The 72,089-nt window shown below is 37.6% G+C and overlaps 2 protein-coding genes across 2 annotated transcripts; one reads left to right on the top strand and one right to left on the bottom strand.

Moving 5' to 3' along the window:
* Window positions 1-28,563: 28,563 nt before the first annotated feature.
* On the top strand, window positions 28,564-48,916 carry LOC100658850 (killer cell lectin-like receptor subfamily F member 1). Its single transcript, XM_003410681.3, has 7 exons — window positions 28,564-29,326; window positions 40,461-40,590; window positions 42,785-42,883; window positions 43,809-43,964; window positions 45,056-45,195; window positions 45,625-45,737; window positions 47,981-48,916. Exons 1-7 carry the CDS (start codon window positions 29,291-29,293, stop codon window positions 48,087-48,089), a joined length of 783 nt encoding a protein of 260 aa, XP_003410729.2. The 5' UTR covers window positions 28,564-29,290; the 3' UTR covers window positions 48,090-48,916.
* On the bottom strand, window positions 47,411-64,293 carry CLEC2B (C-type lectin domain family 2 member B). The gene is made up of 5 exons (XM_023549104.2): window positions 64,063-64,293; window positions 61,853-61,939; window positions 54,762-54,937; window positions 50,806-50,909; window positions 47,411-49,625 (listed from the first exon to the last, which is right to left on the bottom strand). Exons 2-5 carry the CDS (start codon window positions 61,932-61,934, stop codon window positions 49,508-49,510), a joined length of 480 nt encoding a protein of 159 aa, XP_023404872.2. The 5' UTR covers window positions 61,935-61,939; window positions 64,063-64,293; the 3' UTR covers window positions 47,411-49,507.
* Between the last annotated feature and the right edge of the window lie 7,796 nt (window positions 64,294-72,089).

Genomic DNA, 72,089 nt, shown 5'->3' with positions numbered 1-72,089 from the left:
CACCGACATCATTAATCTACCTTCTGCGTCCATAGATTTACGTGTTCTAGGTATTAGACACAAATGGAATCATACAATAAGTGGTCTTGTGAGGCTTGGTACACTGTTTTCAAGGTTCATCCAAGTTATAGTATGCTTCAGTATGTCTTTTATTTTTATTGTAAAATAATACTCCATTATAGGCTATTCCACATACTGTTTATCCATTCATCAGTTAATGAATACTTAGGTTGTTTCCACATTTTGGCTATTGTGAGTAATTCTGCTCTTTTTATTCTCTGTCTTTTCTATTATTGCTGTCCTGGTATGAGTTGAAATTGACTCAATGGCAATGGATTTCATCATCGTTTTTAGTGGATATGACAGTGGAGTTATATCCAGTTGTGGGTTTGATTTGCTTTTCCCTAATGACTAAGGGGAGCTCTGGTGGCACAGTGGTTAAGAGCTCGGTGGATGACAAAATTCCAGTAGTTCAAATCCACCAGCCATGCCTTGGAAACTCTATGGGGCTGTTCTACTCTGTCCTATAGGTTCGCTATGAGTCGGAATTGACTCAAGGGCAACAGGCTTGGTTTGGTTTTGGTAATGACTAATGATGTTGAGCATTTTTCATGTGCTTATTGGCTGTCTGTATTATTCCTTCTTTGAGAAATGTCTATTCAGATCTTTATTTTAATTGGGTTATTTGTCTCTTTAATATTGAGCTGTAAGTGTTCTTTGTACATTTTTGTTACAAGCACCTTCTTAGATATATGATTTGCAAGTATTTTCTCCCATTCTATGGGTTGTATTTTCACTTTCTGGATGATATGATTTGAAGCATAAAAGTTTTTTTAATTAATTTGTTTGTTTATTTGTTGTACTTTAAGTGAAATTTTACAAATCAAGTCAATGTCTGATACAAAAAGCTATATGCAACTTGCTATGCACTCCTAGCTGCTTTCCCCCTAATGAGACAGCACATTCCTCCTCTCTACCCTGTATTCCCCATGTCCGTTCAACCAGCTCCTGTCTCCCTCTTCCTTCTCGTCTTGCCTCCAGACAGGAATTGCCCACACAGTCTCATGTGTCTACTTGAGCCAAGAAGCTCGCTCCTCACCAGTATCATTATCTATCTTATAGTCCAGGCCAATCCCTGTCTGAAGAGCTGGCTTCAGGAATGGTTCCAATCTTGGGCTAACAAAGGGTCCAGGGACCATGACCTCCAGGGTCCCTCTAATCTCAGTCAGACCATTAAGCCTTGTCTGTTTACAAGATTTTGAGATCTGCATCCCACTGTTCTTCTGCTCCATCAGGGATTCTCTCTTGTGTTCCCTGTCAGGGCAGTGATCAGTGGTAGCTGGGCACTGTGTAGTTCTTCTGCTCTCAGGCTGATGTAGTCTCAGTTTATGTGGCCCTTTCTGTCTCTTGGGCTTATCTTTACCATATGTCTTTGGTGTTCTTCATTCTCCTTTGCTCCAGCTGGGTTGAGACCAATTGACGCATCTTAGATGGCTGCTTCCTAGCATTTAAGGCCCCAGACACTTCTCACCAAAGTGGGTGAAGCATAGAAGTTTTTAAGTTTGATGAAGCCTGATTTAGCAAGGTTTCTTTTCTCACTGATGGTTTTGGTCCCATATCTAAGAAAGCTTTATCTAACCTTAGATCATGACCTTTTCTGCCTAAGCTTTCTTCTAAAATTTTAGTTTTAGCTGTTACATTTAGATCTATGATCCATTTTGAGTTAATTTTTGAGTATGGTATAAGGAAATGTTCTAAAGTTCTTTTTTCGTATGGCTATTCAGTTGTCCCAGTACCACTCATTTAAAACTACTCTTTCCCCATTAAATTGTCCTGGCACCTGTCATGGATTGAATTGTGTCCTGCTAAAATATGTGTCAACTTGGTTAGGCCATGGTTCACAGTATTGTGTGATTGTCCACCATTTTGTCATTTGATGAGATTTTCCTTTGTGTTGTAAATTCTATCACTATGAGGTTAATAAGATGAATTATTGGCAGTTATATTGATGAGATCTACAAGATTAGATAGTGTCTTAAGCCAATCTCTTTGGAGATGTAAAAGAGAGAAGCCAGCAGAGAGACCTGGGGATCTCATACCACCAAGACAGCAGCACCAGGAGCAGCACTAGATGACTAAGCACCCTTGTCAAAAATCAGTTAACTAAAAAAGCAAGAGTTTTTTTTCTTGACTCTCAATTCTATTTCTTTGGTTATCTTTATGCCTGTACCACACTGTATGGATTACTGCATTGATTACTGCAGCTTTGTAGTAAGTTTTGAAAATGGGCTGTGTGAATCCTTCAATTTTGCCCTTCTTTTTCTTTTCAAAATTGTTTTGGCTAGTCTCAGTTCCTTAAATTTTCATATACCTTTTATGATCAGCTTGTCAATTTCTGTTAAAAAAAAAAAAAAGCAAACAAAACAAAAACGCAGCTAGCCATTATTTGATAGGAGTTGCATTAAGTCTGTAAATCTATTTGGGGAGAATTGCCATCTTAACAATATTGTCTTCTAATCTCTAAATATGTCTTTCCATTTTTTTGGTCTTTAATTTCTTTTAATAATGTTTTGTAATTTCAGAGCGCAATCTTTCATTTCTGTCACTAAATTTAATTTTTAAGTATTCTATTATTTTTTATGATATTATAAATGGAATTGATTTCTTAATTTAATTTCCAGTTGATTCATTGCTAGTGTATAGACATACCCTTGGTTTTTGTATATCAATTTTTGATCCTGCAAACTCACTGAATTTTTTTAGTAATTCTAACAGTTTTTTTGGTGGAGTCTTTAGGAAGTTCTATATTCAAGATCATGTCATCTGCAAATAGACAGATCCTTTCCAGTCTGGATGCATTTAATTCTTTTTGTTGCCTAATCTCCTAACTAGAATATTCAGCACAATATTAGATATAAGTGGCAAGAGGAGGGGCTAAGATGGCAGAGCACTCAGCCACTTTCAGTGGTCCCTCTTATGACAAAGACCTGTAAAAATGAGTGAATTGATTATATATGACAATCTAGGAGCCCTGAACATCAAAGTTGAGGAAACGGATTGAGCAGCAGTGGGAAGAAGAGATGGTTCAGAAACAGCAAGAAGTTGCTGGACCTGACACAGAGGGCACCAGCACCCCACAGGCTGGATCCACTGGAGCAGTGTGAGTGTGGTGAGACAAGCAGTGGTGTTCTGGATGAGTTTTCCACATCAGGAGATACCGAGCAGCGGAGAGGTCACTCACATCTCCAGGGTCAGTGAAGAGCAGCACTCTCGGTATAAGTACTTGTGTCTAATCTTTCACACAGACCAAAAAAAAAAAAAAAAAAAACCCCTTTGGAAAAAACTCTCTCCCATTTAACTGACCCCTCCCAGCTCTTCACTAGGTCCTGAGCTGGCTTCAGTGATAGTTGCTTTCCCTGGGATGGAAGTAAGACCTGTCGTGTACTCTGAGCCATTCTCCTGGCTTTGGAGAAGGAACAAATTAACAAACAGGGGAAAAATAATTTGCCGGCTCCCCTAAGTTGGGAACTCAGGGCATAAACAGCTTCTTTGCCTAGGCACAGGTACAAGCAGTCCATGGACTTTGAATGCCTTTCACCCCTGCATAGACCTGTTTGGGTCCATTTCAGCAGCATAGGCCCTCATTAGCACAGTACAACAGGGTATATACCTGAAGTTGAACTTTAGCTGTTTCAGCTATATGGTGGAGGGGCAGATTCATGACTCTTATACTCCTCTGCCTATAAAGCAGGGCCCTCACCTACCCACATCAGGGGCCTGAGGAGTGATGACTTCCCCCACACCACCTAGCCACCCTCGACAGTGATCTAAGGATAAGTGATACCTCCCAGCCCTGACAGCCAACAGCATTGTCTGGCTTAAGAACCCACCCACTTGGCGTTCCAGGGAGCAGGGACATGCTTTCCTCACAGACACTCAGGGGCACTTGTCAGTCCCCTGCCCCACTCAGCATATGAACCCCTATTGCAACCAGATACCTGTGCCTACACCAATCACCCCTGCTCATCTAAGACTGTAGATGAGAGCCTGCACCACACGTTTGGTGACAGACTATCTGGATACCTGAGCTGAATCCATACAAGAAAAGTAAAAGGATTCCTGGGCTCATATACCTAGTAACAGCACTAACCACCTGGTGACAGGACTTTAGAGTTTCAAAGGCACCAAAAATCAAACTAGCTCACTCAAGGAACCTATTTGGGCATATCAAAACAAAACAGAACAGGAAGCTAGGACACAGTAAGCAAGACAAAATAAATAAATACAATAATGTATTGATGGCTCAGATACAACAGTCAATGTCAAATCACATAAAGAAGCAGACCATGGTGCGTTCAGCAAGCTCCCAAAACAAGGAATCAAGAAATTTTCCAGATGAAAAGAAATTCTTGGAACTACCAGGGGTAGAATACAAAAGATTAATATACAGAACTCTTCAAGAGATCAGGAAGGAGATCAGGCAAAATGCAGAACAAGCCATGGAACTCATAGACATAGAATTAGAGGAACTTCAGAAGATTAGAGAAGAGAATAATGAGAAATTTAAAAGACTGCAAAAATCCAAGAGACAGCAAACAGAAATTCAGAAGATTAACAATAAAATTTCAGAATTAGACAACACAATAGAAAGTCACAGGAGCAGAACTGAGGAAATGGAAGTCAGAATTAGTGAGATTAAAGATAAAGCACTCGACACCAACTTATTTGAGGAAAAATTAGATAAAAGAATTAAAAAAATGAAGAAACCCTAAGAATTATGAGGGACTCTATCAATAGAAATAACCTATGAGTGAATGGAGTAATGAAACAAGGGGGAGGGGGAATAAAAAAAATACAGAGAGAATTGTTGAATATTTGTTGGTAGAAAACTTCCCTGATATTCTGAAAGATAAGAAGATATCTACCCAAGAAGCTCATCAAAACCTGTACCAGGTAGATCCCAAAAGGAAGTCACCAAGACATATTATAATCAAACTTGCCAAAACCAAAGATAAAGAGGATTTTAACAGCAGCTAGGAATAAATGAAAAGTCACCTACAAAGGAGAGTCAATAAGAATAAGCTCAGACCACTGAGCAGAAACCATGTAGGTAAGAAGTCAATGGGATGACATATTTAAAGCCTTGAAGGAGAAAGATTTCCAGACATGAATTATATATCCAGCAAAACTATCTCTCAAATAATATGAAGGCAAAATTAGGACATTTTCAGATAAACAAAAGTTTAACAAATTTGGGAAAACCAAACCAAAATTACAAGAAATACTAAAGGGAGTCACCCAGTTAGAAAACCAATAACATTGGATAATGACCCAAGACTAAAACACAGGACAGAACAACAAGATATCGACCCAGATAGGGAAATCACAAAAATAAATCAAAGCTAAAATGCTTGATAGAGGGAAACAATCATTATGTCATTATGTAAAATATGACAACATTAAATCAAAAAAGAGGGATTTAAAAATGTAGCCATAGATCTATCATATGGAGAGGATGTGAAGGAAATATAAATAAATAAAACTTTGATTTAAACTTAGAAAAATAGGGGTAAATATTAAGGTAACCACAAAGGAAACTAACAATCCTACAAATCAAAATAAAAAAAAAGAAAAATTCAGCAATTACAAAAGCAACAACAATGAAAAAAAGGAAAAGACAATATATAAAGAAAAACTACTCAGCACAGAAAATTAAGTGGGAAAAAGAATCTGTCATCAACACACACACAAAAAGACAACAGAATGACAGCACACCTACTTATAATTACTCTGAATGTAAATGGACTAAATGTACCAATTAAGAGACAGAAAGTGGCAGAATGAATTAAAAAACACAATCTGTCTATATGCTATCTAAAAGAGACACACCTTAGACTTAAAGACATAAACAAACTAAAACTCAAAGAAAGGAAAAAATACATATCAAGCAAACAACAATAAAAAAGAGCAGGAGTTGCAATACTAATCTCTGACAAAATAGATTTTAATTTAAAATCCACCACAAAAAATAAGCAAGGACACAATATAATGATTAAAGGGATCAATATACAAGCAGGATATAACCATAATAAATATTTATGCACCCAACAACAGGGCTCCAAAATACGTCAAAAAAAAAAAAAAAAACTGGGTGGGGGGCCAAGATGGCTGACTAGGCAGATGCTACCTTAGATTCCTCTTGCAACAAAGACTCGGAAAAACAAGTGAATCGATCACATACATGACAATCTACGAACCCTGACCATCAAACACAGATCTAAAGCGTTGACCTGAGTGACAAGTGAGTGAAAAGCTGCATCCTGAACCAGCGACTGCTTCTGGAACCCGCTACCCACCCCACAGCCTTGAGCCCCGGTGGTTCCGTGGTGCCAAGTGGCGGGGATGATTGCGGCTTGCTGAAGTGGGGCAGGCATGGGACACAGCCCTAACCCCTAGCCCCCTGGGGTAACCTCTGTAGAGACTCAGCTAGCGCAAGCAGGCTGCACACAGACAGGGCTAACGAGGGAACGAACAACCACGGAGAAGCAACAACTGCTTTCAGAGCCTGGAGCCAGCGTCCCAGTCAGAAAACCCTGGCGCCGGGCTTTGGACTGGGTGCAGGGTAGCTAAGCATGGCATCCTGAGACGGTGCAAACACAGGACGCAGCCCTAGCCCCCTGAAGTGGTCTCAGGGGAACCCCAGCCAGTGCACGAAGGCAGCGCAGCGACGTGGCTAACAGGAGGGGAAGTCACCGGGAGGCAGCGACTGGTTTTGGAGCCAGGATTGCGGTGTCCCAGCCAGGGAACCTTGGCTCTGGACTTTGGACTGGGAGCGGAGGAACTGAGACAGCACAAGCACAGGACTCAGGCCTGACCCTAGGGGGCAATTTTGACCCAGCCAGCACACACAGTCCACGCGCTCTGCGCCCTTAGGGAATCTCAGATAAAACAGTCATCCCAAGCAAGATAAGTAACTTTGTCTATATTCTGGGGTGCTACTCTCTCCTACCTACCTGATCCCTCCCCTCCCCTTCCCAGGCAGCTTCATTAACATTGGAATTTCCTGGGCCAGAGAGTGAAGTGCTCTGTGTTTTTTTTTTTCTTTGTTTGTTTGTTTTGTCTTTTCCTAATCTATTCTCCTGGCTTGAGAGAAGTAGCTACAAAAAACCCAGGAACCAAGAATCCTTCCCTGACTTCCCAAAATTGGACTAAAAATACAGAACCAGCTCCAGCCAAGCATTTGAGATCCACAGTCTTGGGCTTTCATCCCTACAGGGAACAAGGTGGCTATTATAATGCAAAGGCAATTCTGATGGAGATCTGACTGTAACTGTTTTAGCAGATTACTGGAAAGACAAGTTTCCCAGGTCTGATATCTCTACCTATTAAACAGAGCCCTCACTGATTCACAACGGGGAACTGAGGGCTGAAGATCCACCCAAACCACCTAACCTCCTGTCATAGAGGTCTGAGGATAGTGACATCTACCAATCTGTAGAGGTACATGGATTGGGTGCCTAAGGTACAGCTGCAGAGCCTGCCCACCAAAGTGTTTAGGAACAGAGACACACTTACCTCACTGGCACTTGGGGGAAGCCTGTCAGCATCCTGCCCCCCTGGAGTGTGACCCCCTGCTGCTACTAGAATCTGGTGCACACAACTATCAATACTACTCCTCTACGTGAATAGGTGACAGTCTACACCACACGCTTGGTGACCCAAAATCAGATTCTACTAAAGAATAGTGAATGGACTCTTAGACTTATATTTCTGGCAACGGCCCAAACCAGCTGGTAAGAGGACATAAGTGATTCAAAGCCTAAAACAATCAAGATAGCACAATCTAGTAGCCCATCTACGTACACTGAAAGAAAACAAAACAATATAAGTCTCAATGAGCAAATATAAAATAAACCATTACAATATCTTATAGATGGCTCGGAGACAGCAGTCGATATCAAACCACATGAAGAAGCAGACCATGATTGCTTCTAAAAAAAAAAGAATTTTTTTTTTTTTTTTTTTTACCTTCTACAACTCCCCAAATTAAAGAATCAAAATCTTTCCCAAATGCAAATACAATGCTGGAATTGCCAGATGCAGAATATAAAAAACTAATTTACAAAATGCTTCAAGACATGAGGGGTGACATCAGAAATGAAATAAGGCAATCTACAGAAAAAGCCAAGGAACACACTGATAAAGCAGTTGAAGAACTCAAAAAGATTATATAAGAACGTAGCGGAAAAATTAATAAGCTATAAGAATCCATAGAGAGCATTCAGAAATCAAAAAGATTAACAGTAAAATTACAGAATTAGACAACTCAATAGGAAGTCAGAGGAGCAGAATTGAGGAATTAGAATAAGGAGTGGGGCAGCTGGAGGATAAAGCAATTGACACCAATATAGCTGAGGAAAAATCAGATAAAAGAATAAAAAAAAAAATGAAGAAACCCTAAGAATTATGTTGGACTCTATCAAGAAGAATAACTTGCGTGTGCTTGGTGTTCCACAACAAGGAGGGATAACAGAAAATACAGAGAGAATAGCTGAAGATCTGTTGGCAGAAAACTTCCCTGACATCATTAAAGACAAAAGGGTAGCTATCCAAGATGCTCATCGAACCCCATATAAGATTGATCCAAAAAAAAATCACCAAGACATATTATCATCAAACTTGCCAAAACCAAACATAAAGAGAAAATTTTAAAAGCAGCCAGGGATAAAAGAAAGGTTTCCTACAAAGGAGAATCAATAAGAATAAGCTCACACTACTCAGCAGAAACCATGCAGTCAAGAAGGCAATGGGATGACATATACAGAGCACTGAAGGAGAAAAACTGCCAGCCAAGGATCATTTATCCAGCAAACTCTCTCTCAAGTATGAGGGTGAAATTAAAACATTTACAGATAAATACAAGCTTAGAAAATTTGCAAAAACCAAACCAAAGCTACAAGAAATACTAAAGGAAATTGTTTGGTCAGAAACTCAATAACATCAGATAACAACACAATACAAGGTCACAGAACAGAACATCCTGATATCAACTCAAATAGGGAAATCACAAAAACAAATTAAGATTAATTTTAAAAAGAAAACAATGCTCAAAACAGGGAATCATTGAACTCAATATGTAAAAGGTCACAATAATCAAAAAGAGGGACTAAATACAGGAAGCAGAGAACTGCCATATGGGGAGGAAAACAAGGCGATATAGGACGATACAAGTTAGGTTTTTACTTAGAAAAATAGGGGTAAATATTAAGGTAACCACAAAGAGTTATAACAATTCCATAACTCAAAATAAAAACCAAAAAAAACATAATGACTCAGCAAACATAAATTTGACTACTATGAAAATGAGGAACAAACAATTTACAAAGAAAAACATCTCAGCACAAAAAAGTAAGTGGAAAAATGAAATTGTCAACAACCCACAAAAAAGCATCAAAATGACAGCACAAAACACATACTTATCTTTAATTATGCTGAATGTAAACGGACTAAATGTACCAATAAAGAGACAGAGAGTCTCAGACTGGATAAAGAAACACAATCCGTCTATATGCTGCCTACAAGAGACACACCTTAGACTTAGAGACACAAACAAACTAAAACTCAAAGGATGGAAAAAAATATATCAAGCAAACAACAAGCAAAAAAGAGCAGGAGTAGCAATATTAATTTCTGACAAAATAGACTTCAAAGTTAAATCCACCACAAAGGATAAAGAAGGACACTACATAATGATTAAAGGGACAATTGACCAGGAAGATATAACCATATTAAATATTTATGCACTCAACGACAGGGCTGCAAGATACATAAAACAAACTTTAACAGAACTGAAAAGTGAGATAGACACCTCCACAAGTATAGTAGGAGACTTCAACACACCACTTTCGGAGAAGGACAGGAATCCAGGAAGAAGCTCAAGAGAGACACGGAAGACCTAATTGCTACAATCAACCAACTTGACTTCATAGACCTATACAGAACACTCCACCCAACAGCTGCAAAATATACTTTTTTTCTAATGCACATGGAAGATTCTCTAGAATAGACCACATATTAGGTCATAAAACAAACCTTTGCAGAATCCAAAACATCGAAATATTACAAAGTATCTTCTCAGACCACAAGGCCATTAAAGTAGAAATCAATAACAGAAAAGTCAGGAAAAAGAAATCAAATACTTGGAAACTGAACAATACCCTGCTCAAAAAACACTGGGTTATAGAAGACATAAAGGAGGGAATAAAGAAATTCATGGAATGCAAGGAGAATGAAAACACTTCCTATCAAAACCTCTGGGGCACAGTAAAAGCAGTCCTCAGAGGTCAATTTATATCGATAAATGCACACACACAAAAAGAAGAATGAGCCAAAATCAGAGAACTGTCTCTACAACTTGAACAAATAGAAAGCAAATAACAAAAGAATCCATCAGGCACCAGAAGAAAACAAATAATAAAAATTAGAGCTGAACTAAATGAAATAGAGAACAGAAAAACAATTGAAAGAATTAACAAAGTTAAAAGCTGGTTCTTTGAAAAAATTAACAAAATTGATAAACCATTGGCCAGAGTGACTAAAGAAATATAGGAAACAAATAACCCAAATAAGAGACGAGATGGGCCATATCACAACAGACTCAACTGAAATTAAAAGAATCATATCAGATTATTACGAAAAATTGTACTCTAACAAATTTGCAAACCTAGAAGAAATGGATGAATTCCTGGAAAAACACTACCTACCTAAACTAACACAATCAGAAGTAGAACAACTAAATAGACCCATAACAAAAAAAGAGATTGAAAAGGTAATCAAAAAACTCCCAACAAAAAAAATCCCGGGCCCAGACGGCTTCACTGCAGAGTTCTACCAAACTTTCAGAGAAGAGTTAACACCACTACTAGTAAAGGCATTTCAAACCATAGAAAATGATGGAATACTACCTAACTCATTCTATGAAGCCAGCATATACCTGACACCAAAACCAGGTAAAGACACCACAAAAAAAGAAAATTACAGACCTATATCCCTCATGAACATAGATGCAAAAATCCTCAACAAAATTCTAGCCAATAGAATTCAACAACATATCAAAAAAATAATCCACCACGATCAAGTGGGATTTATACCAGGTACAAGGTCGGTTTAATATTAGAAAAACCGTTAATGTAATCCACCATACAAATAAAACAAAAGACAAAAACCACACGATCTTATCAATTGATGCAGAAAAGGCGTTTGACAAAGTCCAACACCCATTCGTGATAAAAACTCTCAGCAAAATAGGAATTGAAGGAAAATTCCTCAACATAATAAAGGGCATCTATACAAAGCCAACAGCCAACATCATTCTAAATGGAGAGAGCCTGAAAGCATTTCCGTTGAGAACAGGAACCAGACAAGGAAGCCCTTTATCACTGCTCTTATTCAACATTGTGCTAGAGGTCCTAGCCAGAGCAATTAGGCTAGACAAAGAAATAAAGGACATTCGGATTGGCAAGGAAGAGTTAAAATTATCTTTATTTGCAGATGACATGATCTTATACACAGAAAACCCTAAGGAATCCTCCAGAAAACTACTGAAACTAATAGAAGAGTTTGGCAGAGATTCAGGTTACAAGATAAACATACAAAAACCACTTGGATTCCTCTACATCAACAAAAAGAACATCCAAGGGGAAATCACCAAATCAATACCATTCACAGTAGCCCCCAAGAAGATAAAATACTTAGGAATAAATCTTACCAAAGATGTAAAAGGCCTATACAAAGAAAACTACAAAGTACTACTACAAGAAACTAAAAAGGACCTACATAAGTGGAAAAACATACCTTGCTCATGGATAGGAAGACTTAACATAGTAAAAATGTCTATTCTACCAAAAGCCATCAATACATACAATGCACTTCCGATCCAAATTCCAAAGACATTTTTTAATGTGATGGAGAAACAAATCACCAACTTCATATGGAAGGGAAAGAAGTCCCGCAAAGTAAAGCATTACTAAAAAAGAAGAAGAAAGTGGGAGGCCTCACTCTACCTGATTTTAGAACATATTGCACAGCCACAGTAGTCAAAACAGCCTGGTACTGGTACAACAACAGGCACATAGACCAATGGAACAGAATTGAGAACCCGGATATAAATCCATCCACATATGAGCAGCTGATATTTGACAAAGGCCCAGTGTCAGTTAACTGGGGAGAAGATAGTCTTTTTAACAAATGGTGCTGGCATAACTGGATATCCATTTGCAAAAAAAAAGAAACAGGACCCATACCTTCCACCATGCATAAAAACTAACTCCAAGTAGATCAAAGACCCAAACATAAAGACTAAAACTATAAAGATCATGGAAGAAAAAATAAGGACAATGTTAGGAGCCCTAATACAAGGCATAAGCAGAATACAAAACATTACTAAAAATGACGAACAGAAACTAGATAACTGGGAGCTCCTAAAAATCAAACACCTACGCTCATCTAAAGACTTCACCAAAAGAGTAAAAAGACCACCTACAGATTGGGAAAAAATTTTCAGCTATGACATCTCCGACCAGCACCTGATCTCTAAAATCTATATGATTTTGTTAAAACTCAACCACAAAAAGACAAACAACCCAATCAAAAAGTGGGCAAAGGATATGAACACGCACTTCACTAAAGAAGATATTCAGGCAGCTAACAGACATTTGAGAAAATGCTCTCGATCATTAGCCGTTAGAGAAATGCAAATTAAAAGTACGATGAGATTCCATTTCACTCCAACAAGGCTGACTTTAATCCAAAAAACACGAAATAATAAATGTTGGAGAGGCTGCGGAGAGATTGGAACTCTTATACACTGCTGGTGGGAATGTAAAATGGTACAACCACTTTGGAAATCTATCTGGCATTTTCTTAAAAAGGTCGAAATAGAACTACCATACAACCCAGAAATCCCACTCCTTGGAATATACCCTAGAGAAATAAGAGCCTTCACAAGAACAGATATATGCACACCCATGTTTATTGCAGCACTGTTTACAATAGCAAAAAGCTGGAAGCAACCAAGGTGTCCATCAATGGATGAATGGTTAAATAAATTATGGTACATTCACACGATGGAATACTACGCATCGATAAAGAACAGTGATGAATCAGTGAAACATTTCATAACATGGAGGAACCTGGAAGGCATTATGCTGAGTGAAATTAGTCAGATGCAAAAGGACAAATACTGTATAAGACCACTATTATAAGTTCTTGAGAAATAGTATAAACTGAGAAGAACACATTCTTTTGTGGTTACGAGAGGGGGGAGGGAGCGTGGGAGAGGGTTATTTACTGATTACTTAGTAGACAAGAACTACTTTAGGTGAAGGGAAGGGCGATATTCAATATAGGGAAGGTCAGCTCAATTGGACTGGACCAAAAGCAAAGAAGTTTCCGGGATAAACTGAATGTTTTGAAGGTCAGCCGGGCAAGGGCAGGGGTTTGGGGACCATGGCTTAAGGGGACTTCTAAGTCAATTGGCATAATAAACTCTATTATGATAACATTCTGCATCCCACTTAGAAGTGTGGCATCTGGGGTCTTAAATGCTAACAAGCGGCCATCTAAGGTGCATCAATTGGTCTCAACCTGTCTGGATCAAAGGAAATTGAAGAACACCAAAGTCACACAATCACTATGAGCCCAAGACAGAAAGGGCCACGTGAACTAGAGAAGTACATCATCCTGAGACCAGAGGAACTAGATGGTGCCTGGCCACAACTGATGACTGCCCTGTTAAGGAATGCAACAGAGAACTCCTGAGGGAGTAGGAGAACAGTGGGATGCAGACACCAAGTTCTCGTAAAAAGACAAGGCTTAATGGTCTGACTGAGACTAGAAGAATCCCTGCAGTCATGGTCCCCAAACCTTCTGTTGGCCCAGGACAGGAACCATTCCCGAAGACTACTCATCAGACATGGAAGGGACTGGACAACGGGCTGGAGAGAGATGCTGATGAAGAGTGAGCTACTTGTAGTAGGTGGACACTTGAGACTGTATTGGCATCTCCTGTCTGGAGGGGAGATGGGAGAGTAGAGAGAGTTAGAAACTGGCAAAAGGGTCACGAAAGGAGAGACTGGAAGAAGGGAGCGGGCTGACTCATTAGGGGGAGAGTAAATGGGAGTATGTAGTAAGGTATATATAAGCTTACATGTGACAGACTGACTTGATTTGTAAACTTTCACTTAAAGCACAAAAAAAATTATTAAAAAAATAAAAACTGTAACAGCACTGAAAAGAGAGATAGATAGCTCCACAATTATAGTAGGAAACTTCAGCACACCACTTTCAGTGAAAGACAGGACATCCAGAAAGAAGCTCAATAGAGACACGGAAAATCTAAATGCCACAATCAACTATCTTGACCTCATAGATATATACAGAACACTCTACTCAGCAGCAGCCACTTATGTGTTCTCTTCCAGCACACGTGGAACATTCTCCAGAATAGATCACATATTAGGTCACAGAGCAAGCCTTAACAGAACCCAAAACGTTGAAATATTATGAAGCATCTTTTCTGGCCATAAAGCCATAAAAGTAGAAATCAATAACAGAAAAAGCAAGGAAAAAAAAAATCAAACATATGTAAATAGAACTACAGCTTGCTCAAAAACTATTGGGTTATAGAAGAAATTAAGGATGGAATAAAGAAATTCATAGAATCAAATGAGAATGAAAACACTTTCCACCAGAGCCTCTGTGGCATAGCAAAAGCAGTGCTTAGAGGTCAAATTTTAGCAACAAATGCACACATCCAAAAAGAAGAAAAGGGCCAAAATTAAAGGAGTATCTCTACAACTCCAACAAATAGAAAGCCGCGAAAGAAGCCCTGGGCACAAGAAGAAAGCAGATAATAAAAATCAGAGCAGAATTAAATGAAATAGAGAACAGAAAGACAACTGATAGAGTTAACAAGACCAAAACTGGTTCTTTGAAGACATCAACAGAATCAGTGAAGCACTGGCCACAGTGACAAAAGAAAAACAGGAGAGGAAGCAAATAACCTGGATAAGAAATAAGACATGCAATATCACAACAAATCCAACAGACATTAAAAGAATCATAACTGAATACTATGAAAAATTGTACTCTAACAAATTTGAAAACCTAGAGGAAATGGACAAATTTCAGAAACACACTACCTCCTAAATTAACACAAACAGAGATAGAACAACTAAATAGACATAAAACAAAAGGAGAGATTGAGAAGGTAATTAAAACACTCCCAACAAAAGAAAGCCCTGAGCCTGAGGGCTTCAAAGGAGAGTTCTACCAAACTTTCAGAAAAGAGTTAATACTACTAAAGGTATTTCAAAGCATAGAAAATGGTGGAATACTCCCAAACTCCTCGTTCTATGAAACGAGCATAGTCCTGATACCAAAACCAGGTAAAGACACCACAAAAAAAGAAAGTTACAGACAAATATCCCTCATGAACTTAGATGCAAAAATCCTCGACAAAATTCCAGCCAATAGAATTCAAAACACGTCAAAAAAAATAATTCACCATGAACAAGTGGGATTCATACCAGGTATGCAGGGATAGTTTAACATTAGAAAAAACAATCAATGTAATCCATTACATACATAAAACAAAACACAAGAACCACATGCCGGCAGAAAAGGCATTTGACAAAGTTCAACACCCATTCATGATAAAAACTCTCAGCAAAATAGGAATAGAAGGAAAATTCCTCAACATGATAAAGGGCATTTCTGCAAAGTCAACAGCCAACATCATCCTAAATGAAGAGATTCTGAAAGCGTTTCCCTTGAGATCCAGAACGAGACAAGGATGCCCTTTATCACCACTCTTATTCAACATTGAGTTGGAGGTCTTAGCCAGAGCAGTCAGGTTAGATAAAGAAATAAAGGGCATCTAGGTTGTCAAGGAAGGAAGTAAACGTGTCTCTATTTGCAGATGATATGATCTTATACACAGAAAACCCTAAAGAATCCACAAGAAAAGTACTGGAACTAATAGAAGAGTTCAGCAAAATATCAGGATACAAGAGAAACATACAAAAATCAGTTGGATTCCTCTACACCAGCAAAGAGAACGTTGAAGAGGAAATCACCAAATCAATGCTATTTACAACAATCCCCAAGAAGATAAAATACTTGGGGATAAGTCTAACCAGACAAGTAAAAGACCTATACAAAGAAAGCTAGAAGACACTGCTTCAGGAAAACAAAAGATACCTACGTAAGTGGAAAAACCTGCCTTGCTCATGGATAGGAAGACTCAACATTGTAAAAATGTCTGTTCTACCCAGAGCAATCTATAGATATGATGCAATTCTGATCCAATTCCAAGGGCATTTTTTAATGAGATGGAGAAACAAATTACCAACTTCATATGGAAATGGAAGAGACCTCAGAGAAGTAAATCATCACTGAAAAGAACAAAGTGGGAGGCCTCATACTACCTGATTTTAGAACCTATTTTACCGCCACAGTAGTCAAAATAGCCTGGTACTGGTACAACAACAGATACATAGACCAATGGAAAAGAATTGAGAATTCAGGCATAAATTCATCCACTTATGAGCAGCTGATATGTGACAAAGGCCCAAAGTCCATTAATTGGGGAAAAGACAGTCTTTTTAACAAATGGTGCTGGCATAACTGGATATCCATCTGTAAAAAAATGAAACGATACCCATACCTCACACCATGCACAAAAACTAACTCAAAATGGATCAAAGACCTAATTATAAAATCTAAAACGATAAAGATCATGGAAGAAAAAATAGGAACAATGCTAGAAGTCCTAATACATGGCATAAAAAGAATACAAAACATTACTAACAATGAAAAACACCAGAAGAGAAACTAGGAGATGAGAAGCTCCTAAAAATCAAACACTTATGGCTCATCTGAAGACCTCAAAAAAAGAGTAAAAAGACAGCCTATAAAGTGGGAAAAAAATTTTGCCTATGACAAATCTGATCAGGGTCTAATCTCTAAAATCTACAAGATAGTGCAAAACCTTAACAACAAAAAGACAAATAACCCAATTAAAAAATGGGCAAAGGATATAAACAGGCACTTCACCAAAAAGACATTCAGGCAGCTAACAGGCACATGAGGAAATGCTCAGGATGATTAGCCATTAAAGAAATGCAAATCAAAACTACAATGAGTTAGAATCTCCCTCTAACAAAAAAGGCTGGCATTAATCCTAAAAACATGAAGTAATAAATGTTGGAGAGGTTGTGGAGAGACTGGAATACTTCTACATTGCTGGTGGGAATACAAAATGGTACAGCCACATTGGAAATTTATTTGGAGCTTTAGAAATACCATGTGATCCAGCAATCCAACTCCTTGGAATATATCCTAGAGAAATAAGAGCCCTTACACAAATAGATATATGCACACCCATGTACATTGCAGCACTGTTTACAATAGCAAAAAGATGGAAACAACTAAGGTGCCTGTCAATGGATGAATGTATAAACAAATCATGGTATATTCACACAATAGATTACTATCCAGCAATAAAGAACAATGATGAATCCATGAAACTTCTTACAACACGGAGGAATCTGGAAGGCATTATGCTGAGTGAAATTAGTCACAAAAGGACATGTATTGTATAAGATCACTATTATAAGAACTCAAGAAAAGGTTTAAACACAGAAGAAAACATTCTTTGATGGTTATGAGGGTGGGGAGTGAGGGAGATGGGTACTCACTAACTAGACAGTAAAAAAAACAGTAGGTAAGAATTATTTTAGGTGAAGGGAAGGACAGTACACAACACAGGAGAAGTCAGCACAACTGGACTAAACCAAAACCTAAGAAGTTTACTGAATACAATCAAACACCTTGAGGGACAGAGTAGCAGCGGCGGGCATCTGGGGACCATGGTTTCAGGGGACATCTAGGTCAATTGGCATAACAAAGTGTAATTAAGAAAACGTTCTGCATCCCACTTTGGTGAGTGGTGTCTGGGGTCTTAAAAACTTCCAAGTGGCCATCTAAGATACACTAATTTGTCTCAACCCACTTGGAGCAAAGGAGAATGAAGAACACCAAAGACACAAGGAAAAAATGAGCCTAAGAGGCAGAAAGGGCCACATAAACCAGAGACTCCATCAGCCTGGGACCTGAGGAACTAGATGGTGCTTGGCTACCACCAATGACCGCCCTGACAGAGAACACAAAGGGAATCCATGATGGAGCAGGAGAAAAGTGAGATATTCTAGTAAAAAGGCTAGACTTAATGGTATGGCTAAGACTGGAGGGATCCCAAAGGTCATGGTCCCCGGACTCTCTTTTTGCCCAAAACTAAAAGCATTCCTGATGCCAACTGTTCAGATAAAGATTAGACTGATTAAATTGATACTGGTGAGGAGTATGCTTCTTAGCTGAAGTAGACACATGAGACTATGTGGGCAGCCCCCGTCTGGAGGTGAGATGAGAAGGCAGGAACTTTTTGAATGGAAACGGGGAATGAGAAGGCAGGAACTGGTTGAATGGACACAGGGAATACAGGGTGGAGAGAAGGTGTGTGCTGTCACGTTGCAGGGTGAGCCACTAGGGTGTCATGACAATGTGTGCATATGATTTTATATGAGAAACTGACTTGCATTGTAAGCTTTCACTTAAAACACACACACACACACACACACAATAAGTAAATAATAAGAAGTGGTAACTCCTCGGAATATACCCTAGAGATACAAGAGCCTTCACACAAACAGATATATGCACACCCATGTTTATTGCAGCACTGTTTACAATAGCAAAAAGCTGGAAGCAACCAAGGTGTCCATCAACGGATGAATGGGTAAATAAATTGTGGTATATTCACACAATGGAATACTATGCATCGATAAAGAACAGTGACGAATCTGTGAAACATTTCATAACATGGAGGAACCTGGAAGGCATTATGCTGAGCGAAATGAGTCAGAGGCAAAAGGACAAATATTGTATAAGACCACTATTATAAGATCTTGAGAAATAGTAAAAACTGAGAAGAACACATACTTTTCTGGTTACGAAGGGGGGAGGGAGGGAGGGAGAGGGTTTTTTATTGATCAATCAGTAGATAAGAACTGCTTTGGGTGAAGGGAGAGACAACACTCAATACATGGAAGATCAGCTCAATTGGACTGGACCAAAAGCAAAGAAGTTTCCGGGATAAAATGAATGCTTCAAAGGTCAGCGGAGCGGGGCGGGTGTCTGGGGAACATGGTTTGAGGGGACTTCTAAGTCAATTGGCAAAATAATTCTATTATGAAAACATTCTGCATCCCACTTTGAAATGTGGCGTCTGGGGTCTTAAATGCTAACAAGCGGCCATCTAAGATGCATCAATTGGTCTCAACCCACCTGAAGCAAAGGAAAATGAAGAACACCAAGATCACATGACAACTAGGAGCCCAAGAGACAGAAAGGGCCACATGAACCAGAGACCTACATCATCCTGCGACCAGAAAAACTAGTTGGTGCCCGGCCACAATGGATGACTGCCCTGTCAGGGAGCACAACAGAGAACTCCTGAGGGAGCAGGAGATCAGTGGGATGCAGACCCCAAATTCTCATAAAAAGACCATACTTAATGGTCTGACTGAGACTAGAGGAATCCCGACGGTCATGGTCCCCAGACCTTCTGTCGGCAGAGGACAGGAACCATCCCCGAAGACAACTCATCAGACATGAAAGGGACTGGTCAGCGGGTGGGAGAGAGACGCTGATGAAGAGTGAGCTAATTATATCAGGTGGACACTGGAGAGAGTGTGTTGGCAGCTCTTGTCTGGAGGGGGGATGGGAGGATAGAGAGAGAGGGAAGCTGGCAAAATTGTCACGAAAGGAGAGACTGAAAGGGCTGACTCAATAGGGGAAGAGCAAGTGGGAGTACGGAGTACGATGTATGTAAACTTATATGTGACAGACTGATTGGATTTGTAAACGTTCACTTGAAGCTTAATAAAAGTTAATAAAAAAAAAAGAAGTGGTAAGAAAGGATGTTTTTATCTTGTAAATTTTCTTAGGGGAAAACATTCAGACTTTCACCACCAAAATGATTTTTAGCTTTTTTTTTTTTTTGGTAAATGCTCTTTATCAGGTTAAGGAAGTCCCTTCTATTGTTTGTTCACTAAGTGTTTCTGTCAGGAAATAGTGTTGGATTTTGTTAAATACTTTTTCTGCATCTGTTGAGATGATTCTGTGGTTTTTGTCTTTTATTATATTGCTATGGTATAGTAAAACAATTGATTTTGGGGTGATAAACCTATCTTTCATTCCCGGGATAAATCCCACATGGCCGTAGTGTAATAATCCTTTTTATATGTTGCTCGATTCAGTTTGCCAATGTCTTGTTAAGAATTATTGTACCTATATATTCATAAGCATTATTGGTATATGTGTTCCTTTCTCATACTGTCTTTATATGGTTCTGGTGTTAAAGTATATGGCTAAAATCATAGAATAATTTGGGAAATGTTCTCTTCTATTTTTTTGAATAATTTGTGAAACACTGCTATGAATTCTTCTTCAAATATTTGGTAGAATTCACTATTGTAACTATCTGAGCCTGGGCTTTTCTTTGTGGGAAGTTTTTTAATTACTAATTCAATCTCTTCGATTTTTATAATTCTATTCGGTCTTTTTATTTTTTCTTGAGTCATTTTCAGTAGTCGAATCATTCTAGAAATTTTCCCGTTTCATCTAAGTTAGCTTATTTGTGGCACACGGATGTTTATACTATTCTCTTATATCCTTTATCTTATTTTTTTATTGCTGTAAGATTGGTAGCTTTTCTCTTACATTCCTGATTTTAGTCATTTGAGTCTTCTGTCTTTTTTAGTCTAGATAAAGTTTTGTCAATTTTGTTGAAATTTTCAAAGAATCAACTTTCTGGTGTATTGATTTTCTTTATTGTTTTTCTATTCTCTGTTTCCTTTTTTCTACTTACTTTATATAAGGTTTATTTCTCTGTTCTATTTTTTCAGTTCATATGCTATCGTTGGAGATCTTTATTCTATTTTAATATAGGCATATACAGCTATAAAAAACTGTAAGAACTGCTTTATCTGTACAGGATAATTTTTGGTACGTTGTGTTTTCTTTTCATTCACCTAAAAGTATTTTTTGACTACTTTAGTCATATCTTCCTTGACCCATTGAGTACCTAGGAGTAGGTTATTTACATGCCATTTGTTAATTTCCTAAATTCTGTATTTTTTTTTAATATCTACTTTAGTGCATTATAGTGGGAGAATATACTTTGTATGATTTCAATCCTTTCAAATATTTTGAGGCCACTCAAACTGCTTGTACGTTATGTTTGCGTGGTATAATTTTTCCATCCTTTTACTTTCTATGTTTTTAGTTGAATCTAAAATTGTTTCTTGTAGACAGCATATAGTGGTATCCTTTTATTTTAACCCATTCTGACAATGTCTACTTTTTTGATTGAATAGTAAATCATTCCCATTTAATAGTATTATTGGTATAATTGCATTTACATCTGCCGTTTTACTTTTTATCCCTGTATGTCTCATATTTTTTGTTTCTCTGTTTCTTGTTTATTTTCTTTTGCATTAATTTAGTATTTTCTAGTCTAAAATTTTAATTCTCTTTTTTTACTATTTTTAAATTGATTTTCTGAGTGATTGCTCTAAACCAAAATAAATAAATAAACCCATTGCTGCTGAGTTGATTGCAACTCATAGCAACTCTACAAGGACAGAGTAGAGCTGCCCACAGAGTTTCCAGGAAGCAGCTGGTGGATTCAAACTGCTGACCGTTGGTTAAAGGCCATAGTGCTTAACCACTGTGCCACCAGGGTCCAGTGATTGCTCTAGATCTTATGATCTAAATACATCTTAATTTTAAGAAACTACTTCAGATTCGTACTAACTTAGTTCCAGTCATAACAGAAATGTTATGTCTTTAAAGAAGCCGAGAAAGAAAGGAGAGCATGTATATGTGTATAAAACTTATCATATTAAGCTTCTTATTTACCATATCTGGTTCTCTTTACTTCTTCCTTTCTTTAAGCTACCATCTTCATCTGCTCTTTTTTTGAGTTACCATCTGGTGTCGCTTCATTACTCCAACGTAAGTTTGTTCTCATTTGGCCCTTCCATGCTACTATTGCCATACATATTGCTTTATGCAATTGCTTTTTAAATAAGAGAAGAAATATACGATTATACTGTCCTGTGTACTCATCTTCATAATTACCTTTGCCAGAAATCTTTAGTTGTGTGAATTTGAATTATTGTCGTGTGTCATTTGCTTTCAGCCTTAAGGACTTCCTTTAGTATTTCTTTTAGGGCCAGTCTGCTAATAACACCTTTTCTCAGTTTCTGTTTATCTGCACATGTTTATTTCACCTTCATTTTTGAAAGATAGTGCAGACAGTGTTGCTGGATATAACAATCTTGGTTAACAGTTTGTGTGTGTGTGTGTTTGGTCTTGTTTTTTTTAAGCACTTTGAATGTGTCATCCCTATGTTATCTGTTAAGAGCAACCAACAAAAGAAACAGTGGAGATGCCTTGGCACATCTCAATTTGTAGCAATAATTCCTCATGAGGAACTGGAATGCATTTATGGGGACTCAAAGGGATCATTCTTTTTCACCTCTGATCATTTTTTTTTTTTTATTATTGGTACACTGTGTGTGTAGTTTATACTTAAGTTATAGCATGAATGCAGATCAGTGTGTAAAGTGTAGCAGTCTGAATTGTGTGGTTAAGTAAATTTTAACATATGCATTAAACCGTATAACCACCATGCTGATGAATTAGTGGGACATGCCCAGCGTCACAGATTAGTTGATGCCCCTTCCCAATTAATCCCTTTCACTAAATATATAACAATACGAAGGAGTAATGCTCTAAGAGAAATATTTCACTTTGCTTGTTTCTTTGAATTAAATGTGCTTTTTTTTTTTTTTTTTTGGTTTACTAATTCTTTTGCAGAATAATTATGTTTTCAAATAATTAGGACTTATGGTTGTGTAACATAACGAGAGTTCATGTTTATAATCCCATATGTCTTCAGATGTTGTAAAATATATTCACTTAAAGTTCAGTAGGTAAAAGATCAATGAGAGAACAGCAAGAATACAATAGGTTCACAAAAGAGTTGCATCAACCTCAAAAGCAGATGTGATTATCGTTGTTAATTTCCCCCTCTACCAGAGGGCAACCACCATGTCTCCTGGGCTTCGGTATAGCTTTAGATCTCACAATTAGATGTTTAAGAAGTACCTGTTTTGAACTGGCTAATCTATTTCATAGATGTTTGCAGTCATCAATAACCTGAAATTAAAACTCCAGATTTTTTTCTTCTTCCCTTCTATTCACATTCCATTTTCCATATTTATTATTTGTGTAGAGTAGCTCAAAACATTAAGTATGATCAGAGGTTATGATGTAGATATAAACAACAGGCATTTTTTTCTGAAGAACATCTTGCAACTCCATGATTTTTGGTTGCTTGCTTTTTGTTTGTCAGCTGTTCTTAAATAAAATAGTATAGTAATCTAGTTCCTCTGGGGCCACCGGGTAGAAAGAAAAAAGGTTGGTAGCTCATCTTCCCTGTTGTAAAATGTCTAATACGGAGGTTTTTTTTTTTTTTTTTTATCAGAAACGATAAAACAGACATGATACCGTACTTTGTTGAATTTGCCAATTTGTTTGTGCTTAGGAAGACAGAATAGAAGATAACATTTATTTCCCCTCCTCTGATTTTCAGGGCTTAAAAACTTGACTTTTGTCCCATTGTTTTCTAATTTTTTTTCTGCACCTTTCATTCCTGAGACCCTTTATGGCAGTGCTATTAAGACTCTGTGCTGAAAAATTGCGGTAAATTACATGCTATTTAAAGGCTTTGGTTCCCTTGAGTGTCCTTGGACATACATTAAAGGCAAAGGCCACAATTTTTTTTTCTAATAGATAAAAGTGTTTTACATTTCTTTGACTAACTTAAAAAAATTTATTTCTCAGAGGTATTTCATTAAATAATAGGACACAATTATCAAAGTTTCCTTTCTCAAATAACATTTGGGTATAGGAAAATGTATGGCATATTCACATTGTTAATTATTACTGTTTCTCTCTTTCTAGTTTTCTCTTTGTTGTATAGTTTATCAGGTGTGACCTGATAAAATAAAATATATTACTGCATTTTAGAAATCAAATTCAGGGAGGCAGCGGAGCTTAGTGATTGAGGAAATTACTAACATAAAAAAAAAACATAGTCATTAGGAAAAATAAGAGTGGATAAGAAGGCTAGATAAGTACTCTCAAAAGCTGAACTGAGCTGGAGTGAGCTGAGCTGAGCTGTCAGGTGTCTGAGTAGCTGATAAAGACAATAAGCCAAAATGAACTAGTCAAGCCTTTAATCACTGTGATAGTATAAGCAACAGGCTAACCCAGAGAAAATGCTGACTCCTCCTGTTCCATGTTTCCTCATGGAAAGGCACCAGGCAAGGGTCAGGTGGATCAGCACAGATATGGGGACCTAGCTCACTCCTGCAGTTTTATGGGGGAAAGCAGGGGGGACCTGAAGGGCTAGGAGTAGAAAAGTACTGAACACTGAGGTAGAGTGGAGAAAGGTGCCTTCTTCAAGGCTCTCCCCAACCCCCACCCCAGATAATGTGGTTTCAGCAGAGACACCTGAGGAAGGCCTCTGTCAAAGCCAAAGCTGCAACTTCCTTCCGAGGCTGCAGTGTATTGACTGTGCACCAAGTCTGAAGTACGGAGGGCCGCTTTCCCCCTGAGGCCTGCCAGATAAAACCTTTGTAATTACCTATAGTCAGGCCTGAAAAATCACACATAGGTTTTTAGCCAGGAGCATACTCCTCAGCTCCAACCCTTGATTTTTCAGGACCTGAGGAAGAAACATAGGCTACGTCTTCATGGACCGGAATAGGTTGGACGTTGAGGGGCTGTGACAATAACCAGGAAATTAGTCTGACCAACAGTGGACCAGGGCCTATGACTAAAATTACTCCAAGCAGGATGATCAGGCCTGTGTGGAGGATTGAAAATATCCATGAGTGCCACCATTGGCAGGAAAAGGTGTCCCATAGTCTCTCTGGGTCTAGTTTAGAGATCCAGGAGAGTTTTTCCTAAAGTTTATATATACATTCTTTCTGGCTGAAGACATCAGTTTAGCCAAGGCGCAACTCTGGCCAATAAGTTGAAGCTGACCTTAATGCCACACCTGAAGCAGTGTCCTGATGGTCAGGGTACACACACCAAGAATATAAGCACAAACAGCATGTGTGACCTCCCTGAAAACAAAGCGTTAAATGTTACTGTACCCAAGCAGCACCTATATTAATCAGGCAGTCAGGTTAATGGAATCCCAATGTGGCTTCCCATTGTGTGGCCTGCTATCCTGGGATCCCCAGTCCAGTTCAAATAATTCAGTTAATTCCTTGATTTCAGAGGAACTGTCAAGGCAGTCTGTCTGAAATAGTTTTGTTTGTCCATGAAATCAGCTCATCAGTCTCAGGAGTGTGGACAACATCTGGTGTTGTGTGGTGACCATGCAGGAGCTGAAGCAATCTCCTGCTGTTTCATAATCAAGGCTGTTGGGTGTGATCCTAGGGATAATAAACCCACTGCCACCTAGTCGATTCTGACTTGTAGTGACCCTGTATCACAGAGGAGAAAGTGTCAGGATCCAACAAAATCCTCTGGACGGGATGACAGGCCCAATGTAATCTACCTGCCAAGAATATCCTGGCCCATTGGATTGGGGTTCTGTTCCTGGGCAGTGTTTTTAGCCTTGCCAGGGTCTGGCAGGCAGGACAGCTTTTCCATGCTCTTTCTGCCTCTTGTGACTACAGTGGCAGTCCATGCTTATAGGTGCTGTCTAGAATGGTGTCTGAATTCCCATGGGCCATCTTCTCATGGACCCAGAAGTAAATCAACTCACATCTGCTTGTTCTGGGGCAGAGGATCCTTTAGTCTCCATGTTTAGTTGACAAGCACAATTTGCTTAAAAAAAAAAAAAAGTCCATTGTTGTCAAGTCGATTCTGACTCATAGTGCGTTGTTTATGCTTGTCAGCATAGGTGACTTCCTGGTGATCATCCATGTGGACAACAAAAAGTTTATTAGGAGCAGAACTGATTTTTACTCAAATGTCACCCCCACAGAGGGAGGCTCGCTTTATATGTTAGTCTGCAGGTTGCCAATGAGCCAGTCAAACAGCCAGGCCATTAGCTATAGTCTCAATTGGGTAAGTTCACAGTCTTCCACATGCCTCACTAAGATGGTCCTAACTATGGCTTGGGGTGAAGGCTGGCAGAGTGCACAAAAGTGATGGTTAATGTCACGTGTCAACTTGGCTAGGCTGTGATTCTCAGTATTATGTAATTATCCTTCATTTTGTGATCTGATGTAAGGGGAGTTTCCTTGAGGGTGTGGCCTGCATCCAATACAGATGGATGTTCTGACAAAACTCATTTGCTCTCGATATTGCATCCACTGGTCAATCTTCTGACTCCTAGTTCTTGGGACATGAGCCAGTGCTTGCCCTCTGACCTGCAGGTTTTGGTATTTGCCAGCTCCGGCTGCACCGTGAGCCAGCAGCCTGACATCTGACCCACCCATTTTGGGTTCCTCAGCCCCTGCAACCACATGAGTCAGGAAAAGCCTCCAGCCTGATGCCTGACCCACAGATTTGGGACGTGCCAACCTCTACAAGTGCATGAGCCATTTCCTTGAAATAAATCTCTCTCTTTCTCTATGCGTCACTGGTTTTGCTTCTCTAAAGAACCCAGCCTAAGACAATACCAATAACATATTTAATAGTAGGAGCCATTCAAATTTTGTAGGGACTCAAAGGGACCCACCTGTAGTCTGGCTTTGGCAAGGGTCCTGATGGTGGTGGCCTCGGACCCAAAACCAGACAGCATTTCCCCTCATCTAGGTGCCAGGGGTTGTGGGAACCACGGTCAGCTGTGCGCCAAGATCAAAAGGCCCAAGAAGTGTAATTCTTTTCCATCTCTCCATTTAACTCTAACGTTGGCAGAGGGCCGCTGTTTCCCCTGTCCCATCCACACACACAGAATTACAGAATTACCTCTGCCTTTTTTAACACCAAGTCTTGTTTATTTCTGACAGGCAAATGCCATAGAACACTCCCAAGCCAACTGGGAGTGGTGTAGGGAAGAGTACCCATGTAAGCCGCAGGGGTTGACACCATAGAAGACAGCAGGGCTGTCCAGGGATCTGGCCACATGCTTTGTGGGGGGAGATAGGAGGGCTGAGAGCCGGATGGAGTAGCAGGCCTGGACTACTGGCTCCAGCAGGGCGAGTTCAGTGGAGCCCGAGATTGTGTGCAGGGAGGAACTGTGCCCAGGAAAGGTTTAAGTTGTATTGTGGTCAAGACCCTCCTCTGCCTGAATCTGTGTGCCAGGGCAAGCCAGTGGGGTTGGAGGTAGAGGGGGTAAGAAGCCCTGTTGTCACCCTTATGAAGTTCTTCCTCTACTGGTCAATCTTTGAGGCCAGAGGCACCAGCAGCTGCCTCTCCAGGAAGCCCAAGTACACACAGAGCAGCCTCACCAGTTGCAGCCAGGTTACTGCTGCTGCTCAGTTTTGTGGGGGCTGCAGTCAGGACATCCTGAAGGAAGGCAGAGGGGGTCTATAGTAATCCCCCCCAACATACACACACACAGAGTCTCTGTCCCTTACTAACTTGAATGAGATTACCTCCAGAGGGAATATAAGCCTCTAAAAGTCTTTTCAGGACCATTGGGCACAGCGATACTGAATGGCTCTATATTCTTTTTATTGGAATTTAACAATTTGATGCATCCAAGGTGTTCATCAGCACCAGGGATCTGCTTACTCAGCTCTGGGGCTTCCCCGCTGTCTCTAGTCTGTATTCAGGGGGCCCTAAGAAGTGGGTAAGGAGTTGCTTCCCTAGCTCTCTCTGAACCCCTGTGTTGGGTCTCTAATCTGACACACCAGGTGGGCTCAGCTGAGGAGTCAGGGGCTAAAGAGAAGGACCAGTGGTCCCTCTCAGACCAAACAAGCTTATACAGGAACTCTACAGGACTGCTTTGTTTTTCTGGGTCTTTCAAGTGTTCAGCCTTTGACAGGGTGCAGCATACTTTTCTATCATTGGTTTTAGAGGAAAATATTTGAGTTTTCCTTCTCTGACAGATTTCTGCTTTACACAGGTTCTGGACTTCGCAGGTTTTACTGTATAAACAATCCCCTAGCATTTTCCAAGCAAGCCCTGCAGCGTCCACTGGCACTTCCCAAAGCCCATTGGCCCATTGGCATGGCTGGCAAAGTGCTCCATGGGATCCACTAGCACCTACTAAGATCCATTGGTAAAGTGTCCTGTGAAACCTTGAATTCTTGCAAATAATTCATTAACATCCTCCAAGAATACCCCAAGGACTCTTCAGGCTTTTTGGTCTTTCAGAATGGCATTGTAGTTGGTCTTGCGGTTAATAGGCTATCTAGTTTATTGTCCTAATTTTTTCAGGGAGCCGAGCTGCCAGGCATCTGAAGTCAATTAAGACAAGTCAGAATGAAAGCAACAGTCAAGCCTTTGATCACTTACTGTAAAAGTATAAGCAAAAAACTCAATCACAGATTTCTGCCAACCAGGTATAGGGTCGCTATGAGTCCGGATCTACTCAAAGGCAATGGGTTTGTTTTTTTATTTTAAATTTTTTAGGTAGCAGCTCTGGGGAAGGTCAGGTGGATCAGCAAAGGTTTGGGGCTAACTGCTTAGGGAGCATTTAAATTCTGCATTTTTACGGAAGTGGGAGGAGGCTAGGAGTGGAAAAGTACTGAGTAAATCAGGGTGGAGAAAGTGTTTTCAAGGCTCCTTCCTCTACCCACTATCCTCTCCCCAAAAGGAGGTTTCAGCAGAAGCACCCAAACCAGTTGCTGTGGAGTACATTACAACTCACGGGGACCTTGTGTGTCAGAGTAGAGCTGTGCTCCACAGGGTTTTCAGTGGCTGAATTTTTGGAAGTAGATCACCTTTCTTCTGAGGCATCTCTTGGGCTGACTTGAACTTCCAACTTTTTGGTTAGCAGCTTTTAACTTTTTGCACCACCCAGGGACCCAGGCCTCTTCCAAAGACCCTCCATTAAGAAGCTTCTCAAAATGGCAACACCTCGACTTGGAATGTAGCTATGAGTATAGCCTGCCAAAAGGATCTGAGTATTTGACTGCAACTTCTTTCAGAGACTGCAGTGTGTTGACTGTGCACCAAGTCTGGAATGAATAGGGCAGATTTTCCATGGGAGGCCCACGAGGTAATTGCCTGTGGTTGAATCTGAAAAATCACAGATAGGTTTTTGACCAAGAGCTGTATTCCTTGACTCTACCACCAGAAAGGGGACTATCTGGGTGAGGGAGAATGCAGGCAATAAGCAGAAGGAGTAAAAGGCTGACTCTATTACACTCAAGAGTATGCCTTTCAAATGCAGGGAGGAAGAGCATCCTGGAATTTCTTGAAGGGGAACTTAAAGCTGAATCATGCATCTGTAGCTAGAGGTGCCTGTTACTACAAGTTCCAGGAGGGATTCTCTGTGAAGTTGGGGATAGAACCTGGGTAGAACTGTGCAAATGAGTTTGATTCAGAAGAAAACATAAAGTAAGGAAGCAAAGGGCTGAAAGCCTAGAGAAAATAATACAGGTATAAGATCTCAGGCTTTGAAAGAAACTTAAAAATCAGATAAAGCTGGTATCCATTTGATAAAATACTCTCTACAGGAGATAGAAAATGTATCAGAAATTCGTTAAGCTGAGAGCTTAAGGCAACAATGAGCATGTTATATTATTAAAATATAGTTTAAATCTTAGTAAATAAAGTACCATGTGTATAGTAAAAATAAGTAGATAAGTAACACCAGAATAACCTCATTGGCTTAGTATTAAATGGGTAGTTACATTGATGGTTCAGGAAAATACTGAAGATACTGTAGATAGAGGTGTCATTGAGATATTTGACTCAGTCTACCATAATATTACTCTACACAAGGTAAAACAGCGTTATTCAGATTAGGTGCTGTTGGTCAGGAGAGAAATCATTTGCTATATGTCAAAAGGCTTGCCTTTGATCCTATATTGTTCGACCTTTTATTCATGCTTTGATTAATATGTCCAATTCATAGATAACACACAACTTGAATAGCTAACACATTAAATGATAAAGTCATAAACTGCAAACAGTTGAAGTTCAGAGAGAATAAAGAATTTAACAAGATAAATCTATTAGGTACTAAAATCTTAACTGAAAAAGTAACAGGGTGGGAGGCATTAGTTTAATTTATAGAACTACAAGAACAAACAAGCAAACACACACACAAAAAAACCCCTCAAACACACACTAGGAGAAGCTACGTGGCTACAAGTTCAATATGAGATGAGACTGTATCGAGATAATTAAACCTTAGGTAAAGTCAATACAAGTACAGTATTTATAACCAGGGCAGTGATAGTTTCACTTTACTCTCTGCCACTGGCCCAGTTCCTTGAAATGATTTTCACGTGATTGTTTTCACACCAACAGAACTTCCTTTTTGCTCTCTACAATATACTCGGGTCTCTAAATGCCTGCTTTATGAGTTCAGAGGGGGAACAAAGGGGAAGCTGAGTTACTTAAAGTCACAAATTCATTTTTATTTTTTTTCAAAGAACTGAGACTACTTAGCCAGAATAAGGAAATGGAGTACTGGGAATAAGTTTGCTATTTTCAGTTGTTCAAAAGCTGTCGTGTTAAAATGATGTTAACACTTGATTACTGGCCCCAAAGGGAGACTTGATACAAACAGCTGGAAGAAGCATGCCTTAGCATCTGGTGACTTCCTTACCACTGGGGCTTTTCTACAAACTGTACATCTATTCATGGAGAATTTAGCTAAATTTAAATCATCTGATTAGTAGGTATCCTTTTCATGGATGAATTATTATTCTTTAGCAGGAATTTTTGGTGATTTTTGGCCTGGATGCTGATTCATTGTTGGTAGTTTTTTATTATTTGAAAAAAATGAGGTACCAATTGCAAGCAGGGCATATTGGTCCCACGGCCCAGGAAGTACATCACACTTCCTGGTTATACTTGAGCTGTAAAATATCTTACTCAACTTTCCAAAAATACACACGAAATACTAAATAAACATTGTACTTACTGCAGAATATTGTTATCAGTTTGATTTAGAGTGGGATTGGTACCATATTCCATGAAACACATCACATTCATGGGACATATTAGTCCCATGGCCTAGGAAGTGAATCACAAACTGTTTTCACTCCCAGAATAACTCATTTACTTTAATATTTCTGAATACTGGTAACTTGTACCTTCCCAATAACACAAAGGAAACAGTAAACATACTTGAAAAGCTTATCTCGCTGTATAGAAGACAAAAGACAAACGTTTTACACAATCACTCCTCCAGGAAGCATTCTGGAATCATCCCCTCATATTAATGGCTTTCAACATTCAAATATGGTGAAGATCAACTTCCTTGCTTTGAGGTGGTTGAACCAGTATCCCCCATGATGCCAGAACGTACTCGAGTGGCTCAAATGTCTGCCAATAAACCTCCAGGGTTGGGAAATTTAACTGGGACATATATGTCCCAGAGAATATGAAAAGGGTATATATACTAAGTTGATTGAAAAGCTTTATCCATACACACCAAGTAATCTTTTTTTAAATTTTTTTATTTATTTTGTTGTTACCGAGAATACACACAGCAAAACGTACACCAATTCAACAATTTCTACATGTACAGTTCAGTGACATTGACCACATTCTTTGAGTTGTGCAGCCATTCTTACCCTCCTTTTCTGAGTTGTTCCTCCCCCATAACATAAATTCATTGTTCCCTAACTTTCCTATATAATCTTTTGGGTTGATGTTCGCTATTTGATCACATATAGATAGATCATGAAAGAGCACAATGCTCAAGGCAAACATTCTTTACTAGTTAAGCTAAACTATTGTTTGGTTTTAAGAAGACTTCAGGGAATATTTTTGGTTTAAGGTTTAAAGATTATCTCAGAGCAATAGTTTCAGGGGTTTATCCAGCCTCCACGGCTCTAGAAAGTCCAGAGTTCATGAGAATTTGAAATTCTGTTTTGCATTTTCCTGCTTTTGGTCAGGATGCCTCTACAGAATCTTGGATCAAAATGTTTAATTGTGGTAGCAAGGCACCATCCAGTTTTTCTGGTCTCATGGCAAAGAGGCAGATGTTCATAGAGCAATTAGCCACACATTCCGTATCTTCCTCCTATTCCTGACTCTCCTTCTTCCTCTGTTGTACCAGGTGAGTAGTGATTAATTGTTGTACCTTAGATAGCTGCTTGCAAGCTTTTAAGACTCCAGGCACTACGCAAGGAACTAGGAAGTGGAACAGAAGCACTAAACATGTTATTAGGCCAATTAACTGGACTGTCCCATGAAACCATGACTCTAAACCTCCAAACAAGAAACCAAGTCCCATGAGATGTTTTGTTGTACGTAAGCAGGCTTAGCAGCTACTCTTTTTTTTTTGTCGTTGTTGTAAGTATATCACACAGCTTTTGCCAATTCAAACTTTTACAGTTGTACAACTTCTTGACAGAAATGGCAATAATTGTCTGTGCAATCCTACCTTAATCAATGAAGTTTTTCCGTCACTGCTAACCATCCCCCCCAACTCCCTTCCTCCCACCCCTGGTAATCACTAATAAAAATTGGTCTCTATACATTTGCCTTTTTTTTTTTTTGTCTTTTTACATAAGTGAAGTGATACAATATTTGTCCTTTTGTGATTGATTTAACTTCACTCACTATAAAGTCTTCAAGCTCCATCCATGTTGTAGCATGTATTAAGATTTCATTTCTCCTACTGGCTGAGTATATTCCATTGTATGCATGTACCACATTTTGTTTATCCATCTATCATTTAGGTTGTTTCCACATTTTAGCAATTGTGAATAGTGCTGAAACTAACATTGGTGTATAAGTTTCTGTTGAATCTCGGCTTTCAAGTCTTTTGGATCTGCACCTAGAAGTGAAATTTCTGGGTCGTACAGTAGTTCTGGAAACACTGGTGGCATAGTGGTTAAGAGATACGGCTGCTAACCAAAAGGTCAGCAGTTCAAATGCACCAGGCGCTCCTTGGAAGCCATATGGGGCAGTTCTACTCTGTCCTATAGGGTTGCTGTGAGTCAGAATTGACTCTATGGCAACCGGTTTGGTTTTTTAGTTTTATGGTAGTTCTATTTTCAGTGTTTTGAGGAACCACCTGAAACATTTTACATTCCCACCAGCAATGGTTAAGAACGTTCCAATTTCCCCACATCTTTTTCTGCCTTTTTTTTTTTTTTAATATTAGCCAATCTAGTGGAAGTGAAAGCATATTTCCTTGTGCTCATTGTGGTTTTGATTTGCATCTCTCCGAAGGCTAATGACATTGAGTAACTTTTTTGGTGTCCATGTGAATTTCCTCTTGGTGAAATGTAATCCAAGTAATCATAATTATGTCAGTGAGTGTTTTCATAGTGTTCAAAACAGGTTTTTTATAGTTGTTACACCCTGTCCTATAAGGTCGCTATGAGTTGGAATCGACTTGACAGCACTGGGTATTTGAAATAATTATTTATGGTTACTTGGATTTAAGATAAAGTTAGAAAAACTAGATTTAAAAGAATTCCAGTTCCCCTTTCAAAATTTACTATCTATCCATAAATCTGATGTTTCTGGAATAATATTGTTGTTGATGTTAAGTGCCATTGAGTCAGTTCTGACTCACACCGACCCTACATAAACAGAATGAGATACTGCCCGGTCTTGCACCATCCTCACAATCATTGTTATGTTTGAGCCCATTGTTGCAGCCACTGTATCAACCCATCTCATTGAGGGTCTTCCTCTCTTTTGCTGACCCTTTACTTTACCAAGTGTGATATTCTTCTCCAGGGACTGGCCCCTCCTGATAACATGTCCAAAGTAGGTGAGATGAAGCCTTTCCGTCCTCACTTTTAAGGAGCATTCTGGCTGTGCTTCTTCCAAAACAAGCTTGTTCACTATTTCTGGTAGGCCATAGTGTATTCAATATTCTTCAACGGCACCATAATTCAAAGGCTTCAATTCTTCTTAGATCTTCCTTAGTCATTGTCTGTTTTTGGCATGCAAGTGAGGCAATTGAAAATACTGTGGCTTGGGTCAGGCACACCTTAGTCCTCAAAGTGACATCTTTGCTTTTCAACACTGTAAAGAGGTCTTCTGCAGCAGCTTTGCCCAATGAAGTGCATGTTTGATTTCTTACCTGCTGCTTCTATGGACTTTGATTGTGGATTCAAGTAAAATGAAATCCTTGACAGCTTCAGTATTTTCTCCCTTTTTATTGATCTAGTTGTGAAGATTTTTGTTTTATGTCAAGATGTAATTCATACTGAAGGCTGTAGCCTTTGATTTTCATCAGTAAGTGCTTTAAGTCCTTTTTGCTTTCAGCAAGCAAGGTTGTGTGATATACATATCGCAGGTTGATAATGGATCTTCCTCCAATCCTGATAAACATTCTTCATTTAGTCCACTTTTCCAGGTTATTTGCTCAGCATACAGATTGAATAAGGATGATGAAAGAATACAACCCTGATGCACACCTTTCCTGATTTTAAATCATGCAGTATCCCCCAGCTCTATTTGAACGACTACTTCTTGGTCTGTGTAGAGGTTCCACATGAGCACAATTAAGAGTTCTGGAATTCTCCTTCTTCACAATGTTATCCATAATTTGTTATGATCCACACATTTGAATGCCTTTGCATAGTCAATAAAACACGGGTAAACATCTTTCTGGTATTCTCTGCTTTCAGCCAAGGTCCATCCGAAATCAACAGTGATATCCCTCAGTCCATATCCTCTTCTGAGTCTGGCTTGAATTTCTGGCAGTTCCCTGCTGATATACTGCTGCAACTCCTTTTCAATTATCTTCAGCAAAAGTTTACTCGTGTGTGATATTAATTATATTGTTTGATCATTTCTGCATTCTGTTGGATAGGCATCTTTGAAATGGGCACGCATATGGATTTCTTCTAGTCAGTTGGCCAGGTAGCTGTCTTCCAAATTGCTTGGCATAGATGAATGAGCACTTCCAGCACTGAGTCCCTTTTTTGAAACATCTTAATTGGTATTCTATCAATTCCTGAAGGCTTGTTTTTCACCAATGCCCCCAGTACAGCTTAAACTTCCTTCTATACCATCAGTTCTTGATCATACGCTACCTTCTGAAATGGTTGACCATTGACCAATTCTTGTTGCTACAATGATTCTGTCTTCCATTTTCTTTTGATACCTCCTGTATCACTCAGTATCTTGCCCATAACCCAGCAAAAACCCAGTGCCCTTGAGTCGAATCCTTCAATGTTGCAACTCATGGTTTGAATTTTTTCTTCAGTTCTGTCAGCTTGAGAAATGCCGAACATGTTCTTCCCTTTTGGTTTTCTATCTCCAGGTCTTTGCATATTTCATTATAATACTTTGTATTCTTGAGCCACACTTCAAAATCTTCTGTTCAGCTCTGTTATTTCATCATTTCTTCTGTTCACTTTAGCTACCCTATATTCAAGAGCAACTGTCAGAGTTTCTTCTGACACCCATTTAGGTCTTTCTTTCTTTCTTGCCTTTTTAATGACTTTTACTTTCTTCACGTATAATGGCCTTGATGTCATTCCACAACTTGTCTGGTCTTCAGTCGTTAGTGTTCGATGTGTCAAATCTATTCCTGAGATGGTCTCTAAATTCAGGTAGAATATACTCAAAGTTGTAATTTGGCTCTTGTGGACTTGCTCTAATTTTCTTCAGCTTCAATTTGAATTTGCATATGAGCAATTTATGGTCTGTTCCACTATTGGCCCCTGGCCTTATTCTGACTGACGATATAATACTTTGTCTTCTTGAGCTTCCCTTACTTACAGTACTACTCACTGTTATTTATTGTAAGACCCCTGTATTGAAAATAGCTATGTTTTGACGTAAGAACCAGGCAAAGATACCCCATGAGTAAATCAAACAGGATTTATTTATTTAAAGTGTATACAGAAGAAGAGTGAAGTAAAGACCAGTCAGCAGTATTTTTATTTCATGCCAGATTGAGGGACAAGTTTCTTGGTCCTAAATTTTACCAATGAACCCAGAGCTGGGAATGATACCATATAAATGAGTGAATGTCAAGATAAACTTTCTACAAACATGAGTATTCTTCTCTAGGAACAATTCTGCTTATAGTTGAGTCTGGTTATATGCCAGGGACCTCCTCTTTGGGGCTCATTGGTCTTGCAGTTATACAATATGACTTGATGATAATATAATCAAAAATGTATATAATTCTTGTGCTTCACCTGAGCCTTCCCAGGTTAACGGCCTTGTCCAAGTATATTCACAAATTCAGGATTCCTGGACCTGAACAGAGGTCAAGTTCTCAGAAATCTCAAGGATCTGTGTTAACAAATATTTGGAATAAGTATATGGTTTCTCCTTCATGTGTTCTTTAATTAATTTAAACAGATCAAATTACCTCCAACAATGAGTCTGATTCACAAACTTAAAGACTATATGCTTAAATTTTTTCAACTGTATTTTTATGAAATGATTATACTTTAAAATTTTTGTCTGAAAAGAATTTCCAGAATACTGCCTGGAACAAAATAATGTTTGGTAAATATTGCATGACTAGTAGGAAGTTAAAACGTGACCATTCCTTTTGTTCAATTTTATTTGAACTCATAAATGTCAAAAGAAATACCACAGATGCTAGCTAATCTGTACAGAACATGTTAATAATTTACAAAATTGATTTTCAACCTTTAATCCATCATTGGCTTCCATAGTATATTAAGAGTTTATGAGTATATGAAGAGTTTTATAAAAGAAAAACCAAAATGGATGTCAGAAGAGACTATGAAACATGCTCTTGAATATAGAGTAGCTAAGCGAATGAATGAAATGATGAAATAAAAGATCTGCACAGAAGGTTTCAAAGGGCAGCACAAGAAGACAAAGTGAAATATTATAATGAAATGTGCAAAGACCTGGAGTTTGAAAACCAAAAGGGAAGAATATGATCAGCATTCCTCAAGCTGAAAGAACTGAAGAATAAATTGCCTTGAATTGCAATTTTGAAGAATTCCATAGGCAAAATATTGAATGATACAAGAAGCATCAAAAGAAGATGGAAAGAGTACACAGAGTCACTGTACCAAAAAGATTTGGTTGACGTTCAACCATTTCAGGAGGTAACATATGATCAAGAACTGATGGTATAGAAGGAAGAAGTTCAAGTTGCACTGGAGACATTGGTGAAAAACAAGGCTCCAGGAATTGATGCAATACCAGTTGAGATGTTTCAACAAAGGGATGCAGCGTTAGCGGTGCTCATTCATCTATGCCCAGAAATTTGGAAGACAGCTACCTGGCCAGCTGACTGGAAAATATCCATATTTGTGCCCGTTCCAAGAAAAGATGATCCAACAGAATGCGGAAATTATCGAACAATATAATTAATATCACACATGAGTAAAATTTTGCTGAAGATAATTGAAAAGCAGTTGCAGCAGTACATCGACAGGGAACTGTCAGAAATTCAAGCCGGATTCTGAAAAGGATGTAGACTGAGGGATGTCATTGCTGATGTCAGATAGATCCTGGCTGAAAGCAGAGAATACAGGAAAGATGTTTACCCGTGGTTTATTGACTATGCAAAGGCATTCGACTGTGTGGGTCATAACAAATTATGGGTAACAGTGCAAAGAATGAGGAAATCCAGAACACTTAATTGTGCTCATGGCGAACCTACACACAAACGAAGAGGCATTCATTCGAACAGAGCATGGGGATACTGCATAGTTTAAAGTCAAGAAAGTTGTGGGTCAGGGTTGTACCCTTTCATCATACTTATTCAATCTGTATGCTAAGCAAATAATCCAAGAAGCTGAACTATATGAAGAAGAATGTACCATCAGGTTTGGTGGAAGACTCATTAGCAACATGCAATGTACAGATAACACAAACTTGCTTGCTGAAAGTGAAGAGGACTTGAAGCACTTACCAACGAAGATCAAATACCACAGCCTTCAGTATAGATTACACCTCGTGTACTTTGGACATGTTATCAGGAGGGACCAGTCCCTGGAGAAGGACATCATGCTTGGTAAAGTAGAGGGTCAGGGAAAAAGACGAAGATCATCGACAAGGTGGATTGACACAGTGGCTGCAACAATTGGCTCAAACATAACAATGGTTGTCATGATGATGTACAACCCGGCAATATTTTGTTTTGTGGTACATAGGGTTGCTGACTCCGCAACACCTAACAACAACATGAGTGTTTGGAGATTAGGAAGTGAGACTTTCCTGAAAAGATCTGTCAGTGTACATTGTTCTGTGGTGAATAGCAGGAGAGGAACTTCTGTGTTTCCTTAAACCAAGTTAGAACTCTGAGAGTGGTTAAGTGCCCTCTAGGATTTGACACATATAGGAGATGATACCTTCAATATGAGAAGCTATGGTTAGAACCACATCTAATCACAGAGTAAAAGTGGAAGTGATAGGAGTAAAAATGACGTGGCTGAAGTGAATGTATCCCTTGGGCCAGGAGTTGATTCCATGAAAAGGAGCTAGCCATGAACCACTTAGAAAAGAAACCTGCCTACATGTACTTCCTGCAAGTCAACCCCAATGAAAACAGACTGGCAGAAAACAGTGTGTGGGGTTTTGTAAGGAGGATTACCTTCATCATGCAAACATAGAATTTCTCTGCAACAGAATTTCCAAAAAACCCACTGAAGTAGTTCAAGAGAAAAAGAGAGCATCTGGAGTGTCAATACACTAATTAAAACTATCCAGGTAGGAAGACCTTTTCTACATGTTTATGTCTATTCCATTCCACCTTTACTCATTCCTGAGGGTGGGTTTAGGAGGCAGAAAGTGCTACTGGAGAGGGAAAGAGGAGCTCATATCAAACCCATCAAACTTGCTGGCCCTCTTGCAGGCTTCCAAACCCCAAACAGACCCAACCTTGGGGAGGGGAGATGTGTTAAATTAGGTAAATTTGGAAGTTAGATATTAGATTGGACTTTTCATTAGCCTAAATAGACAGAACAATATTTGCTACCTGAGAGAGAATGAAACAACTATAGGTACTTCTTGTGAGAAAAAAGGCAGGGGCAGGAATTGCCTGTGATGTGAGAAAAAAGGTCATTTTGCCCACATGATTATTGATAAATACACAAAAAAGTTGGAGATACATGGTGGTAAAATTTATAGCAGGGTAGTAGTAACTAAAATAGTAGTAACTATTATCTGTGACCATCTAGATACAATAATCTAGGTTACCACAAAATTAAAAGGGTGATTGTGCAAATATTATTGATTTGCCTCTCCAGATCTGCTGCCCACCATCTATATCCTATTCTACCCTGGAACACTAGTCTGTTGGAATAACTTTGCCCTTTGGCTTTTACTTGTCTTTGGCCAGTTGGTGCTTGGCAGGAGATCAGAGGTCAGGGCTGAGGAGCCTGAGCCCCTGCCTGTAAGCCTGGATTGGCTGAGTTACTCTCAGGGCTGCGTGCTCTGTCCAGCCTCTTCTCCTTCAGGATTTTCCACATCAATGAGGTCCATGGGGCAAAGGCTAAAGGAACAGGGTTTCTATTCTAGATTTGTCACAATGGCCAGGAATTTGGGATTTAGTTGCCAAAGTTTTAAACTGTTTTCTTTCAACTTATAAAATCGTATTTCCAGAATTACATTTCTCTTTTAGCCTGGTATCAAGAGGTGATAGAAAAGTTCTAAAACTAGCCTGTGGTGATAGTTACACAGTTTTATAAATTTGCTAGAATTTATCAAATTGCTTACTCACAATAGGTGAATTTTATAGTATGTAAATCATACCTTAATAAATCTGACTAAAAATAAAACTCGGTTTTCTGCCCTGCCTCATAGGTATTGGGCATTGCCTTCAAGTAACAGAGAAGGTAATTGGAAAATATGATTTCTTCCTAAACTCTACATTGTACATTCAATCTTTTTATTTATTTATTTTTTTCTATTTGGGATGAGTCTTTAGAATGCCAAAAATTTGTTAATTTTTTTTCCTTTTCAAATTATATTATTGAATTATTAGCAATTTCAATTCCCTTGACTTTAGGGTTGTATCAAGAGAAAATTTTAAAAATACCAAATATGATCTTAGATTGTATGTGTGGTAGAGAGTTGAAAATTCATGTGTTATTGAGGCCATAGGAAATAAAAAAAAAACAAAAACCTATTTCCTCTGAGGTTTTCACCAATAGGTCAAACTGTGAACCTTTGTATGTATCTTGAGAGGACATCTTGAAGACAATCTCTGACTAGCAGCAGCTGTATTATTTTTTTACTTATTCCATGTCATACTTTAGAAAAGAGAACACATACATATATACACACACATGAAGAGGTCAGAGATGTCAGATGAAGAAAGATACGTGACACAGAATGTACAACCCAAGGAAAGAAGTTCCGTTCAAACATCCCAACTTAAATTTAAAGGTATGGAATTCAGTTTTGTTTTTGTTTTTCTAGTTGTTACAGATTATCCATTTCTAACATTCTGTTCTATTCTGTTTCTGGACTGTTTCTCTCTCTCTCTCTCTCCTTCTTGCTCTCCCTTTCTCCCTTCCTTCTCTTTTAATAATAATAATAATGATGGTTTAAGAATGGCAAGCCCTATAACCATTTAGGTAGCACAAACTGCAGGCTTTTTCTGTGTTCTTTTACTTAATCTTACAAAATTCCTATGAGATTGGCTTTCTTTCTTTTTAGAATTTATCATCTATATCAATGTGGGACTAATACTTCTTTGCTTTAAAATAATATTTTGTCTGGTATAATGTCTTAAGCATATGCTGAGGAATTATGTACTTTCAATTAAAATTAATAATTTAATATTAATGAATATTTAGGTCATCATTCATAAACATGGCAATTTTTAATGCTAATTTTTTACCTCAACTTTTCAAAGCTTTTAAACCATGTCTTCACCAGCTTGCCTCAAAAAATAAAGTTTGTCCACCACCAACCTACATTTTAATTTAACCCTAAAGCATACCCTTCATACACAACGAGAATCCATCCTGCCACTTTTATGTGATTTGGCAAAAAGAGGTAAACAGAAATGAAAGGCCCAAATAAACAGTCTCACGTATAGAGATGACGTGCCCTGTGCTATAGCAAGACTTTTCCTTTTTAAATATTTCTCTTTTGATCTTCAGATCTTTGTTGATGTAGTACCCTTAAGAATACACTTCCCTACTTCTACATTTATGAAAATCCTGCTTAAATTTTGAGTCCTTGCTCAAGTATCATTTCCATCATTAAAATCCATGAATTTCCTTAGAGAAACATTTGTTCTTACCGATGCCATCCCTTCACTTGAATTTCTATGAGAGCATATTTCACTGATTTCTCTTACAGTTGGCAGGATCAGGAAATACTTTAACTGTTAGGCAATGGCAAGTTACTATATTAAATGAAATACGCCTGTGTTAGGGAGTATGATTCAAAATTCAAGTAACAATTAAAAAAACAAAAGACAGCTACATGTCATTTACCCTGAATGAGAACAATTGCAATTCTTTTGACTTTAGGGTTATAACAGGAGAAAATTTTTCAAATAACAAATATGGTATTAGATTAACTTTGTGATTGTATATTTGTGTTTCTTTTCTCATATGTTGAAAATCTGTTTTGTATTATAATTTAAGAATCACCATAAAATAGCATTGCCAATAATATGATTAAAGTGGATGCAAATGCTTTTGCGGTTATTTTGTCCTCAGTCTGTATCCCACTAGATAACCCAGTCAAATGACTGTTTGAGAATCATTTGAAATAATGCCTTTATGTATATTGAAATCACTAACTCAATACCCAGTTAGATTCTTTTCCTTCATTTTGCATTCTATTGTTATGGATCATGCTTTTGTTTTGTTTGTTTTTTAATTTGGCTTAATTTATTTTATAATTATGTCAAACATCTATGTTTTCAAAATCAAACCTATGTACCAAGGTACTTTCAGAGAAATCCAGCTCCTTCCCACCCTGTTGCCTCCCTTCTCCTATCCCATTGCCTTCCAGTGGATTCCAATTCACAGCGACCCTATAGGACAGAGTAGAACTGCCTCATAGGGTTTCCAAGGAGCGGCTGGTGGATTTGAACTGCCAACCTTTTTGTTAACAGCTGAGCTCTGCACCATCGAGGCTCCATTTCATGCATTAGGGAAGATTTTAGGATTTTTTTTTTTTTTTTTTAAGATTAAAGTAGTAAGACATCTGAAGCCATCTTTAGCTCCGATTTGTATTATGTCCTTTGAAAAAGAAATGAATTTGAATAACGGGTGAATATTACATTAAAACAAATGATTAATTAAAAATTGCATATTTGTGTTAATACCTGGGAGAATTATTAGGTGCATCAGGTTGATAATGTTTTCACAGATCAAAACCCTCAAACACTTAGCAATTTCTATGATGTAATACACAGTGTATCAGAGCTTACCATCCAGAGTATTATCATCATTAAATAAAACAAGTGTGTGTATTTGTATTTTTCTATTTACTTAGCCTTTATGCCTTGATTGCTTAATATCCATTGAAAAACAAAAACACTATATCCTACCCTTAAATTGTTATAAGTTCTTGGAAATGTACTTTTTAAAGCTAATCCATGTGTTTAATCTCCCAGATTGTTTGGTGATGTTGCACTGGTATAAAACTTTATTGGGAATATCTGGAATAGTAAATTGTATTCTGACCTTGACTTTGATCACTCTGACTCGTTTGGGTAAGTTAGAAGGTCTTAATTAACTAAAAATACGAAGGAAAAAAAATTTATTTTCCTCTTGTGACTCTTCATATTCATTCATTCGTTCTTCATTACATTAACGAAGATTTAATAAAATACTATACCTTACAGTATCTCAGACTCTATATTATACTCCAAAGTGATGATATGAGAATCTTATCCTCAAGTGGTGCAGAGTCTAATGGGGGAAAAACGTGTGTGTGTATATGTGTATATGTGTATGTAGAAGTGTAATTAAAAACAGGAAACAGATATATAAAGACTTTGTGTGTTGGTTCGTGATGATAAAGATGATGACAATAATAATGTGTGTGTGCATGTCCCGTAAGCAGGTATATTTGAAAACCATCTTTCTGAATTTCTTAAATGTTTATGAATAGGTAGAATTTCATGGTTTTTCTGAAATATGTTTATACACTTTATCTAAGGGTATATTTAGTTACTCTTCCTTATGTCCAACAAATGTTTACAGAGCAGTATTATTACAAATTCCCTAAATTAAAAAAAAAAAAAAAAGTCATGGTGAAGACTCTCATATTCTAGTGGGATAAATACGCATTAAACAAAGAGCTATGGTACAGTGTGCTAAATACAGCCTCAGACATTTCTATAAAACATTAAGAAAGCATGGAAAGACCATTTGTACTTCTGAGACCAGGAAGTTTGCTTTACTTGCTGCTGTATCACCAGTTCTTAGGACAATGCCTGGCACAGAGTAGGCCCTCAACAGATATGTGTTCACTAAATGAATTAACCATATATGATTTGAAATTATTTTCCAGTAAGTATAGTTATCCCTTCAGTTATTTCTGGCCCATATCATCAGAATCATCCCAAAGAATTTGTCACTGAGATGTTGCGCAGAGGAGATATTTCCCCAATGATAAATAATCCTGTTTCCAAGCTTTTCAGGGAGTGTTGCTACAATGCCCAAAAGAAAATAGTCCAAATATCACCCATGAAGAGGAAATTGGAAACCTGAAAGTGAATAGTGAAGCAAGAAGAAATATAAGTAATAAGGACACAGACCCCTGTGTTTCAAGAACTACAGGCCAAACAGGTATCTCTCCAGGCTTTGTTCTACACTAGGTTTAATAGTATGGATTCTCTAAGACCCCAGTGAACAGATATGCAATAGATAGGCAACAGCTCAAAATAACCAATAAAGATTTGATATACATCCACTTTGTACCAAAAACATGACTGATTTTTTTACTTTTTTTAAATTTTTGCAATGGGGAGTGGAGCTATAAAAAAGAACTTAAGAAATAGCCTTTTCCCTCATGGAATTTAAAATCAAGTTTCCATATATATGTAAGTCAATTACGATTATAAAGAAAAAAAAAATGATACAAACGGTGAATTTTATGCGATGTGAATTTTACCTCAATTAATATATATATATACCTCAGTTTCTTTCAGTATTATACCAAAAATCTCAGGTATTTTCAATTTGAAAAGACATGATTTTAATTTAAGAAAATTAAATGACTTGAGTCTCTTGCAACTAGAAAGAGGCTTAAAAAAAGCCTTATTAACCTTAATATTTTTTGATATCAAGGGGGAGAAGCAGATACATACAAAAAATAAAAAGGGAGATTCTACAAATTTATATGGAAAAAAATTCTAAGTGGTATAGATAATATTTCATCTAATTTCCTAAGTAGCCTTAATGTAATAATAATAAAAAAAAAAAACCTTAAATGGTTCACATTATTTTGGTCACTGTATTTCATGGCCTAAAAAAAAAAAACCTTTATGTCTGAGTTTTGTTTCTTTTTACTAATTTTCTTAATTCTCATGAATTATCATTTGTATTTGGGGCATCTAATGAGATTCAACACCTTTTAAGGAATGATTTTATCACAGATCCACACTTATTTATATAACACATAAGATCTGTTCTTTCTGCCAATTTTTAGAAATGCATATATAATATGGAAAGTCTGGTGGCATAGTGGTTAAGTGCTATGGCTGCTCATCAAAAGATTGGCAGTTTAAATCCACCAGGTGGTCCTTGGAAACTCTGTGGGGCAGTTTTACTCTGTCCTACAGGGTCACAATGAGTCGGAATTAATGGCAATGGGTTTTGGTTTATATATAATTTTTGTTCCTCATCTCCCACTCCCCCCCGCCACTGTTTCCTTATAGGATTGTGCCCATCGGAATGGCTAAAATATCAAGAGAAATGTTACTGGTTCTCTAATGAATTGAAAAGTTGGAGTGACAGTTATGGGTATTGCTCTGACAGAAAATCTCACCTACTAATAATACAGGACCAACTTGAAATGGTACGTGGCTTAGTATCATGGTAAGGGCATTAGCTTCCTTTCAATTAAAAATGGCGTTCCTCACATTTCTTCCCATCTGGGTTTAAATGATCATTTATCTTGATTACTGAGTTTTGGTACTCTTTAAATTTTGTACTCAAAGTGAACGCTGAGATTTTCGTTAGCAGCCGATTGCTTTAACCACTGCACCACCAGGACTCCAAGTCTTGTACTCATAGTGAGCGCTGACTCAGGTTAGTCTTGACTCTCAATAACTTGTAGTCGGTTTGCAAATACTGTATGCTTATATTTGTTTTTAGTAAGATATGAGTTGATTGCTATAAGAATTCCCAGGGAGAATGCTAGTTTTTCAATAAAATTCTAAAATCTTGATGTATCTGAATTTTTAAAATATTCTATTCATTTAGTTATTCATCACCCCCTTTTTAGGCTTTTATACAGAAAAATCTGAGGCAATCAAACTATGTGTGGATTGGACTTAATGTTACCTCCCTGAAGAAGACATGGACCTGGGTAGATGGTTCTCCATTAGATCCAAAGCTGTGAGTTTTTCCTAAAGGCGATCTAATTTGATTATTTTTGTATTGTAGGATTTGTCTACCTAAAATGCCTTTAAATTCACCACATTGGACTCTGAAATAATTCGCAGTGCTATAGCACTCAGAACAATGAAAAGTAATTTAATGTCCACTGGATTAATGATGAAGTCCCTGCATGGCTCAAACAGATAAAGAACTTGGCTTCTAACTGAAAAGTTGGAGATTCTTGGAAAGGAAGGCCTGGTGATGATTGGAAACCCTGTGAAGCACAGTTCTATTCTGATACACATGGGGTTGCCATCAGTTGGAACCTACTTGACAGCAACTGGTAAAACTAGGATTCATGATGGATATTTTGATTTGGTTTTCAAAGCAAAAGGATTTGAAAGAATAGTAGTTGTTTATTGTTCAAATATTATTCACACTTTATATGGAAAATTGGACTGAACCAATGTGGTCTTCTATTTTCAACATTCCCAATACTTATTTTAGTTATCATTATTGATTAAAAAAGCAGTGTATAATTTTTTATAACATTTCATAATGTTAAAAGAAAAGACAATAAATATAAAACTGAACAAAATAATCCAAAATTCTCTTGGTGTTTGCTTGAAATTAAGAATTTAAAAAATTTTCATCAACATATTTCATGTGTTCATATTTATTTTATAATAAAATATTCAAATAGCTATACAAATAATTAAACAGGTAAATTAAAATCTTATTCTTCTGTGTAGTAAGCAGAGTAATGGTCCCCAAACTATCACCTCCTAATCCCCCAAACCTGTGACCATATAGCAAAAGACGTAATTAACTAAGGATCTTGAGGTAGAGATATTACCCTGGAGTATTCAGATGCGCCTAGTGTAATCACAAACATCTTTAGATGACCAAGTCAGAAGAGGATGGTCAAAGAAAGAAAGTTTTCTGTAAAGACAGAATTAGAGATCAGAGTGATATGACCATGAGCCAAGAAATGCAGGTGGCCTCTAGAAGCTAGAAAATTCAAGAAACTCATTCTTTGCTACTATCTCCAGAAGGAACACAGAACCGTGTGCTCCTTGATTTTAGCCCTGTAAATCTCATTTTGGTTCTTGCATCCATAAGCGTAAGATGATAAATTTGCATTGTTTTAAGCCACTAAGTTTGTGGTAATTTGTTACAGCAGCATTAGGAAACTAATACACTGTGGTAACCATCTTAAAGATGCTTTTGTGCTATTTTCCCTTTACCCTTATTTTGTTATTAAATATTACTTATTGTCTATCTTATTGCCCTAACTTAAGGAATCTATGTATATTGATTCCAGACCTTATTTGGAATAGAGGATATAATGAAAGATCTGTGTCAGAAGGTAGAATTTTGTCACTGAACGTTACATGATCAATTACTTATGAAGTTGCTAAATTTTTTTTCACTCATGGCAAGTCTACTCAGCACTACCTTTAGGGTTGTTTTAACATTACAGTCTAGATCATTCCTAGGAATTTTGTTCAAAATATGTTCAATACAAAATTCTAATATAATTAAGTTGAGAAAAATGTATTCCCTAATATGAAAATTGAGTACTTATTTGCTCCATATCAATTGTGAGGTTATGTGCACTTCTTTCACAATTCTTGCTTGAGCTTTTATAGCATTCTGAATAAATCTCTCGTAGAAAAAATCACCAATACTACAGTATTTCATGAATAACTTTATTATTATATTTAACATATGTGATATTTTATAATACGTTATAGTATATATTTTATCATGACAATATTTTATAATGACAGTATAATTTCTTTACCCTTTTCATGGGTCAGTTTGTATATTGAATTCTTTAAAAACATCAATTAATTTAATTTTTATAACAATATCATAAGTTAGGTATTATTATCTCCTTTGCACAATTTGACATGAGACCAACAGAGGTTACGTGAGCAGTCTGTATAGACTTAACCTTACTTTTTAATCCAATTGAACCACAGGGAGCAATGGAAGGAGTCCTAGAACAGGAATATGGGGAAAAATTCATTCTTAGTGTTGTCATTCATGAACAGATTTTCTGGGACTCTGCCAGTCACAGAATACAATGCCACATTGCTGAGATAATGGTTAATGCAATGGTTAATGAGTCAAGGTATTTGAAATGTTTTGAAACTTTGGGTTACTTTTTTGACTTAAGGGAGAGTATTAGCTGAACAACACAAATGAACATCTTTAGCATCAATGATTAACAATGCATTTATTCTCTCCTGCAGATTCGTCATAAAGGGACCAGCTGAAGAGAACAGCTGTGCTGCCACCAAAGAAAACAAAATTTACTCTGAAACCTGTAGCAGCGTTTTCAAATGGATTTGCCAATATTAGGGTTTAAAAAAAAAACGATAGTGGGATAATTAGCAAAGATTTTGATATAATATTCTAATTGTTAATCTTTTAGGAGTAAGCCTTTAAAAATGAAATTAAATGCCAAAATCGCTTTTCCCTCTGTCATTTCTGTTGGTCTTAGCTTCAGAGTAGCTCACACTAATAATCTAGTATGTACCGTTCTAAATGTTTTATATCATAATATAATCCAGTGTGAGTCCATGTTTTTATATCTGGAATTTAGTTGTTGTTTATTTTATAACAAATATGATGAAATAATGTCTGCTTTTCTGTGTCTTGATTTTTCTGCTTTTAGGATCTTATGAAAATGTCTTATAGTTCTAAGGGTAGCATAATAGTGTGGACTTATATATACATATATATTTTAGCAAATCAATTTTCACATTTTTCTTTCTGTGTAGCATCTAGCTACTGCCACACTATCTTCACTGAAGTAATAACCTCTTTATTAATGGGTGTTTGTTTTTAGGCTTTGCTACTATAAATTATGCTACAGTAAACATCCCAAATATATTGTCTTAAGTAGTGGTGCTTTTATTTCGATGATATAAATCCTAAAAATGAATATTCTGGGTAAAAGTGTTAAATGTGTTGTTTGTTTTAGGTTTTACCAATTTTTTTTATACAGAGCACTTTTTAAAAAAAAAATCAGAAATTATCAAAGACTCATAAAAAGATGGCAGGTCTAGAACAAATAACTTTTTTTTTTTCTTCTGAAACTATTGAGAATAAGTTGCCAAATTGATGCACCATCACCCCTGGATATTTTAGTGTGTACTCCCTACAAAGACCTTCTCCTACATAACCACAATACAGTTACCAAAATTGGGACATTCACCTTGATGCAATACTAACAACTATGTCTCAGACTCTTTTTGTTTACTGACAGTCATAAAAAATGTTCTTTAGAATAAAAATATCCAGAGTGGAAGCAATTTCTGTGTTTAATTATCATGACTTTTTAACCTTTTTCAGTCAGAAAGAGTTCCTCAGCCTTGTTTTGATCAGTGATAAAAAGGAAATGGTAAGGTGCTTACGCAAATGTAAAGGAGGTGGTCTGACCTCGTCACTGAATTCAGGTAATCCTCCTCTAAACATTTGACAAATGAATTGAGATCTGAAGTGAGTAGCATTATATAGAAGAATAAGAAAATACTCCAGGGGGCCTAATAAAAAAAGGAACACTCTCTGAAAAAAAAAACCTTTGAATCTAGTATGTTATACACAAAAAAAATAATTAATCTAGTGTTTCTGGGGGTCAGAAAAGGAGAAATTGAGGTGAAATATGACTGGAAAATATGATGTGCCTTACGTGCCATGCAAGTATTTCAGTTTTTATTTCAACTACTATCGGAAGCCAATAAAAGGAAAGGTGTGTAAGTCCATCATCAGAAATATCAAATTAAATGGTGCATATTTTTCTTGCAAATCCATTTTCTTTCTGTGTAGCATCTAGCTGTCGCCACACTATCGTCACTGAGGTAAGCACATCTTTCAGTCCCTTTCACAAGAAACCTACAAGAAAAAGATTAAATAATATGTATTCGGAAGGCCTGTCATTTCTCACTTCTCCAATGACACCTTAAAAAAAAAAAAATCGTATCTGTCCAGAGTACTGAAAGGGTGTTCTGGACACAGTCCTTTCTTGCTGGGGTTGAGATATCCAAAAAGGTCCCTCTTCCAAGAATTCGTATTTGTTACACTGACATTAAGTTAATGACATATGATTGGTCATTTGTATAAACCAGTGATCCTCAACTAGGTGTGATTTTGCCCCCATCCTCCTCCAGGACACTTAGAATATCTGGATACATTTTTGAGTGTCAAGACTGCAGAGAAGGTGCTATGTTATCTAGTGAATAGAGCCCAGGAATGCTGCTAACATCCTGTAATGCACAGGAAAACCTCCTCCCAACAGCAAAGAATTATTCAGCCCAAAATGTCAGTAGTGTTGCTGTTGAGAAACTCCAATACAGAAACTCCAATAAGTGTCTGGTGTCACCATGGGGGAGGTTTCACTGAGGTCATGTGTGCATTCAACCCAGAGCTTTATAACCAGGCTTCTGTATTATAAAATCAAAGCCAAGATAAGACAAACTGTACTAAAATCAGGTTAGAATGAACATCAAATTGGACTTGAGTTGCAGAAAGACATCAGCAAACAGGTAATGTGAAGCTTGAAGAATGTATACAGAATTGGGGAAGACAGAAATGAGGCAAAAAATTTAATGTTGTTTTACCCTGTGCATGTGAATCTCATGTCTTTATTTTCAAAATCACCAAATAGGAGATCTTCTCCCTTATGTCTTACTTTAACCTCTCTGGTTAACTCCTAGGAGCCCTGGTAGTGCAGTGGTTAAAGTGCTTAACTGTTAACTGAAAGGTTGGCAGTTGGAACTCACCAGCCACTCTGTGAGAGTTAGATGTGGCAGTCTGCTTCTTTAAAGATTGCAGCCTTGGAAACCCAATGGGGCAGGATACTCTGTCCTACAGGGTTACTATGAGTCAGGATCAACTCAACGGCAATGGGTTTGGTTTTTTGGTTTGGGTTGACACTTGGGACTAATCTCAAAAAATGGCACAACCTTGTTTCCAACATGCACATTAATCTCAAGCCCTGGAGAAATTTGTCTAATTCACAAGTCCTAGAAAATGTTGCATTATCTTAATTTTTCAAAGAAAGAAAGATACTCACCAGATATTAAATATAGTACCATTTACCCATTCTCCTATTTGATTTTCTTTCCTCATCAGTCCAATCCAATGATCAGTACTGCATTTGTAGCGCATAAGAAAATTCTGGAAAGACAAGAGAAATTTGATAATTTTGCTTGTCAGCCTTTGCTACATCCCACTGAGTCTCTCTTGTTTGCAGGTTCCGAGGAGCAAGGTAACAAATGTTCAACTCTTGACTCCGCCAGAAAATAGCGATGTGATCTTGAAAAAGTACCTTAATCTCTCTGACCCTCAGTTTTCTCATTCGTAAAACAAAGATGTGAGACAAATTTTCTTTAAAATACCTTTTGGTTCTAAATTGATAAATATTCAACTTGGAAATACATTCCTCCAGAAATTTAAAACTGTAAGTTCCTGAAAGGCCAGTTTGTGACTGAGCTCTTATGCAGTATTTCTAGTCATCCATTATTTGCTATAATGCTTTCTAAAAAAATGTTCTTGTTGAAAACATACACAGCCAAAGAGACACCATTTCAACAATTTCTACATGGACAATCCAATGACATTGATTATATTCCTCAAGGTGTGCTACTATTCTCACTATCCTTTTCCAAATTATTCCCACACCATTTTCTTAAATTCACTGTCCCCTAAACTTTTCATCAAACCTTTTGAGTTGTCATTGCCAATTTGATCTCACATAGATCATTTATTAAAAGGGTATAATGCTCAAGGCAGACATACTTTACTAATTGAGATCAACAATTTTTCGATTCAAAGGAGACTACAGGCGATAGTTCTGGTTTAAGGTTTAAAGTTTAAAGATTATCTCAGGGCAATAGTTTTGGGGTTCATACAGCCACAGTGGCTCCAGGAATTATTCAGTTTGATGTTGTATCTTACTTCAAATCTCTATGTCTCCCCCAAAGCCATCAGTGTGCATGCCTGTGTATGCACACCCTTGTGCATACAGACACACATGTACACGGTTCATTAATTTAGAATCTGGTTATCAAATTTTAGTCTCCCATTTAGATTTCTAAAAACATCATTTAGGGATAAATATAATGCTTTTTTTTCTGACATTTTTTCTTTTCTTCTTCCTCCTTCAATGTTGAAACTCTCTTGCTACCTTAGAGTCCTTTTACCATAGAATTTATGTATATATATACACACACACATAAAGTTATTGGAGTCCTTAGGTGGAACAAATGATTAAACACTCAACTGCTAGCCAAAAGGTTGGCAGTTCATGCCCACCCAGTGGTGCCTCAAGAGACAGGCCTGGTGATCTGCTTCTGAAAGATCACAGACTGAAAATCCTATTGAGCACAGTTTTACTCTATACACATGGGGTCACCATGAGTTGGAATTGACTTGACAGCAACTAACATCAACAAGAATAGAAAGTCATTGGGTCTGGTCTACTACTAAACAGCTGAGAAATCACAAGCTCGACAGTGCATCACTGTGTTTCAATTTTCTGATAAACATAAAGGGGTTATACCATACCATATCATATGGTTAAATCCCACCTAATAACAGTGACACTGATAATCTTTGGCATTTTAACATACCATCTACTGCAGCATTTCATAAATTTATTTGAAATATTTTTCGATTTACTGGACCTAAGTGTTGGGTTTACAAAGGGTTAAGATTAATAAAACATTATCCCTGGACCTAAGGGACTTCATATGTAGTGAAGAAAATTATGTAGACATAGAGTTAGAAAATATCCTACTAGATAAGAAGAAGATAATGAGTATAACACATACAGTGAAATTGGAGCTTACAGGGAGGAGCACCTGAGAGCTTCTTTCACACTGGTGTGCTGTGAAAGGTGACTATGAAAGGAAGGGAGAAGAGGGCAATCCATATGCTAGGCTTAGGAAAGAGCTTGTTTCCAGAAAAAAGGCAAGGTAACATGTGCTGGAAACCAACTGGATATATATTATTGAATAATTGGAAAATTTGGATGAGGCTCAGAATTTGTAGTCTTGGTGACAAGGAATTAGGAAGTGTGTTTCCTAGATATTGTCCTATGAAAAATGTTAATCATTATTTGCTCAGTAATGATAATAATAATACCCACATAGCCCTCATTAAAAATGCAAGATACTTTAAAATAGGTGGAAATGAATATGGAAAATATTTCATGAAACAAGTTTTGTCTGATATCTTACTAGGGAAAATATTACTTTGTCATTTAAAGATATATTCAGAATATTTTAATTAAATAATTTTAAAGAAATAACCCATTTCTTCTATACATTACTTTTGTTACTCCTTCACAGGCAGCTACACCTCATTCTATTTGTCACTTAAATTTTCCCTGTTTTTGTAGTTTTCTATGCTCTTCAAAATATATGGGAATATTTTATGATCAAAGTCTTTTTTCTTGATCCAGAATATTCTTACTTGATATGTTTAATGATTTCTCTTAATTTGGAGTATTTCTGATTGCTACGTGCCATGATCTTGGCTATTTTTGCCAATCTTTGCTGATAAGATTTCTGTATGTAACTTTTTTTTTAATATAGTCTCGCTCTTTTTAAATCCCTTAAACATTTTATTTACATTCAATTTTTCGTCTTACTGCTAATGGAATCTTTTTTTTTACCCGAGAGGAGCTATAAGGATCAATGCAAGAATTTCTTAGAAAGTTTATTTTCAAAAAAAGTCTTTCAGAATTCAGCAGTGAAACTACTGAATACAAAAGCCTTGTTTATTAAATTGAACTTGTGACTTACTTCATTTGCTTCTCCATCTAGCTTTTCACATGTAATTCAGCTTTCTATACTTTTTGTTGCTTCCAAATAGTTTTGTTCCCTTGCACTGATCTATAAACTGATGTAGCCTGGTTCACATTCTTTTATTTTGACCCAATCTTCATGCTGATTGCATGAATACGTCTTGTTCATCACAGAAGTAACACAATGTTCTTTTAACTATGTGTCCTGCTGTATGCGCTTTATATTTGAAACAGGTCTCAGGTGCACATTCTTCTTCTTTTTTTTTTTTTAAATAAAGTTACATTACCTCTTCTGTTATCCTTTCTCCTTGAAGAGACTAATGAGAAGAAAACATTGATGCTTACTGTACGAGGGACTGGAGGAAAGAACAGACTTCACAAAGCCAGAGATACAGAGTTTTGCAACCCCTTGTTTGACTTCTTAGGCATTCTCTTTACTCATAAGATATTTGCTATGTAAATCAATATTTATTCAACAAGGATCCATTAAACTTTTATTTTGTACTTGGCTCTGTGCAGCAGCTAAGCATACAACTTCAAATAAGACAAGGTCTCTGCTCACTGGAAGCTCGTACTCGGTCTGGGGGAACACTTTCTAGCACACTATTACATTAATTACAGGTAGGAGCCCAGGTGGTGCAGTGGTTAAGAGCTTGACTGCTAACTGGAAAGGTCAGCAGTTTGAATCCACCAGCTGCTCCTTGGAAACACAATGGGGCAGTTCTACTCTGTCCTATGGGTTTGGTATGAGTCGAAATCAACTCAAAGGCAATAGGTTTTTTTTTTTTTTTTTGGTTAGAGAATGCTCTGATAGAGGCTTTCCTGGTACCTCAGAGACAGATAGCAAAGCCAAGCTGAGAGTCAAAGGATAGTTCCTCGAAGAGAGAGTGGAATGGAGAACTTCCTGAGGCAATTCTCTCTTGGTGGAACACTGGCTTTAAAAAAGTTTCCAAATACTACCAAGTTCTTCTATTTATACTTCTCGATAAGGACAGCTATGACATCTACCACTTCATTCAGCTCTTATGCTCTCCAAACAAAATATCCCCATGTTTTTTCACTATCTTATACGGTACATTCTGAATAATATATATTTTTTAATATTCTACATAAAACAGACATGTTTAGAAAGTTTTAAAAGCCTGTAATGACATTTGAATATTTCCAGTGCTATCGGGGATGTCCCAAATCAAAATAATTCATAAAGGAGTGTGTATTACCATTTCTTCCGTGGTGTCAATTGCAGTTAGTGTAGAACCTAGAGCCGAACAGTTGTAGCTACTTGAATGCCAATCTCCTTCTTCCTCAGAGAAATAATAGCATCTGTTTTTGTAACCAATCCAGTTATCTGGGCAAAAATACTGAGGACCCTTGTATATGTCAGCTTGCATTTTCTCTGAAAATGAGACAAATATAGATTTTAACATCCAGAAAAGTTTTATAAGTAAGACAATTATCCATCTCAAAATGTTAGTAAAAGAATGATGGATTAAAACCAAAGAAAGTAGATAGACATAATTAAAAATGTTAACACCAGAAATCAACTGAATATAAAATTAATATGAAAAATTCACAAAGTCAACAGTTGGCTTTTTGGGAATAATCTAAAATAAGATAGACCACTAGCAAGACTGATGGACAAAAAAATAATTAGAGAGGGATAAAGATAAAAATTCAAAACTTAAGGAAAGAGAATTCCTAAGAAAACACAACTTAGAACAACTGACAAAAAAAGTGATAAAACTGAATAACACTCTATCTAGTAAAGAAATTAGCTCTTTCATTAAAAAACTACCCACAAAAAAATCTCCCAGTCCTAGTGGCTTTACTTGTGAATACATCTAGTCATTTAAGAAAGAAATGACACAAATATTATGCAAACTTTTTCAGAAAATAGAAAAAGAGGGAAAAATTTTCAACTCAATTTTAGAGGCTGGTATAATCTTGATACCAATGCTTTACAACAGTATTATAGAAATGGAAATTATAGGTCAAAGTCTCATGAACATATGTGTGTACAACTTAAATATTACTTAATTTTATTAAAGGATATTAAAAGATTAATACATTATAATCAAATTAAGTTTATTCCAGAAATGGAAGATTGGTTTAACTTTTTTTTTTTAATCTGTGTAATTCAACACATTAACATCAGAAAGAAGGGAAGTTAAGTGAATATCTCAATTGGTCAATATAAATTATTTGTTAAGATTCAGGATAAAATTTCTAAGCCATTTAGGAATTAAAGGAAATTTCCTAAATATGATTAATAGTATGCACAAATAATCTTGCTTAATAGGGAAATATTGAAAACTTTTTCACAAAGATTGGGAGAGATACAAGGAACGACAAGTCATCTATCACTACTTCTACTCAATGTTGTATTGAGTCCTAGCCAGTAAACTGAGACAATAAATAAATAAATCATAAGAACTACAAATAATTATTTGCAGACAATCTGATTGTTCACATAAAACATCCAAAAGAAATGGGAGATAATTTATCAGTAATTAACAATTAAGCATAGCAAGGTTGCTAGATATAAGAAATATATACATATGTATACATACACATATGTGTATAAACATATAGATATGCAAATATACATGTGTAGTTTATTAAACAGTATTTCTTTATACCAACAACATATAGAAAAGAAAATTAAAAAGGAGGTACCACTTAACCATTGTAGTATAAAACATCAAGTATTTAAGAATAATCTTTAAAAAGATCTGCAAGACACCATTCTGACAGCTATAAAATATTGATGAGCAAAGTCATGACCAAATTAAATGTTTCAAATGGATGATTCAATATTGTTAAGGAAGACAATTCTCCCAAAATTGACTGTAGATTTAATACAATCTCAATGAAAATTACAGATTCTAAAATTTATATGACAATTTAAAGGACCTAGAATTGTCAGTATCAGCAGTAGGCCCCTGGCCTTGTTCCGATTGATGATATTGAGCTTTTCCGTCATCTCTTTCCACAGATGTAGTTGATCTGATTTCTGTATATTCCATCTGGCGAGGTCCACGTGTATAGTGGCCCTTTATGTTATTGAAGAGAGTATTTGCAGTGAAGAAGCTGTAGGTCTTGCAAAATTCTATCATGTGATCTCCGGCATTGTTTCTGTCACCAAGGCCATATTTTCCAACTACCAATTCTTCTTCTTTGTTTTCAACTTTCACACCATAGCCAAAGTATGACCTTAAGTATGTTGCTGTTATTAGGTGCCCTCCAGTTGATTCTGATTTGTAGAGACCCTGTAGCAGAGAGTAGAACTGCCCCATAGGGTTTCCAACTTTGGATTCAAACTTTGGACCTTTTGGTTAGCACCCGTAACTCTTAACCACTGCACCACTAGTGCTGCTTGACCTTGAGTACACCCCACCCAAATTTAGGGAACATCTCAAGAATAAATTTGACACATTGAACACTAATGACCAAAGACCAGGCGAGTTGTGAGATGACATCAAGGACTTCATATATGAAGAAAGCAAGAGGTCATTAAAAAGATAAGAAAAAAAGAAAAGACCAAAATAACTGTCAGAAGAGACTCTGAAACTTTCTTTTGAACACAGAGTAGCTAAAGCAAATGGAAGAAATGATGAAGTAAAAAAGTTGAAAAGATTTCAAAGGGTGACTCAAGAAGACAAAGTAAAGCATTATAATGACATGTTCAGAGACCTGGAGTTAGAAAACCAAAAAGGGAAGGACACACTAAGCATTTCTCAAGCTGAAAGGACTGAAGAAAAAATTCAGACCCCGAGATGCAATATTGAAGATTCTACAGGGAAAATATGAAATGATGCAGGAAGCATCAAAAGAAAATGAAAGGAATACACAGAGTCACTGTACTAAAAAGAAGTGGTCAACATTCAATGATTTCGTAGGTAGCATATGATCAAGAACTGATGGTACTGAAAGAAGTCCAAGCTGCACTGAAGGTCTTGGGGAAAAACATGGCTGTAGGAGTTGACAGAATACCAACTGAGAAGTTTCAACAAGTGGATGCTTTTGGTGGAAGCGCTCACTCATCTATGTCAAGAAATTTGGAAGACAGCTACCTGGCCAACTGACTGGAAAAGATCCATATTTATGTCTATTCCCAAGAAAGATGATCCAACCAAATGCAGAAATTATTGAACAATATAATTAATATTACACATAAATAAAATTTTGCTGAAGATCATTCAAAATCTGTTGCAGCAGTACATTGACAGGGAACTGCCAGAAATTCAGGCTGGTTTCAGAAGAGGCTGCAGAACCAGGGATATCATTGTTGATGTCAGATGGATTCTGGCTGAAAGCAAAGAATACCAGAAAGTTGTTTACCCGTGTTTTATTGACTATGCAAAGACATTTGGATGTGTGGATCATAACAAATTATTGATAACGTTACAAAGAATGGGAATTCCAGAACACTTAATTGTGCTCATGAGAAACCTGTACATAGATCAAGAGGCAGTCATTCAAACAGAACAAGGGAATACTTCGTCTTTTAGAGTCATGAAAGCCGTGCGTCAGGGTTGTATCCTTTCACCAAACCTATTCAATCTGTATGCTGAGCAAATAATCTCAGAAATTGGACTATATGAAGAAGAATGAGGCATAAGTATTAGAGAATGATCCACTAACAACCTGCGTTATGCAGATGACACAACCTTGCTTGCTGAAAGTGAAGAGGACTTGAAGGACTTACTGATGAAGATCAAAGACCACAGCCTTCAGTATGGATTGCACCTCAACATAAAGAAAATAAAAATTCTCACAACTGGACTAATAAGCAACATCATGATAAATGGAGAAAAGGCTGAAATTGTCAAGGATTTCATTTTACTTGGATCTACAATCAACACCCAGGCAAGCAGCAGTCAAGAAATCAAAAGACACATTGCATTGGGCAAATCTGCCACAAAAGACCTCTTCAAAGTGTTGAGAAGCAAAGAAGTCACCTTAAAGACTAAGGTGTACCTTACCCAAACCATGATGTTTTCAGATGCCTCCAAAACCGAACCAAACCCAGTGCTGTCGAGTTGATTCTGACACATAGCGACCCTATAGGACAGAGTAGAACTGCCCCATAGAGTTTCCAAGGAGTGCCTGGTGGCTCCGAACTGCCGACCCTTTGGTTAGCAGTCGTAGCACTTAACCACTATGCCACATATTCTTGCAAAAGCCAGACAGTGAATAAGGAAGACTGAACAAGAATTGATGCCTTTGAATTATGGTGTTGGCAAAGAATATTGAACATGGACTGCCAAAAGAAAGAAAAAATCTGTCTTGGAAGAAGTACAGCCAGAATGCTCCTTAGAAGCAGGGATGGTGAGACTACGTCTCACATACTTTGACCATATTATCAGGAGGTATCAGTCCCTGGAGAAAGACACCATGCTTGGTAAAGTAGAGGCTCATAGAAAAAGAGGAAGTCCCTCAATGAGATGGATTGACACAATGGTTGCAACAATGGGCCCAAACATAGCAACGATTGTGTGGGTGGTGCAGGACTGGGCAGTATTTTGTTCTGTTGTATATAGGAGTCACTATGAGTTGGGAGTGACTCGAAGACACCTAACAACAACAATAGAATTGCCGAGGCAATCCTGAAGAAGAAACACAAAGCTAAAAGATTTTAAATACTGGGTATCAAGATTTATTATGAAGCTACTGTATTAAGACAGTATGATACTGACACAGGGATAGATAAGACAGAGGTAATAGAACAAAATAGCAAATCCAGTAGAAAACGCCTTCGCTGACACAGCAGATTTATGACAAAGAACCAACTGCATTTAAACAGGGAAACGATGCTGTTTCTAATAAATTGTTCCAGGTCAAATGAACATTTGAATAGAAAAAAGGCATACTCTCTACCAGTAATCATAAAAATAAATAAATTTTGTCTGCATTATAGCTCTGAATGTGAAAGGTAGAAGACATAATAAGGAGTATGTTAGAAACCCTAGGAGAATACCTTTACGTCTTTTCAATATAGTAAATCTCTTAAACAAGAGAAAGTAGTAACAACAGAGAAAAAAGAAAATTTACAATACTTTATAATTATTTCTATTAATCAAAAGACCATACAGAAGGTTAAAAGTTAATCTTCAGAGTAGAAAATATATCTGCAATACCTATAAATTTCAAACGACTCTTTTTGGTTGTTAATTGCTGACTAGTGGAATCTGCCTCATGGCAACCTCATATGTGCAGAGTAAAGGTGCTCCATGGGGTTTTCAAGGCTGTGACCTTTCAGAAGCAGGTGCCAGGGTTGTCTTCCAAGACACCTCTGGGTGGGTTTGAACTGCCAACCTTTTGGCTAGTATTTGAGCGCTTAACCAATTATGCCCCTCAGGGACTCCTCGAAAGACTAGAATATGTAAATAACTCTTATGGATCAAATAGAAAAAAGAGGCATAACTCAATAAAAATATGGATGAACTATTTGAATATGCCTGTCACAAAATAGTGCCACCCAATGACCAGGAAATGTGAAAAAGTACTTAACAGTATTAGTCATCAGGCGAATATCAATTAAAGACACAATAAGGTCCCAGTACACACTCATCAGAATGGCAAAATGGATAAAATTGACAACAAAAATTTGACAAGGATGGGAAGCAACTGGCATTCTTATACTTTTGATGGTATAGTGAATAAAAAGCAAACAAACAACAACTACAAGACGGAATGGGAAAGATTCAGCTAAAGTTGATCTACACATAGGCTATACTTACAATTCCACTCATAGATATATCTCAAATGTTATACATACATTATTCACTAAAATACATGAATAAGGTTGTTCAAAGCAGCACTATTTGTAGCAGTCAAAATGTGGGACAATCCAAATGTCCATCAAAAGTAGAATGAGTAATTAATTGTGTTGTATATATTTTTTTTTTTTTTTGTATACATAGAATGGAATACTCTACAGCAGGGGTCCAAAATTATAGCGGGAAACCAAATTCAGCCTACCTTCTGTTTTTGTACAGCCCATGAGCTATGATTTTTTTTTTATTGTGCTTTAAGTGAAAGTTTACAAATCAAGTCTGTCTCTCACACAAAAACTTATATACACCTTGCTACACACTCCCAGTTGCTCTCCCTCAACGAGACAGCCCACTCCCTCCCTCCACTCTCTCTTTTCATGTCCATTTCGCCAGCTTCTAGCCCCCTCTACCCTCTCATCTCCCCTCCAGACGGGAGATGCCAACATAGTCTCAAGTGTCCACCTGATCCAAGAAGCTCACTCCTCACCAGCATCCCTCTCCAACCCATTGTCTAGTCCAATCCCTGTCTGAAGGGTTGGCTTTGGGAATGGTTCCTGTCCTGGGCCAAGAGAAGGTCTGGGGGCCATGACCACCGGGGTCCTTCTAGTCTGTCAGACCATTAATTCTGGTCTTTTTAAGAGAATCTGAGGTCTGTATCCCACTGCTCTCCTGCTCCCTCAGGGATTCTTTGTTGTGTTCCCTGTCAGGGCAGGCATCGGTTGTAGCCAGGCACCATCTAGTTCTTCTGGTCTCAGGCTGATGTAGTCTCTGGTTATGAATGGTTTTTACATTTTTGAATGGTTGAAAAAAATCAAAAGAATATTTTATGACATGTAAAAATTATATAAAATTCAAATACCAGTTTTCTGTTTTATGAAAACATGGTCATGCTCATTTGTTTATTTTCTATGACAGCCTGCACACCCTCAATGAGATGCATTGACAGTGGCTGCAACAATGGGCTCGAGCATAACAACAATTTGTGAGGATGGTGCAGGACAAGGCAGTATTTTGTTCTGTTGTACACAGGGTTGCAATGAGCTGCAATCAGCTTAATGGCACCTAACAACAACAACCTGGCCCTTTGCATAAAAAGTTTTCCAACACTTCCTACAACAACGACAGTAAATAAACTGTTGATACATGTCATGGCAGGAAGAATCACAGAAATACAATGCTGAACAAAGGAAACTAAAGGATACATGCAAATTGCATGATTTTATATATGTATGTATATATATTTTGACCAGTAACTCTGATCTAAGGCAACATAAGTCAGAGGGAGTGTTAAGTGGGTTATGAGTTTATCAGGAAAGGACTTTGTCTCAATTATTCTTGCTTCTTTTAATGCCTTATACAAGCCTTGTTATATTACGGATATCCATAAACGTATCATAAATAATGAGAAGAAAATCAGAATAATAAGAAAAGACCACGATTGAGACAGAAAAAGAAAATGATAATAAGAAGATTATATAATAGAACGACCTAAAGGAGAAAATAAATGAGAAAAATGGATGTAATTTACTCACTTGTTATAAAATAAATATTGGAAGAAATAGATATGACAAAAATAGCACATATTAAATAGGTTAGCGTCTTCCTTCTGTCCATAAAACCTGAAAAATAAAAAAAACAAACAAACAAAAAAAAAAAAACCATGTATTTAAATAAGGAAACAAGAAAAAAGAAAGACTAAATTAGTATTCATAGCTGGTATCTAACAAAATTCTTTAGGCATTATGTTCTGATTTCTCACAAGGAAACGACGCACTATGTACTTTTTCTCTTTGCCACGTAGAAAAATGTGCTTTTTCTTTTGGTTGAAATTTCTCAGTGAAGCACTTAGCTAAATGCCGTTACCCTGGATCACTCTTACTATCACAGTCCAAGGAATCAGGTATGTGTGCCTCTCTAGGGTAATATCACCTCAGGCCTAGAGCCTTGGCCTATTTTACTCTTCAGTATCTTTCCTCTGTAGAAAAAGATCAGCATAACACTCTGAATTTTTCTAAGAATTTTTACTTTGTAGCTAATGAAGTTTATTTCATACAGAGACCAAATAATATAGTTAAAAGGTCATAGAATAATCATTCAGAAGAGTTGGGTTTGGGATTTCTGCTACCTAAAGCAAAGGAGCTTGGAACGAGCATAATGGAAATAATGTTCACGCATTGTGACGCATGTAACTAGTGTCACTGAACAATTTGTGAAGAAATTGTTGAATGGGAATCTAAACTGCAGTGTAAACCTCCACCAAAAACACAATAAAATATTATTTAAAAGAAAAAAGTGGTGGAACAGCTTGGACAAGCCATTGTTTTTTTCATTGCTAGTAATCATCTAGGAAAAAAAAAAGTATATATATATGTGGGACACATTTTGTAGTGAAACGTTTTTATTATTTTATATGATTATATTCATTACTATTGTAAAATTTTATGAAATTAAAAAAAATGTAGTAAGTATTTCAAGATAGGCCATAAACCTTTTGAGAGAATTTAGCATTCCTATTTTTTTCACCTCATGAAGAACTACTTATCCTTTTGTTAAATAAATTTTGGCCTTAGTGGATGAATGAACAAAATAAAATTTAAAGTATATCTAAATGTACACAACTCAGAGATAATCAGTCTCATCATTTGGGATAACATCCTTCCACCCATATATCTCTCTAATCTTATTTTCATACATATAACCTACCCCTCAACACTCATAATTTTAAATTAATATAATCATTATATATATATATAGTCTTATATTCAATGTTTCAATCAATAATTTGTTCTTCCCATGTGTAGTAGATTTTTAAAAGTGGTCCCCAATGAATCACACCTCCCTTTGATACTACTTTGTGACTCTGTGACTTCTTCCATCAAAAGGTATACTGTATTCCCTCATGCTTGAATATGAATTTGCCTTGTGCCTTGCTTTGATCAAGAGAATGTGGCAGAAATGACACTCTTGGACTTCCCAGCTCGGACCTTAAGAGGCTTTGTAGTTTCTACTTTCACCATTTAAAGAAATTCAGGCTTACGTACTGGAGAGAGAAAGCGAAAGAGAGTAAGGGAAAAAGAGAGAGAGACAGAGACAGGGGCACAAAGCAGACACACACACACACACAGAGGGAGAGAGATAGATAGAGATCATGTGGAAGATAACCAAAAGTGCTCCAGCTAACATCCAACCACAGAGGCCTCCAACTTAAGTAAGGTCATTTTGCACCTTCAGATATTTCAGCTGTCATCACATAGAAGAGAGATTAGCTACCCTACCCTTCTTAGCGTTGCGGGAGGTATCTTCCGGGAGCCAAGGTAGCAAGGTTGTTTAGGTAAGAGTGTTGTAGGGAAATACGCTTTCCGTAGTTAAAAAAAAAAAAAAAATTTTTTTTTTTTCCTTAGTTAGCTACCCCTAAAGTCTACTCCACTGCCACTCCATAAAACAATTTTTTAAAATATTAGAAGCAATGGCTAATTTAAAAGTTTTTAAACATTAAGCCTCTCTCCATTATAATTAAAGGTAAGATAAAGTAAATCTAAATTTTCAAGGGTGAAACAGTCATTTATAAATTAAATTTTTTTTGATATAATTTTCTCTTATGTGAATGATACCTAAAAAAAATGATTTTTTTTTTTTCTGGCTTGATGGAAGAAACCACAAAACCCAATGGTTATCTTCAAAGGCTTTTGTTTAACATATTTGATAAGTTACATTCATTTTGAGCAATTGGAAATGGACTTACCTTTCTTCTTTTCACCTGATCCTTGGTTGCTGTTATCAGTGGTTGGCACCCTTTTAGCCAGTGCTGGTAACTGGATACTTTGATTTATATCTTCCAAATTAATTCTCCAGAGTTTTAACTTTATTTAACTTTAGAATGCAAATATTATTATTGTTTTTACAATACAGCTCCAAACTAGAGTTATGCAACTTTAGAAGAGCGACACAAGGTTTTAAACTGCAACCTTTCTGAATACACACGTAATCACATGACGCAGACTTTACCACAAGTTTTCTTCTTGTGGGGGGAAAAAAAAAGCAATGTTTGATGGTAAGGCAGGAAGTTCAGTAAAATACCAACCAAAATATGAGAATGAGCAAGCATATATTCTTATTTTCTCTTCTAGGGATCCTCATCTGAACTACAGAACACAAAATTCTTCAACTGACTGTTTTTTTTTTAATCCTCTGAGGAGAGGTACCTCACTAGTATTCTTTCAGAGCCATAGAAAAAGACATTAATTAAAATTCATGCTCCAAGAATTAGGACATAATTATCTTGTGCTAAGAAAACAAAAGCCATCTTAAAAGAGATGAAATGAAGCTATACTTTAAACTTCAGCTACAGAAATGACCACAAAAAACTACTCTTTCTCCCTCTTTCTCTCTCTCTGTGTCTCTCATGGAGCCATGGTGGTTCAGTGGTTAAGAGCTTGACTGATAACTAATAGGTCGGCAGCTGGAATCCACCAGCTGCTCCTTGGTGCAGTTCTGTCCTGTCCTATAGGGTCACTATGAGTCGGAATTGGCTCGATGGCAGCAGGTTCAGTTCCAGTTCATGTCTCTCACTGCCTCTCTGTTTCTCTCTCTCCCTCACTGTCTTATACATACACACACACACAAATGCTTTGGGGCCAGGTGAAAGAAAACAAAAGTTAAAAAGTACCAAAAACTTTAGCAATATATAAAATGATAATGCTATTATGCTAGGGCTAGCTTACGAGGTCCAGTGGCCTCATTATGGAGGTGTGTGGGGTGCAGAACACACCAGGTGACAGTGTCAGAAGTGGTGACACCAAAGTGACTATCTACAAAATTTTTGTGCAGTGTTTCAGCAGAAATTTATTATTTTTTATAAAAAATATCCCTGCAGTTGGTTATAACAACAAAAACATTTTTTGTAAGCCCAGCTTACTTGTATCAATATACCTACAAGGCTAAAACTCTATGCTAATTTATTTTTTTTTAATTGTACTTTAGGTGAAGATTTACAGAGCAGATCAGTTTCTCACTAAATAAATAATACACGTATTATTTTGTGACCTTGGTTGCCAACCCCACAACATGTCAACATTCTTCCCTTCTCGACCTTGAGTACTCCATTACCAGCTTTCCTCTCCCTTCCTGCTTTCTTGTTTTCCCCTGAGCTGGTGTGCCCATTTAGCCTTATTTTATTTTATGGGCCTGTCTAATCCTGAGGTGAACCTCAGGAGTGACTTCAGTACTGGTTTAAAAGAGTGTCTGGGGGCCATACTCTCAGGGTTTCTCTAGTCTCTGTCAAACCAGTATATCTGGTCTTTTGTTTCTGTGTGTGTGTGTGTGTGTGTGTGTGAGTTAGAATTTTGTTCTACATTTTTCTCCAGCTCTGTCCGGGACTCTCTACTGGGATCCCTGTCAAAATAATCAGTGAGTGGTAGCTGGGCGCCATCTAGTTGTGCTAGACTCAATCTGGTGGAGACTGTGGTAATTGTGGTCCATTAGACCTTTGGGCTAATCTTTCCCTTACGTCTTTGGCTTTCTTCATTCGCTTTTGCTCCGGACAGAGTGGGACCAGTGGAGTATCTTCGATGGCCACTCACAAGCTATTAAGACTCCAGACGCTACTCACCAAAGTAGGATGTAGAATGCTTTCTTCATAAACTATCTTATGCAAATTGAGCTAGATGTCCCCTCCAGACCGTACTCCTCAGTCCTCAGGCCAATAATTTGGTCCCTCAGGTGTCTATGAAGCTTCCAAGACCTTGCCTTCCTCAAGTTGTGTTGACTTCCCCAGTATTATGTACTGTTTTAGCCCACACCAAAGTTACCACTTACCTATCGCCTAGTTAGTGTTTTTCCCTCCCTAACTCTCCACACCCTTGTAACCATCAAAGATGGTTTATTTCTGTATGTAATCCTCTTCATGTATTTTTATAATAGTGGTCTCATAGAGCATTTGTCCTTTTGTGATTGTTATTTCACTGAGCATAATGCCCTCCAGATTCATCCATGTTGTGACATGTTTCACAGATTCATCAATGTTGTTTATCCTTGCATAGTATTCCACTGTGTGTGCGCACCATAGTTTATCCACTCATCTGTTGACGGGCGCATAGGTTGTTTCCATCCTTTTGCTGTTGTGAATAATGCTGCAACGAACATGGGTGTGCATACATCTATTTGTGTGTGGGTTTTTACTTCTCTAAGATACATTCCTAGGACTGGGATTGCTGGATCATATGGTATTTATATTTCTAGCTTCTTGAGGAAGCATCATATTGTTTTCCAAAATGGTTATACTATTTTTTATTTCCAGTAGCAGTACATAAGAGTTCCAAGTTCCCTGTAGCCTCTCCAATATTTGTTACTTTGCTTTTTTTTTAATTCGTGCTAGTAATGTTGGGGTGAGATGGCATCTCGCTGTAGTTTTGATTTGCGTTTCTCTAATGGCTAGTGGTTGTGAACATTCTTATGTGGCTGTTAGCCACCTAATGTGGCTTCTTTGGTGAAGTGTCTGTTCATATCCTTTGCCCATTTTTTTTAATTGGATTATTTGTCTTTTTGTTGTAGAGGTGTTGGATTTTCCTACACATTTTAGAAATCAGACTTTTATCGAATTCGTCATAGCCAATTTTTTTTTTTCCAGCCTGTATGTTCTCTTTTGAAGACTTTTGATGAGCAAAAGTTTAATTTTTAGAAGACCCTAGTTATCTAGCTTATCTTCTGGAGTTTATGTGTTGTTAGTTATGTTTTATATCCTGTTAATGCCATGTATTAGGGCCTCTAGCATTGATCCTATTTTTTCTTCTGTGATCTTTATAGTTTTTGTTTTTATATTTAGGTCTTTGATCCATTTGGAATTAGTTTTTGTGTATGCTGTGAGGCATGGGTCCTGTTTCATTTTTTTCCAGATGGACATCCAGTTTTGCCAGCACTGTTTGTTAAAAAGGCTGTACTTTGCCCATTTAATGGAATTTGGGCCTTTGTCAAAGATCAGGGGATGGTAGGTGGATGGATTTGCATCCAGGTTCTCGATTCTGTTCCATTGGTCACTGTGTCTGTTGTACCAGTAGCAGGCTGTTTTGACTATTGAAGCTGTATAGTAGGTTCTGAGGTCAGGTAATGGGAGTTCTCCTACTTTATTCTTCTTCAACAGTGCTTTACTTAATCCAGTGACTATTTCCTTTCCATAAAAAGTTAGTGATTAGTTTTTCCTTCTCTTTAAAGAATGTTGTTGGTATTGGATCAGGATTGCATTGCATTTATAGATTGCTTTGGGTTGGATGGACATTTCCACAGTGTTGAGTCTAGCTATCCACTGGCCTGGTATATTTTTCCATTTACATAGGTCTCATTTGTTTCCTTGCAGTAGCGTTTTGTAGTTTTCTTTGTATAGGTCTTTTGTGTCCCTGGTTAGATTTATGTATAAGTATTTTATTTTTTAGGGGCTATTATAAATGGTATTGCTTTCCTGAATTCCTTTTCATAGTTCTTTTTATTGGTGTATAGGAATCTAACCGATTTTTGTTTATCTTGTATCCTGCTATGCTGCTGAATCTTTCCAGTAGTTTTTCTGTGGAGTCCTTTGGGTGTTATTCAGTTTCCATGTATTTGATTTTTTCCCCTGCTCTTCCTGTTATTAATTTCTACTTTTATGGTGTTGTAGTCAGAGAAGATGCTTTTTATTATCTCATGGTTTTAGATTTTGTTGAGGGTTTCCTTGTGGCCTAAGATGTGGTCTAGTCTGGAGAAACTTCCATGTGTGTTGGAAAAGAATGTGTACTTTGCTGCTGTTGAATGGGGTGTTCTATATATGTCTGTGAGTTCACGTTGCTTGATTGTGGCATTTAGATCTTCTGTATCTTTGTTGAGTTTCTTTCTAGATGTTCTGTCCTTTACTGAGAGTGGTGTGTTGAAATCTCCTGCTACTATTGTGGAACTGTCAGCTTCTCTTTTCAATGCTGTTAAGAGTTTGTTTTATGTATTTTAGAGCCCTCTCACTGGGTGTGTAGATATTTACTACTGTTATATCCTCATGGTGGATTGTCCCTTTAATCATTATGTAATGCCTTTCCTTCCTTTTTATGGTTGATTTTGTTTTAAAGTCTGCTTTATCTGAGATTAGTATTGCCACTCCTGTTCTTTTTGGTTGCTGTTTGCTTGATATATTTTTTTTCATTCTTTGATTTTTAGTATATTCATGTGTTTGTTTCTAAGGTGTATCTCTTGTAGACAGCATACTGATGGGTCCCTTTTTTTTTTTTTTTTCATCCATTCTGTCACTGTCTACGAGTGCATTTAAGCTGTTTACATTCGGTGTGATTATTGGTAGGTGTGAGTTTATTGCTGTCATTTTGTGTGTTTTTTTGTGATGCTGTTTTCTTTTTTCCTCCTACTCTTCTGTGTTGAATTACTTTTTTTTTTCATTCTTTCTTTTTTTAGATTTTGTGCTTACTGAGACTTTATGTTTTTCTTCTTTATTTTGATGAGCAGGTTTGTTAAATTTCTTTTGGTTTCCTTGAAATTTACCACCATCTTCCTAAGTTTAAACCAGTCTTTTATTACTTGACATTGCCTTGATTTCCTCTCCTTTTGGGAAAGTTCTATACCTACACACTTTATTCCTTCTTTTATTGTTCTGACATTCTTGTCATTTACAGATTGACCTTTCTGGTTTCCTGTTGTAAATATTTTAGTTTTGTTCTATTCTTGAGAGTTCATTACCTAAGTTGGTATCTGGCTGATGCTGTCTTGCATCCAAGATTCAGGTTGTTGTCTGATGTTGTTGGTTCTCTAACCAAAGGCCTCTCTTTAATAATTCTTGCAAGCATGGTTTGGCTTCTACATATTCCCTCAATTTCTGTTCATCTGGAAATGCCCTAATTTCGCCATCATATTTGAGTGAGAGTTTTATAAGGTATATTATTCTTGGTTGACAGTTTTTTCTTACCTGCATGATTTCTGCTGAGTAATCAGAGCTTAGTCTTATTGTTTCCCCTCTGTACATGACTTTTCATTTTTCTTGAACTGCTGTAGGGATTTTTTCTTTGTTTTTGGTTTTAGAGAGTGTGATTATGATATATCTTGGTGGTTTTCTTTTGGGGTCTATTCTATATGAGGTTCTTTGAGCTTCATCTGTCATGATATTAGGAAAACTTTCTGTCAGCAAATCTTCAATGACCCTCTCTACGTTTTCTGTTTTCTTCCCCTGTTTTGTAACTCTGATCACATGCAACACTTTGCTTTGATAATGTTCTCAGGATTTTTTTATTTTTCTTCATTCTTTTCTCTGATTTTTCCTCAAACATAGCAGTATCTAAGGATTTGTCCTCATTTTTGCTGATTCTGTCTTCCATTGTTTCAAATTTGCTCTTAAAACCTTCTGTTACACTGGCCCTTTCTGAAATATTGTTATTTATCTTTTGAATTTCTAATTGCTGTTTTTAACGATTTCTAGTTGTGAGTTTATTTTGACAATTTGTTCCTGTATTATTTTCCTGAATTCTGCCATTGCTTTGTTGTGTTTTCCCTTATTTTACCTGTATTTTCCATGATTTTGTCTATTTTTTCCTTATTTTTGTCTGCATTTTCCCTCATCTTTTGGAGAACTTGAACATTAGAGTTTTGAATTCTCTATCAGGTAGTTCCAGCACCCTTTCTTCAACCATAAAGTCATCTGGTATTTTATTTTGGTGGCTTCCTGGAGCCATCCTGTCTTTTTTTTTTTTTTTTACTGTTTTCATATTGTCTGCCATCTCTGGGATATTCAGGAAATATTTTCTTAGTTTATTGCTTGTAGATTTGTTTCATCCTGCAGTTTTGTTTTATTTGGTTATGTGTGGGCAGGTTGGTTGGTTGTGTTTTATTGCTTGCTCGTCTGTGGGCATGACACTTCTCACCACCTTGCCAGGTAGGCAAGACCGGCCACTTAACTATGGTGAAGTAGGGTGAGTTTGTCTGTGAGTGAGCGGTGTGGCTGGGTAGTTTGTGGCACCAACTGGGTCTGATGGGGTGGGGCTTTAGGTCAGTGCAGGGTGGGCTGGAGGGACCACATTGGTGCCACTTGGGGTCATGGCATTCAGAGCATGGTGCAGATAGACAGGAGGGAAGGGAGAGGATGTGATGTGTGTAGTTACATGAGTGAGTGAAAGAAGAGAAAGAAGAGAGAGAAATAAGAGCAAGAAAAAAAAAAAAGAAAAGAAAAGAAAAAATGAAGGAAAAAGAAAAAATAATAAGTAAATAAAATGGCACCATAGGATTTGGTTGGTGGAGGTGGGGGATACCCAGCGAGGCCGTATGCCTGTTACTCTTTAGCCAAGCAGTGTGGCTCAGCCCGTCAAGAAGGGGTGTAGGGGGCCAAGATGGCTGACTAGGTAGATGCTACCTCGGATCCCTCTTGCAACAAAGACTCGGAAAAACTAGTGAATTGATCACATACATGACAATCTATGAACCCTGACCAACAAACACAGATTTAAAGAGTTGACCTGAGTGACAGAGACCGAGAATGAACAACTACGGGGAAGCAGCGACTGTTTTCAGAGCCTGGAGCTAGCATCCCAGTCAGGAAACCTTGGCGCTGGGCTTTGGACTGAGTGCAGGGGAGCTGAGCACAGCATCCTGTGATGGCGCAAACATGGGGCTTAGCCCTACCTCCCTGAACTGACCTCGGGAGGGGCCCCAGCCGGTCCTCGTGGTGATGCGGCTGGCGGGAGGAGAAGTCCCCGGGAAGCAGCGACTGGTGTTGGAGCCGGGAGTGTGGGGTCCCAGCTGGGGAACCTTGGTGCAGGGCTTTGGGCTGGGTGTAGGGGAGCTGAGCATGGCGTCCTGTGACGGTGCAAACATAGGGCGCAGCCTCAGCCCCCTGAACTGACCTTGGGGGAAGCCCAGCCAGTGCACACAGGCGGCGCAGAGACACGGCTGACAGGAGGAGAAGTCACTGGGAGGCAGCAACTGGTTTTGGAGCCGGGAGTGCAGCGTCCCAGCTGGGGAACCTTGACGCTGGGCTTTGGACTGGCAGTGGAGGAACTGACCTCAGCTCCTGAGACAGCGCAAGCACGGAACACGGGCCTGACACTCGGGGACAATCTCTACCCAGCCAGTGCGCACAGACGACGCGCCCCTCAGGAATCTCAGATAAAACAGTCATCCCAAGCAAGATAAGTAACTTTGTCTATATTAAGGGGTGCTACTCTCTCCTGTTTATCTGAACTCTCCCCTCCCCTTCCCAGGCAGCTTCATTAACATTGGAATTTCCTGAGCCAGAGGGAGAACTGCTCCGCTGTTTTTCTTTTCCATTTTTCTTTGGTCTTTTCCTAACCCATTCTTCTGGCCTGAGAGAAGCAACCACAAAAAACCCAGGGACCAAGAATCCTTCCCTAATTGGACTAAAAACACAGAACCAGCTCCAGCCAAGCATATGTGATCCACGGTCTCAGGCTTTCATCTCTACAGGGAACAAGGTGGCTATTATAATGCAAAGGCATTTCTGAAAGGGACCTGACTGCAATTGTTTTAGCAGATTTACTGGAAAGACAAGTTTCCCAGGTCTGTTATCTCTGCGTATTCAACACAGCCCTCACTGACCCACAACAGGGAACTGAGGGCTGAAGCTCCCCCCAGAACACCTAGCCTCCTGCCTTAGGGGTCTAAGGAGGGTGACACCTACCAATCTGTAGAGGTACTTGCATTGGGGGCCTAAGGTACAGCTGCAGAGCCCACCCACCAAGGTGCTTTAGGAATAGAGACACATCTACCTCACTGACACTTGGGGGAAGCCTGTCAACATCC

The sequence above is a fragment of the Loxodonta africana genome, chromosome 4 (genome assembly GCF_030014295.1).
Source record: "Loxodonta africana isolate mLoxAfr1 chromosome 4, mLoxAfr1.hap2, whole genome shotgun sequence".
In the NCBI taxonomy this organism is placed as follows: domain Eukaryota; kingdom Metazoa; phylum Chordata; class Mammalia; order Proboscidea; family Elephantidae; genus Loxodonta; species Loxodonta africana.
Note: the sequence above shows the minus strand (reverse complement) of the source record. Positions and strands in the feature narration are given on the sequence as shown.

Coding starts and splice junctions, on each gene's coding strand:
- LOC100658850 (XM_003410681.3), top strand. CDS start 29,291: ATGAATAGGGCAGATTTTCCATGGGAGGCCCACGAG. Junction 29,327..40,460: donor TTCCATGGGAGGCCCACGAG/GTAATTGCCTGT, acceptor GTCATACTTTAG/AAAAGAGAACACATACATAT. Junction 43,965..45,055: donor AAGAACTACAGGCCAAACAG/GTATCTCTCCAG, acceptor GTTTCCTTATAG/GATTGTGCCCATCGGAATGG.
- CLEC2B (XM_023549104.2), bottom strand. CDS start 61,934: ATGGACAGAAGGAAGACGCTAACCTATTTAATATGTGCTATTTTTGTC. Junction 54,938..61,852: donor CAATATTTATTTTATAACAA/GTGAGTAAATTA, acceptor TCTCATTTTCAG/AGAAAATGCAAGCTGACATA. Junction 49,626..50,805: donor GGTACTATATTTAATATCTG/GTGAGTATCTTT, acceptor TTTTTCTTGTAG/GTTTCTTGTGAAAGGGACTG.